This window comes from Lotus japonicus, chromosome 1 (assembly GCF_012489685.1).
Source record: "Lotus japonicus ecotype B-129 chromosome 1, LjGifu_v1.2".
In the NCBI taxonomy this organism is placed as follows: Eukaryota; Viridiplantae; Streptophyta; class Magnoliopsida; order Fabales; family Fabaceae; genus Lotus; species Lotus japonicus.
The window spans coordinates 47,396,759-47,468,164 of NC_080041.1; the positions used below are offsets into that span (position 1 = coordinate 47,396,759).

The 71,406-nt window shown below is 38.3% G+C and overlaps 5 protein-coding genes, 2 long non-coding RNA genes and 1 pseudogene across 15 annotated transcripts; 4 read left to right on the forward strand and 4 right to left on the reverse strand.

Annotated features, from left to right (window-relative positions):
• The first annotated feature begins 29,914 nt into the window (after positions 1-29,914).
• LOC130737058 (uncharacterized) lies at positions 29,915-30,544 on the forward strand. Its single transcript, XM_057588829.1, has one exon. The coding sequence runs from the start codon at positions 29,915-29,917 to the stop codon at positions 30,542-30,544; it is 630 nt and encodes a 209-aa protein (XP_057444812.1).
• Positions 30,545-30,853: 309 nt separating this feature from the next.
• LOC130737253 (uncharacterized) lies at positions 30,854-31,962 on the reverse strand. Its single transcript, XM_057589031.1, has 2 exons — positions 31,674-31,962; positions 30,854-31,449 (listed from the first exon to the last, which is right to left on the reverse strand). The coding sequence occupies exons 1-2, from the start codon at positions 31,818-31,820 to the stop codon at positions 31,006-31,008; spliced, it is 591 nt and encodes a 196-aa protein (XP_057445014.1). The 5' UTR covers positions 31,821-31,962; the 3' UTR covers positions 30,854-31,005.
• Positions 31,963-32,990: 1,028 nt separating this feature from the next.
• Positions 32,991-37,138, forward strand: LOC130737324 (uncharacterized). Of its 5 annotated transcripts, none has more exons than XR_009018695.1 (6): positions 32,991-33,268; positions 33,399-33,579; positions 34,751-34,870; positions 34,979-35,115; positions 35,202-35,388; positions 35,786-37,138. It is a non-coding gene; the product is annotated as an uncharacterized LOC130737324 (long non-coding RNA). The 5 variants fall into 5 exon arrangements; XR_009018674.1 differs by having other exon boundaries at positions 32,992-33,268; positions 35,745-37,138; XR_009018657.1 differs by having other exon boundaries at positions 32,996-33,268; positions 35,202-37,138.
• Positions 37,139-41,606: 4,468 nt separating this feature from the next.
• LOC130737063 (uncharacterized) lies at positions 41,607-42,335 on the reverse strand. The gene has a single exon (XM_057588835.1). It carries the CDS (start codon positions 42,333-42,335, stop codon positions 41,607-41,609), a length of 729 nt encoding a protein of 242 aa, XP_057444818.1.
• Positions 42,336-44,425: 2,090 nt separating this feature from the next.
• LOC130737465 (uncharacterized) lies at positions 44,426-48,402 on the reverse strand. 3 transcript variants are annotated; one of them, XR_009018780.1, is made up of 3 exons: positions 48,190-48,402; positions 47,552-47,773; positions 44,426-45,628 (listed from the first exon to the last, which is right to left on the reverse strand). It is a non-coding gene; the product is annotated as an uncharacterized LOC130737465 (long non-coding RNA). The 3 variants fall into 3 exon arrangements; XR_009018758.1 differs by having other exon boundaries at positions 48,211-48,400; XR_009018772.1 differs by lacking the exon at positions 48,190-48,402 and adding an exon at positions 47,898-48,165.
• A 6,753-nt stretch (positions 48,403-55,155) lies between these two features.
• LOC130737641 (hypersensitive-induced response protein 1) lies at positions 55,156-57,691 on the forward strand. 3 transcript variants are annotated; one of them, XM_057589547.1, is made up of 6 exons: positions 55,156-55,185; positions 55,640-55,855; positions 56,226-56,346; positions 56,422-56,513; positions 56,599-56,695; positions 57,122-57,691. In XM_057589547.1, the coding sequence occupies exons 2-6, from the start codon at positions 55,667-55,669 to the stop codon at positions 57,475-57,477; spliced, it is 855 nt and encodes a 284-aa protein (XP_057445530.1). In that variant the 5' UTR covers positions 55,156-55,185; positions 55,640-55,666; the 3' UTR covers positions 57,478-57,691. The 3 variants fall into 3 exon arrangements, with proteins under 3 accessions (XP_057445530.1, XP_057445593.1, XP_057445468.1); XM_057589610.1 differs by lacking the exon at positions 55,156-55,185 and adding an exon at positions 55,186-55,295; XM_057589485.1 differs by lacking the exon at positions 55,156-55,185 and adding an exon at positions 55,311-55,467.
• A 2,322-nt stretch (positions 57,692-60,013) lies between these two features.
• Positions 60,014-61,192, reverse strand: LOC130737816 (protein PXR1). Its single transcript, XM_057589695.1, has 2 exons — positions 61,059-61,192; positions 60,014-60,563 (listed from the first exon to the last, which is right to left on the reverse strand). Exons 1-2 carry the CDS (start codon positions 61,102-61,104, stop codon positions 60,202-60,204), a joined length of 408 nt encoding a protein of 135 aa, XP_057445678.1. The 5' UTR covers positions 61,105-61,192; the 3' UTR covers positions 60,014-60,201.
• An 8,282-nt stretch (positions 61,193-69,474) lies between these two features.
• The window catches only part of LOC130737558 (probable pectate lyase P59), a 5,022-nt pseudogene continuing 3,090 nt past the window's right edge, over positions 69,475-71,406 (forward strand).

Consider the following 71,406-nt stretch of genomic DNA (forward strand, 5'->3'; position numbering starts at 1 on the left):
TTTACTAGTGTTCTTGCTGTAACACCCCGATTTCTGGGTGTCACTTTAGTAACCAAAAATAAACTTTACGCGGAAAACAGGTAATTTTTTTTCGATTGATTCCTTTTAAATAAAGCAATAGAAAATAAAGACAGAACCCAACCACTAAACTAACCAATGTACAACAAATATAAACATGTACATCCTCAGCTGCACTCCCACGTCACGTGCACTCGCAGTGACTCCAAAGTGGTGTGCCCGTAGGCAAATACATACAGATCCCGAAGTGTGAGTGAGAAAATTATAATTACAATCCACTAGTAGAAAGTCGGCCTCAAAATGGCCTAAGCAAAACCCCTACAGTCCGACTAACTCACTGTGATCCCTCAATAAGAGAACCACACGAAAAGCCATGCGTCGGAAACCTACCCTGTCCCAAAAGCAAAACGAATCAGAGCTCTACCCAAAACATGACGCCTGCCTAAACCTACCCTCCCAGTACCAAGTCCACAGCGAACTTGGCAAGTTGAAGCTCAGCTCCATGCGTCGTAGAACTCCTTTCGTCAGATGTCCACGCTCGTCAGTCCGGTCCTCCATGACCCTTCCCCGGTACGTCGCTCGATGACCCACAACATCGATCACCCAAGCGGTGGGGGCATGTCGATCCACCAACTCAAACCTGATCCCCCCCGAGGGAGAGACCATCGAATCCCAATCCACCGTCGATATCTGGCAGCAGGCCGACCGCCCAAACACAAACATGAAACCAAAGCCAAGGCGCTAGGGTCAACTCACGAAATAAAGTAAATATACACTCAACATGTGATATGGGGTATAGATATATATATGTTGTTATATAAACATATAGATAATCCTAGCATGTTATGGCTCTAACAATGCTTCAATAAATCAAACAGCACACAATCCCAGTCAGAATGAATGTATGCGTGAAATGCAATCAATATGATCCGGATTGTGACGCGTTCCCGTTCGCCACAAGTGAAGCATTCCCGTTCTTCACTATGGATGAACCATTCCCGTTATTCATCCTTGGTGAACCATTCCCGTTATTCACCGTATGATGAACCATTCCCGTTATTCATCATTAATGCATTGGTGAACCATTCCCGTTATTCACCATGAGATGCACAGGTGAACCATTCCCGTTATTCACCCGATTGATGCAATATGGTTAGCCAAACATCGAATCGCCCTCACAACACAAGTGTTTAGCTCAAACCCAATATCAAAACAAACCCAAGAGTTAGTGTCGGTCAATACAACACAACTCGGAGTTAGTGTCGGTCAATACAACACAACTCCAATAACAAAACCCAAAATCAAAGTCAGAGTCAGTGTCGGTCAATACAACACGACTCGGAGTTAGTGTCGGTCAATACAACACAACTCGAACAACAAAATCCAAGAGTTAGTGTCGGTCAATACAAAACAACTTGAATAACAAGAGTACTAGAGTACTCGGTGACTTTCAATCATCACCGTAGCTCACCTCAGTGGCTTTCCCCAATTCCAAAACCCACAACAAAAGTCGACTGTTCCCCGTCTTTCGCAATTATTTTCCCCCTTTCGTTCTCCTATGCTTATTCGTTAATAAAAGTGTTTCGATTCGAATTAGTCAAATTATGAGTTTATTTCTCAAAGTCTAAGTTTCCCAAGTCGTTAGTTTTCAAAACTCTATTCATTCTAAATTCTTCCAAAACCCACCAAAAGCAAATCCCGGGGAAAGTCTAAGGATACGAACAAATGGCTAAGTCTCAAACCCCACATTTGGACCTGCCTAGGGTTGTTCATCCAACCCGAAATATCACAAATCACCAGATCAATGAATCCCCACTCCGAAGTCGCGTCAGAACGCACAATTCAATAACATCACAATATCACAAGTTATGGAAAACATCATAACATCAACTCATCATCATAATCAACATCAAAGTAAAGCATAAGTCGAATTCATCGACGCCTATCATGCAGTCATAACTAATAGTAAGTTGCCCTAACCTCGAGCTGTTCCAGCCTCGCAATCAAAGGTTCCTTCACTCAAATGCTCTGAAGATCCCAAAGTTCCTTGAACTGAACCTCGGAGAAAAACAAAGCAGAATCCAAACAAAATCGATTAGTTCGATCACAAAACAACCCATAAACGATAGACAAAGCATTAAAGCTTCAGAATACAACAATCGGATACGAAAAGACAAGTTTTCGAAAACGAAAAACTCCCCCCCATTGATATAGCTCTCGACCATAAGGGAAAAAGGGCTCCGGCTCTTTTTCTTCGATCAAATCTGTTTACAAGGTAGTTTTAGGGTAAAACTAAGGCAAAGAAACTGTCGGAACAATTTTCGGACAATCGGATCGAAATACGGCTATTCAGGGGCGTTTTGGTCCAAAATAAAAGCTCAAAACCTCAAAGTTATCAGTTCGGAAAACAAATTTGACAGTAATGATCCTAAAGACATCCGTGACAACAAATCCTAAAGGCACGAAGTCAGATTACGACTTTTCGACAATAAAGTTTCGAAATGTGCGACAAAAAGGGTTTTGAAACAGTTTTTCAGATCCTTGACAACTCGCTCACAATCGGCGAATACTGACGGAGGTTTTAGGCTCTTGGGCACGTAGGGAAGATAACCCAACAGAGAAATCAGGAAAAACGGACAGTTTTACAAAAAGCTCAAAACTGTGAGCACAGAAACGACTACAGAAACGCAGTAGAAACAGTAATCAGAGGTAAGAATCAAGCTAGTTACCTCGATACCTTGAAGTAGGAACGAACTGCGCGAAGATCGGTCGAGTTTCAGCGAAAATCTCCTCTCCCTCTCCTCTCCCTAACTCGCGGCCTCTTTGGAGCAAATGTGGAGATATTTTGCTTTTTCGACTATTTATAAGCAGGTGAAATCGCGGGAAAATGAAAATTTCGCGATTCCGATTTTTGCAGCACGTTCACCGATGAATTCTAAGAGAGATTCTGGCGATAGAATTCCATAACTCAAAACAAATCTCTAACATTTGGGAAAAACGATATCTAAAATCCCAAAAGCGTGTAAGTTAATCTGTCCCGAAAAACTACTTTTTGCTGTGATGTTCAGACGACAAAACTTCCTTCTGAAGAAAGATTGGAAATGTCGAAAAAAATCTGGCAACGCGGACGGAAACTTCGTTAGAAGTCCCGAATAGAAAAAGTCTTCATCCATCGCTCGAATCTAGGGTTTCGAAGCAAAGAAATTAGCGTTGTCGGACTTCCGAAAAGTGAATACTATCGTACGTACAGTCCAGGGTTCCGAAATGAAACGCTGGTCGAAGGAAAAATAAAGAGAACCTTTAAATTTTCCAAGGATTTGAAATCTCACTTAAAACGTTGCTTTAAAAGCGAAATTAGCCTATTCTGGACACGCTCGCCATAAGGCAGGTGTGCAGACGACTCGCACTAATTCCTACAGCGACTACGCAACATTCCTCAAGCAATTCCTGAACTTTCTTCTTCATTAACCTTCCTCGAACAGCAAACTCCTGTCACGCTTACACTGATTCTACGCGTGAGTCGGAAATTAACTTGCTCTTTAAATCCAGGACTTACACTTGCCCTAGGTTTAAGCGTATATTAGTCGTGCTATAACTTTTATCGACTTTTGATACAATCCTTAGACCTTTGCTGAACTTTCTCCTTCATAAATTTATTCCATTCAATAAACTCTTGTTCAGGTTTCCCTTCACGATACATCAAACCTAATCGTGAATAAGAATTTTATTCACTTATCCTAAACTTAAAAACTTGGGTCTTACACTAGGTTTGACTTTAGAGCCTTAAGAACAAAGAGAAAGAGAATTAATAATGTTGTGACTCGCTTGCAAGTGAAATTAATTAGCGGACATAGGTCAGGTAGACTATGGTCCATGAGAATGATGGGCTTGCACGCGAGGGTGTTTTTGTGGACGAGCCGGTTAGGTCTCCACGTGATAACCATGATTTAGTCATGGGATAGGGATTGACTGTGTGGGTCTCCCTGAGTGATTTGTGGTTGAGCCGGTTAGGTCTCCACGTGATTGAGGGTTGTACTGCGGTCCCCTCCGAGAACTGTTCATCTGCGGATGATCGAAATTGGCCAAGGAGTTTTGGTGGGTTGTGCGATGTGAGGATTCGTTAGTACTGACTAAATGACTGTATATCCATAAACGACATATAACGTTTATTTTGTGATACTGTTGCACTTGTGATTGTTATTTTTCTGTTGGACCTGACCCTGTTTTGTGTTTACTTGTTTATTTGGGGGGGGTAGATGCCGCTCTCGATGGATATGGAGGATATCACGAGGGTGGAGATTGTTCTGGATAGTCCAAATGAAGACCGACTCTGGGAGGCCGACAATTCCGGAGTGCGGAGGATTTATGTCGGCGGTGCAGTATTCTTGGCAAGGAACAGGTTTGGGTCGCTCATTGCAAGTCAGGTTCTCAGGGACGGATCAGTCATGTTTCCGCATCCTTCAGCTAGGTTTCAGGAGGCCGTGAAAGAAGATACTTCGGAGGATACAGAAGAAGACCCTTTAGAGGACGCGACAGTAGAGTCACGCTTACGAGAGGAGGAGGCAGTGGAGTCTCTGCCACCTGAAGTCAAGCCGGAAGTCCGGGCGCAGCGCGTTCCTGGTCGTCCCAAGTGCTTCAGGGTGGGACCTCGGAAAAGTGTGATCATGCTGGAACGGGCCAAGAAGAGGGCGCGTGAAGCAGAAGCTGATACTCCGAAGCAGGATCAGGACTAGGAGTTTCTTCGCAGTGGGACTGAGAGTTTTGCACCGGACTATTATTTATTTAGTTTACTGTCGAGATTTTTGATGTAGGGCTTTAGCCCAAGGATTTATTATTGCACTCCTGGAATTATGGTTTTACTTTCATTAAGAAGTTATTTCTATACCGAATTATATGTTTTTAATTATTCCGCATTAAATTTTTCGTAAGGGTTAAGTTTCGCGATAATTGATTCTTTTATCATTAATTAAAGATTAATTAATTAATCGGCGAAAATTCTTTGTGAAAATACACGTGATTAGTTACTGTGTGACACTCGAGAAATCGGGACGTTACAATAATTGTCAATGGAGGCAGTAGAGTGGTGTACAAGAAAACAATAGGACTCACACAAACACAACCCTAAAACACAATAACTATTCGCACAAAACACACACTAAGCAGCTAGGGCCGATTCTCCATAAGTTGTCGGTCTTCAGCAGGCCTTGATCTTCAATGGGCTTGACCGACATAGAGTCCTTAAAACAAATGTGGAACAAATATTTTTGACAAAGATTTGATCACATACATATTTTCTCCACAAACTAAAACTAGAAACAAATATCTCTTCACATATTTGTTCACATAATAATAACAATCACCACTGACACGCTGAAGCTACAAATAACAAAACTTGAGGCACACACCAAGAAAACATAACCTTTTGGAAACACGCGAAGAAAGTCACAACACTTCGATACATAACATGCTAGAGCTCATGTTTTAGCTAAATGCAGCCAATCAACCATCAAAATAACAACTCTAATAAATAAAAATTAATTTAGTTTTAGTTAATTTTAAAAGATAGGCTCATTTATAAAAATGAAAAATAATTAAATTTCATAGAATAATCACTTTTTAAAAATAATTAATTTCTATATCAATATTTAAAAAACAATGTGTATTTTTTTTATTCAAAGAAAATTTGTTACATTTTTCCTTGTTTATATCATATCCTATCATTATTTTATCCACCTTAAACACATGATATGATAAGAGTCTATATATTCTATTCTTATGATATTATGTTTTTATCCAACTTTCAATCATATATTACTCTTATCCTATTCTGACCACCAAACGGACCCTAAAAGATCATGCATTAGTAAATTATCATGTGTGCACATATCATTCCTAATGTTGTTATCTGATCTCCTTAGCACTTGATTACCCACTCTAACTCACACATTACTATAAATTTTTCATCACAACCATATGGGGCAAACTTCATGATTTTATGACATGACACTATTCTATCACTATTCAAATATTGCTCACCACTATTTGGCATAATTAATTGTGATTGTGATTCAAATGAATACACACACATGCACTCTTCTACAAATATTCAACCTCACTATCACAAGTACATATACACACTCAGTATCATTTTTTTTCAATAGAAAAAAGTTATATTAAATTGAGATCTTGAAAGCAGACGCATCAAGAAAAGCGGTTACAAGCAAGAAAGGCATATGACAAGCTGAAAATGAGTACTACTTAATCTTGAAAAACCCCTCAAGACAAAAAGAATCATCACAAAGAAAACTCCACCACACAAGAAAGACTACACCAAATATCCTAAATAGAAAACATGCACCTTTAAGTTAACAAAAAACAAAAGTAAAGTCAAAGGTCTATTAAAGCCTGGTGATAGACAATTCGCAAGCGTATGAATTTCCCGAAGTAATATAAAGATCTCAAACCACAGAGATAGTTGTTTAACAAATTGCTCAAGGAATTTAGTGTTCAAAATTGTAGAAGGAAAAAACAATATAAGTTTGAAGTTTTGTTGTGTGTAAAAACACGTATAATCAAAAGCTAGCATTGTAATTCATAGAAAGAAGTACCCTGGGCAAAGTTCCACTTAGTCGAATTATGTTTCTCGCAACCAAGTCCTTATATGAATTAATTCCCATGATGTTATAGCCTCTACCTTTACTTGTTAATACCTTAATCAAATAAATCATTCAATATCATTTGCCAAACCTAATGCCTTAGTGCTTAGTTAATAAAATTGAAGAATGAAGTTTATATGTTCAGGCCAACACAATAAGTTCATACCCTTATACCTAAGTGATAGCAAACAAAAAAATCTGATCTCAAGTTCCTTAATCCTTACAAACTACCGTTGTACAAGAATAAAGCAAAACACTTGTATGCGCACTCAAGAGAATATTGAATCAGGGAAAAGATACATTGAAAGGAAATTCATATAAGTTCAAAACATAATCAAAGCTAAGGTTCACTTCACCCAAAGTACAAAGATAAACTAGCCAAGCATGGCTAGGGAATTCATAATGCAAGATTAAAAGAACAAAACCTGAAACAAGAGTGCTAAGAAGCCTTACACAAGCTCCGAGAACCTAAACTTCTAAGTATTGTTCATAAAAGTACAAGATATCTAAAAGAAATAACAAAATCCCTATTTATACAGTTTTCAGCGACCATCCACGCATGTGCGTGCCTCCTCCACGCACATGCGTAGGCAAAACTTAAATTTTCAACCATCAGGTTAGTGCTGCCACGCATGTGCGTGGCCTTTAGACTTTTTCTTTGCTTCTTACAGTGTTGTCATGCATATGTGTGGCATCCATGGCGCACATGCGTGACTCATCTGATTCTCCTTCAATTTTGTAACTCTCTTCATTCTAAATTCTTCCAAAACCCACCAAAAGCAAATCCCGGGGAAAGTCTAAGGATACGAACAAATGGCTAAGTCTCAAACCCCACATTTGGACCTGCCTAGGGTTGTTCATCCAACCCGAAATATCACAGATCACCAGATCAATGAATCCCCACTCCGAAGTCGCGTCAGAACGCACAATTCAACAACATCACAATATCACAAGTTATGGAAAACATCATAACATCAACTCATCATCATAATCAACATCAAAGTAAAGCATAAGTCGAATTCATCGACGCCTATCATGCAGTCATAACTAATAGTAAGTTGCCCTAACCTCGAGCTGTTCCAGCCTCGCAATCAAAGGTTCCTTCACTCAAATGCTCTGAAGATCCCAAAGTTCCTTCAACTGAACCTCGGAGAAAAACAAAGCAGAATCCAAACAAAATCGATTAGTTCGATCACAAAACAACCCATAAACGATAGACAAAGCATTAAAGCTTTAGAATACAACAATCGGATACGAAAAGACAAGTTTTCGAAAACGAAAAACTCCCCCCCCATTGATATAGCTCTCGACCATAAGGGAAAAAGGGCTCCGGCTCTTTTTCTTCGATCAAATCTGTTTACAAGGTAGTTTTAGGGTAAAACTAAGGCAAAGAAACTGTCGGAACAATTTTCGGACAATCGGATCGAAATACGGCTATTCAGGGGCGTTTTGGTCCAAAATAAAAGCTCAAAACCTCAAAGTTATCAGTTCGGAAAACAAATTTGACAGTAATGATCCTAAAGACATCCGTGACAACAAATCCTAAAGGCACGAAGTCAGATTACGACTTTTCGACAATAAAGTTTCGAAATGTGCGACAAAAAGAGTTTTGAAACAGTTTTTCAGATCCTTGACAACTCGCTCACAATCGGCGAATACTGACGGAGGTTTTAGGCTCTTGGGCACGTAGGGAAGATAACCCAACAGAGAAATCAGGAAAAACGGACAGTTTTACAAAAAGCTCAAAACTGTGAGCACAGAAACGACTACAGAAACGCAGTAGAAACAGTAATCAGAGGTAAGAATCAAGCTAGTTACCTCGATACCTTGAAGTAGGAACGAACTGCGCGAAGATCGGTCGAGTTTCAGCGAAAATCTCCTCTCCCTCTCCTCTCCCTAACTCGCGGCCTCTTTGGAGCAAATGAGGAGATATTTTGCTTTTTCGACTATTTATAAGTAGGTGAAATCGCGGGAAAATGAAAATTTCGCGATTTCGATTTTTGCAGCACGTTCACCGATGAATTCTAAGAGAGATTCTGACGACAGAATTCCAGAACTCAAAACAAATCTCTAACATTTGGGAAAAACGATATCTAAAATCCCAAAAGCGGTGTAAGTTAATCTGTCCCGAAAAACTACTTTTTGCTGTGATGTTCAGACGACAAAACTTCCTTCTGAAGAAAGATTGGAAATGTCGAAACAAATTTGGCAACGCGGACGGAAACTTCGTTAGAAGTCCCGAATAGAAAAATTCTTCATCCATCGCTCGAATCTAGGGTTTCGAAGCAAAGAAATTAGCGTTGTCGGACTTCCGAAAAGTGAATACTATCGTACGTACAGTCCAGGGTTCCGAAATGAAACGTTGGTCGAAGGAAAAATAAAGAGAACCTTTAAATTTTCCAAGGATTTGAAATCTCACTTAAAACGTTGCTTTAAAAGCGAAATTAGTCTATTCTGGACACGCTCGCCATAAGGCAGGTGTGCAGACGACTCGCACTAATTCCTACAGCGACTACGCAACATTCCTCAAGCAATTCCTGAACTTTCTTCTTCATTAACCTTCCTCGAACAGCAAACTCCTGTCACACTTACACTGATTCTGCGCGTGAGTCGGAAATTAACTTGCTCTGTAAATCCAGGTCTTACACTTGCCCTAGGTTTAAGCGTATATTAGTCGTGCTATAACTTTTATCGATTTTTGATACAATCCTTAGACCTTTGCTGAACTTTCTCCTTCATAAATTTATTCCATTCAATAAACTCTTGTTCAGGTTTCCCTTCACGATACATCAAACCTAATCGTGAATAAGAATTTTATTCACTTATCCTAAACTTAAAAACTTGGGTCTTACACTAGGTTTGACTTTAGAGCCTTAAGAGCAAAGAGAAAGAGAATTAATAATGTTGTGACTCGCTTGCAAGTGAAATTAATTAGCGGACATAGGTCAGGTAGACTATGGTCCATGAGAATGATGGGCTTGCACGCGAGGGTGTTTTTGTGGACGAGCCGGTTAGGTCTCCACGTGATAACCATGATTTAGTCATGGGATAGGGATAGGGATAGGGCTTGCACATGCGTAGGCAAAACTTAAATTTTCAACCATCAGGTTAGTGCTGCCACGCATGTGCGTGGCCTTTAGACTTTTTCTTTGCTTCTTACAGTGTTGTCATGCATATGTGTGGCATCCATGTCGCACATACGTGACTCATCTGATTCTCCTTCAATTTTGTAACTCTCTCTCTTCTCCTATATCATCATGGCTCTTTACTTGGCCTTCAACTATCAGCATTAGCCATCAAGATCATATTCAACCTGTAAAAATCTCAAGAATCCATCAAAACAACAATGTAACTCATGGGAACATCCATTCAATCACAATCGTTCAGCTTTCTTACAATCAATTCATCAAATGAAACTCCCAACATGCAATCAACATTCATGAATTCTTTAGATTTCAACCCAAAACTGATCAAAGGAATTAACTCTAACTAAAGATAATAAAAAATAATAAAAAGATCAAATAAATAAACTAAGAACTCCTAAACTAATGCAGATGCAAAGATGCACTAAAAGGGACTCAATCTTGATTTAAAACTCAATAAAGGACTCAAAAATAAAAAGGAAAAGATAAGAAGACTTGAAAAACATAGAATAAACCCCAGGTTATCACTTGGTACAGTGAAGACGTGGTACGTTAAATGTCTAGTACACTGAAAACATAGTTCATTGAAGACATAGTCTACTGAAAGCTGGTACGAAGGAAAAGTACGCAGATTACTCTCTACTACAAATATATTTCATTCAGGTTGACACACTCTACAATGCTCAAGTACAAAGCTAGCAAAAAGGAAAGTAATCCATCCCATCATAAATCTCATCAACGTAGTCTTTTTCACCAAAGATGAAGCATAAACCACAACACCAATTAAGCTACTATTGATATCACTTTATTAGAAATTGTAACATCCTAATTTTCAAGGACTTACCATAAATATAGAAATAAACATGCTAAAACACTTTAATCTTTCGTAAAAATACATGTATTGTTTTTGAAAACATGAGGATGCATAAATAAGTACGATTGCAATTAGTTACATATATTAAAGGATCACAATGTTAAAAGACAAATCTCCCACAAGCTTAAATAAAAAGTATGGATATCAACTCCACACAAAGAGAAGGGCACACCACACATGAAAAGACTTCATACAGGGCACACTTCTACTCATCCCATGCAAGAGATTCTTAGTGAAGCATAATACCAAACTTTACCCCAAGTAGGCCAGCATATATAAAAGAAGTGGGAAGACTCTGCAATCCTACATTACCCTCAAATTGGATGATGAACACTTTATACGTGAGAGGACCCCAAACCAATGTCTTAAGGTTTTGGGTGAAAGATGAGGTGTCCAATCCACTTATGGTTTGCTCTTGTTAGTCCAATGTAGATATTCCCCGAAGTTTTGTGCCTCTTACGGCCCAATAGTGGTATCAGAGCCGATGGTTAGTGTAACAGATCCTTGCGTCGAAAGTCTTTCAGTCAATAGTGAGTAGGCGGTGTGTCCCGTTGTGGAGATCCAACATTGGTGCAAGCATTTGGAGGCTTCTGCTTGAGATGGGCTCACACTTGAGGGGAGATTGTTGGGAATTCAAGTGCGAGTAAGAAGTCCCACATTGGATGATTAGGGAAATGTTGAGCACTTTTTAAGTGAGAGAACCCATAAACCCAATGCCTTAAGATTTTTGGTGAAAGATGTAGTGTTCAATCCACTAATGGTTTGTTGTTGTTAGCCCAATGTGGAGATGCCTCAAAGTTTTATGTCTCTTACGACCCGAATATATATATTGGGAAATATCCATTGTATTACTAGTTATCAAATATGTTGAAATTGGTCTAGTTGATAGGTAACTCACTACCAACTGTCAGGATTCGAACTCGCAATCTCCTGTACATTGCCGCAAAGACACGTCTCCCAAATGAGCCAATGCAATGGTTGTGTCTATTGGTGAATATTAATAGTGAATAATTGTTATTAAGAGATGTTTCTCTTCACCAAGAGATGTTTCACTTGTTTCACTTCACCATGTGATTTTAATATCTCTATAAATAGAGAAACTTGGGAAGTAAAAAGCAGATACGAAATTGGACATAATCCAACAAATTTCTCTCATTTACTTTATTCTAAATCCTTATTCACTTCATTAAGGCATTAGTGAATTGTGGGAATCATCTTGCTGTAAAATATTATCAAAGATATGCTTGTTGTGTTAGTGCAAATCACATCAAGGTATTCAAAGTATTCTTAAGGAAATTCGTTGTTCATCTCAATTGCATGTGATATTCATTAATTGGTGGGGGCGAATTGAACTTAAAGGTTATTGTGTATACATGCTTTGAATCTTCAAGTGCTTTCGCTATCAACATCGTTGCAACATCTCCCCAACAAATTCATCCAACATAATACTTACTAAAGTTACAAATATGTAACACCCCGATTTCCAGGTGTCACCTTAGTAACCAAAAATAAACTTTACGCGGAAAACAGGTAATTTTTTTTTCGTTGGATTCCTTTTAATAAAAGCAATAGGAAATAAAGACACAACCCAACAACTAAGCTAACCGATATACAATATATACACATGTACAGCCTCAGCTGCACTCCCATGTCACGCGCACTCGCAGTGACTCCAATGTAGTGTGCCCGTAGGCAAATATATACAGACCCAGCAGTTTGAGTGAGAAGGTTATAAGTACAATCCACTCAGAGAATGTCGGCCTCAAAATGGCCTAAGCAAAGACCTCTATGGTCCGACTGACTCACTGCGATCCCTCAGTAAGAGAACCACACAAAAGCCATGCGTCGGGAACCTACCCTGTCCCAAAAGTAAGACGAATCAGAGCTCTACACAAAATATGACGCCTGCCTAAACCTACCCTTCCAGTACCGAGTCCACAGCGAACTGAAGTTGGCAAGTTGAAGCTCAGCTCCATGCGTCGTAGAACTCTCTCCGTCAGGCGTCCATGCTCGTCAGTACGGTCCTCCAACTCAAACCTGATCCCCCCCGAGGGAGAGACCATCGAAACCCAATCCACCGTCGACGTCTGGCAGCAGGCCGACTGCCCAAACACAAACATGAAACCAAAGCCAAGGCGCTAGGGTCAACTCACGGAATAAAGTAGATATACACTCAACATGTGATATGGGGTATAGATATATATGTTGATATATATATAAACAATCCTAGCATGTTATTGGCTCTAACAATGCTTCAATAAATCAAACAGCACACGATTCCAGTCAGAATGAATGTATGCGTGAAATGCAATTATGATCCGGATTGTGACGCGTTCCCGTTCGCCACAAGTGAAGCATTCCCGTTCTTCACTATGGATGAACCATTCCCGTTATTCATCCTGGATGAACCATTCCCGTTATTCATCCTTGGTGAACCATTCCCGTTATTCACCATATGATGAACCATTCCCGTTATTCATCATTAATGTCGTGGTGAACCATTCCCGTTATTCACCATGAGATGCACAGGTGAACCATTCCCGTTATTCACCCGATTGATGCAATATGGTTAGCCAAACATCGAATCGCCCTCACAACACAAGTGTTTAGCCCAAACCCAATCTCAAAACAAACCCAAGAGTTAGTGTCGGTCAATACAACATAACTCGGAGTTAGTGTCGGTCAATACAACACAACTCCAATAACAAAACCCAAAATCAAAGCCAGAGTCAGTGTCGGTCAATACAACACGACTCGGAGTTGTAAGATCAAGGTTTGATCAGTGGTTGCATCTCTATGTTTTGATGATTACAATTAAGGTTTGTGATGATGAACAATTGTGGTACCCTAACGTTTGTCTTTTTAAGTTGTGACAAACAGGTTCTGAATCTGACCCAAGCCTATTCGTTCAGAAGAAGAAGAACCAAGGGTTACTAAAAAGAGAGCTCTTTAACCTACCATGTTCGTTCTGAACAGTGGCAAATACCTCAGAAGGTCTGAAGATGGAAGCTCTCAAGAAGTTCTGAAGAACTCAAGTCAGAAGTTCAGAAGACCAGATGTTCCAGTGGAACGGTCCAGAAGCAGAAGACTCAAGTTCTGAAGACTCGCAAGAAGTTGGTTCTGAAGACCCAAGCTATTCTAGCTCTGACGATTAGAAGTTCTGAGGAACTTGTTCAGAAGCAGAAGTTGCAAGGTCAGAAGAATCCAAGCTTCAATCTGACGATGATCAGAAGCTTCACCAACGTTCATCTGAAGCTGTTTGATCACAAGTCAACTGGTGAAAGGACAGGTCGCTATCACAGTACAACGTCGTACAAGTCTCAGTCTGTCCGCCACCTACCTTGTACAGCCTAGCAGTCTGATATTACAGAATTGCCACTCCAACGGATAAAACCCTAGCAACGACTACATCACAAGTCTTGGAGTATATAAAGGCTGAAGAAAGAAGAAAGAAGTTAAGAAACTTTGCTGAAATCATTCAACACTTACAAACCAATCTCTTAGCAATATTTCTTCACTGTTCTTAAACATCTGAGTTTACCATTCGCTTTTCAGAAGCATTCATTGTAAACCCGAAACCTTTTACATCTTATTGTAAAGTTCCTTAAGAGACCAAGGTTGGTCGGATCTTAAGTGGACTGAATCAAGGCTGATTCAGTTTTTAGCTAGTCTTAAGAGGATCGGTAGATCAGCTTCTTAAGAGGATACTAGTGTGAAAATCAGTGTATTGTTAGTCACTTAGCAGGTTGCAAAGTGCAGTTGTAACATTCATTGATTTTAGTGGATTGCCTTCATCAGAAGAAGGAAGAAATCACCTTCACAGGTGGACTGGATTAGCTTGAGCTTTTATCTCAAGTGAACCAGGATAAAATACTTGCGTGCTTTACTTCCCATCATTCAGCACTTAGTTTTTATCTTTGAGTTTTTGAAAAAGCTGAAAAGTATACCCGTGACTCAAAAACTCTGTTCAAACCCCCCCTTTCTAGTGTTTTTCGCACCTTCAATTGGCATCAGAGCTCCGGTTCTGATTTTAACACCTAACAGTGTTCAGTGATCCAGAACCTTGTGTGAAAAACAAACAATGGCCCAAGCCAATACTTCCGCTGACAACAACAACAACAACAATCAACTCAGAGCCCCAATCTTTGATGGTGAAAAGTTTGAGTACTGGAAAGATAGAATAGAATGTTATTTCCTTGGCACTGACCCAGATCTCTGGGATATGGTCATTGAAGGCTATACTGATCCAGTAGATGATTCAGGAGTGAAGATCCCTCGTTCTGAAATGACTGACGCTCAGAAGAAGCGTTTCAAGGATCATCACAAGGCGAAGTCTATGCTATTCAGCTCAATATCATATATTGAGTATGAGAAGATCTCTGACAAAGAAACTGCTAAATCCATCTTTGACTCCTTGGTCATGACGCATGAAGGAAATGAAGAGGTCAAGGAAACCAAGGCTCTTGCTCTCATACAACAATATGAGCAGTTTAAGATGGAATCTGGTGAAACTATTGAGGAGATGTACTCAAGGTTTCAAACTCTGATTGCTGGAATCAGAGTGCTAAACAAGGGCTACTCTACTGGTGATCATGTCAAGAAAATTATCAATAGTTTGCCTAAGGAGTGGAGAGCTTTTGTCACTGCCCTGAAACTCTCCAGGAATTTGATCTCGTTGAAGTTAGAAGAGCTCATGAGTCATATCAGAAGCCATGAGATTGAACTCAAAGGAGACAAGCATCAAAAGAAAGACAAGTCTATTGCTCTTAAGTCAAAGTCTGACAAAGCAAAAGCCTATCAGGCAGAAGAGGAAAATTCATCTGAAGAGCTATCAGATGCGTCTGATGATGAAGAGCTGTCTCTTTTCACAAAGAGGTTAAGCAAACTCTGGAAGAACAGACATAGCAAGGGCAAAGGACCAAAGAAAAGTTCAGGAAGATATGAATCTTCATCTGGTCAGAAGAAATCATCTGGAAAGGAAGTCACTTGCTTCTAGTGCAAGGAATCTGGGCACTACAAGAGTGACTGTCCCAAGCTTAAGAAGGACAAGAGACCAAGAAAAGTCTTCAAGAAGAAAGCCCTCATAACCTTTGATGCAACTGATTCTGATGAAGCTGAGTCAGAAGAAGATGAAGCTGTGGAGGCTCTAATGGCTACCACTAGCAGAGGTGCTGAAGCTTCAGAAGATGATTCAGACTCTGAGAATGATGATGAGGTATTCTCTGATTTTTCTCTATCTGAGCTAAGAACTGCTTTATCTGAAATAATGAAGAAACATGATATTCTGCTAAATAAGCATAAAGAGCTTAAAAAGAAATATGCTGTTAAAACCAGTTCTTCAGAAGTTCATGAGAAGTCAGTCTCTGAACTCATGGATGAAAACTATATTCTTGTTAATGACAATGCTGTTCTTCGTGCTAAAAATGATGTGCTAGAAGACCAACTTGCATCATCTGATGTTAAGTATGAGACAAAATATGAGAAAGCGTTTCAAAAGTTCCTTGCAAAGGGCATAGACAGAAGTCTTATGGCTTCAATGATCTATGGCATGAGCAGAAATGGGAACAGTGGCCTTGGCTACTTTCAATCCATGAAAGATGAGTCATCTGAGCCCAAACGCGAACCTTTGCATAAGCATTTCGTTCCCGCTGGCACTGTCAATCCAGAAAAGGTTACACCAAAGGTGGTGAAACCAAAGGGAAAGTTTAAACTTGATATGTCTAGATATTATACTCAAGTTCCTCTGCATTATCCTCCTGTTGCACCCAAAGTTCCAAGAACTTCTGGGAAAACTAACAAGAAAGGACCCAAGATGTGGGTACCTAAAGCAAAAATTATTCCTGTTGCAGACATCTTATGCAGCTCAGTTAAGACACCTGTCATGGTACCTGGACAGTGGATGCTCGCGACACATGACGGGCACAAGGTCTATATTCCAAGAACTGACACCGCTTAAGTCAGGAGGAGATGTTGGCTTTGGAGGAAACCATAAGGGAAAAATTGTTGGAAAAGGTTCCATAGGAGATGGAAAAATTCCAGTCATCAATGATGTACTTCTGGTAGAAGGATTATTTCACAACTTGCTCTCCATAAGCCAAATTGCTGACAAAGGTTACGATGTGATCTTCAATCAAACCGGATGCAAAGCTGTTAGTCAAACAGATGGACCTGTTTTGTTTTCTGGGAAGAGGAAAAACGATATTTACAAAATCAGATCTTCTGAACTGCTATCTCAGAAGGTCAAGTGTCTCATGTCAGTTAATGATGAGCAATGGATCTGGCACAGACGTCTAGGACATGCTAGTCTCAGAAAAATCTCTCAACTTAGCAAGCTAAATCTCGTCAGAGGATTGCCTCGTCTGAAGTACTCATTAGAGGCTCTATGTGAAGCTTGTCAGAAGGGAAAATTCACCAAGAAGCCATTTAAAGCAAAGAATGTGGTATCTACAATAAGACCCCTTGAGCTACTTCACATTGATCTTTTTGGACCAGTGAAGACTGAATCCATTGGAGGAAAGAAGTATGGGTTAGTCATTGTAGATGACTACAGCAGGTGGACATGGGTAAAGTTCCTAAGGCACAAAGATGAAACACACACTGTGTTTACCAACTTCATTATCCTAGTTCAGAAGGAGTTTCAATCTTCTGTGATTACTGTCAGAAGTGACCATGGTGGAGAATTTGAGAACAAAGCTTTTGAAGAATTATTCAAATCCCAAGGAATCTCTCATAACTTCTCCTGTCCTCGTACTCCTCAACAAAATGGAGTTGTTGAAAAAAAGAACAGAACTCTTCAGGAGATGGCTCGCACCATGATGCAAGAATCAAGTATGGCCAAGCACTTCTGGGCAGAAGCAATCAACACTGCATGCTACATCCAGAACAGAATCTCCATTAGACCAATTCTGGAGAAGACTCCTTATGAGCTATGCAAAGGAAGACAACCTGACATCTCTTACTTCCATTCTTTTGGAAGCTGTTGCTACATGCTCAACACCAAGGAGCAATTGGGTAAATTCGATTCTAAAGCTTTAAAATGTTATTTTCTTGGTTATTCTGAAAGATCTAAAGGTTTTAGAATTTATAATATTATTCATCAAACTGTTAAGGAATCTATCCAGATTAGATTTGCTGATAAGCTTGGCTCAGAAAAGTCAAAGCTGTTTGAAAGATTTGCAGATTTAAGCATTGATTGTTCAGAAGCAAATCAACCAACGAAAAGCCAAGAGGATGTTGCTCCAGAGGCAGAAGCATCTGAAGATGTTCCAACAACTTCTGATCAACTTCAGAAGAAGAAAAGAATAGTTGCTTCTCATCCAGAAGAACTGGTCATTGGCAACAAAGATGCTCCAGTCAGAACCAGGTCAATGCTCAAACCTTCAGAAGAGACTCTTCTGAGTCTGAAGGGACTTGTTTCTCTCATTGAGCCCAAATCAGTTGATGAAGCTTTTGAAGACAAAGGCTGGATTCTGGCAATGCAAGAAGAGCTAGATCAGTTCACCAAGAATGATGTATGGACCTTAATGCCTAAACCCAAAGGTTTCCATGTCATAGAAACCAAGTGGGTATTCAGAAACAAGCTGAATGAAAAAGGAGAAGTAACAAGAAACAAGGCAAGACTGGTGGCTCAAGGCTACAGTCAACAAGAGGGAATTGATTACACTGAGACCTTTGCTCCTGTAGCAAGGCTTGAAGCTATAAGGCTACTGATTTCCTTCTCAGTAAATCACAACATCATTCTCCATCAGATGGACGTCAAGAGTGTCTTCCTCAATGGCTACATTTCAGAAGAAGTGTATGTCAAGCAGCCTCCTGGCTTTGAGGATGACAAATTTCCAGATCATGTCTACAAGCTCAAGAAGTCACTCTATGGATTGAAACAAGCTCCCAGAGCGTGGTACGAAAGGCTCAGCTCCTTTCTTCTTCAGAATGAGTTTGTAAGGGGTAAAGGTGATAATACCCTTTTCTGCATAACCTATAAGAATGACATTCTTATAGTTCAGATTTATGTTGATGATATCATTTTTGGTTCTGCTAATCCCTCCTTGTGCAAGGAATTCTCTAAGTTAATGCAGGCTGAATTTGAAATGAGCATGATGGGAGAACTTAAATATTTCCTGGGAATTCAAATAGATCAACGACCAGGAGTCACCTATATCCATCAGAAGAAGTACACCCTGGAACTTCTGAAGAAGTTCAACATGAGTGACTGCAACATCTCAAAGACTCCAATGCATCCAACATGCATTCTTGAGAAAGAGGAAGTTTCCTCTAAGGTTTGTCAGAAGCTCTATCGTGGAATGATAGGCTCTCTTCTCTACTTAACTGCCTCTAGACCTGATATATTGTTTAGTGTGCATCTCTGTGCTAGATTCCAATCAGATCCTAGAGAGACTCACTTAACTGCTGTTAAGAGAATCCTCAAATATCTGAAAGGAACCACTAACCTTGGCTTGATGTATAGAAAAACATCAGAGTATACACTTTCAGGTTTTTATGATGCTGACTTTGCTGGAGATAGAGTGGAAAGGAAAAGCACTTCTGGAAGCTGCCATTTCCTTGGATCTAATCTTGTCACATGGTCAAGTAAAAGACAGAACACAATTGCTCTATCAACTGCTGAAGCAGAATATGTCTCAGCTGCCACATGCTGTACACAAACCATATGGATGAAGAATCATCTGGAAGATTATGGTTTGTCTCTGAAGAAGGTTCTTATTTATTGTGACAACACAGCTGCTATCTCACTCAGCAAGAACCCTATTCTACACTCAAGAGCAAAGCATATAGAGGTAAAGTATCATTATATTCGCGATCATGTTCAGAAGGGCACTCTATCATTAGAGTATGTTGATACTGACCATCAGTGGGCAGATATTTTCACTAAGCCCTTAGCAGAAGATAGGTTTTTATTTATTCTTGAAAACTTGAACATGGATTTTTGTCCAGAGTAAGGTTTTCTTCAGAACTTCTGACCATGGTACCTCTAAAGTCATCAGATGTCACCTCCTTCAGAAGTTACTCGATCAGAAGCACTTAACCCACCGGTTAAACTTCTGTGGCTAGCAACAATACACGTGTCACTTCATTTGTGACATAGTTCCTTGAGTCGCGTGGTATATCTGCTATAATGATGATGTCTACTCTCCTCTACTACGCTATTTTCAGACTATCTATTTTATAACCGTTGATCTTGCCTTTAATTTCTTAAAACTGTCAACGGTTACCATTAAACCCACTATATGCACTATCACACACGATCTCCCACTCACTTACACTTACGGTTTTAAAACTATTCGTGTGCATTGCATTCATTCATACTCCTCCCTCCAACATTTCCCCTTTCTCTCTGAACCCTAAACCTCATTCTCTGAAAATCATGGGCAAATCGAGGAAACCCAAGGTAAATGTTTCTGCTTCTTCCAAACAAACCGCTGAAGATCAAGAGAATCAAAGATTTGAAGAAGCACAGAAGATTCTGAATGCACCAAATGTAGTCACTTGTGCCAAGAAAGTGGAAGAACTGAATGTGTGCTGTGAAGCAAGAGTTGATTTTGACAATCTGGCTCAACATGGGTTTGACATTAGAGACCAAGTCAACTTGCAAGGTTGGTCTGGCTACTTCAACAGGCTCTGTGGTCCGATCTATCACAAGTTGGTTGTCGAGTTCTGGAAGAATGCAGTCTGCAACAACTACTACGTCGTCTCTCATGTGCTGGACAAGAAAATTGTGATCTCTGAAGAATCTATTGCAAAGCTGCTGGGTATGGAGTTCCAGCAAGGAAAAAGGATTAAAAATGTTGATGCAAATGTTACTGGGATGAGGACCGTGGTCAACAAGGCGCTTTATGATAACTGGTCTTACGAGAAAACCAAGTATAACATTAAAGACTTGAAGTCTCAGATGAAGATTTGGCAGAAGATCTTCATTCACTGCATTCACCCCAGAACTGGAGGAACTGATTACCTGAATGCAACTCAGAAGGTAATCATGTACTACATCTCTATAGGTGAACCTATCAGTCTGCCATTCCTGCTCTTCAATTATCTGAAGGAATGTGTTGAGAAATCAAGGACCACAACTGGTTCTGAGAACAAGAGGTTCATTTCTTACATTCCGTATGGAAGGCTGCTGTCAGATATCTTCGTCCAGAATAAGCTTGTCAAGACCCTATCAGACATTGGACTTCATGACGATCTGGCCATGACTATCGGCGATGCTCTCAATGGTACAAAGTTGAAGAAAATGCAGATCATTGAGAAAGTCCAAGTTGCTCCCAGAGAAGACACTTCTGATGAAGTTCGTCAGAGGAACTATCCTATTGATGATTTTCCTCTTTGGTCCAAGAAGGACAATCCAGCTTGCATTCTTGAATATGTAAGGATGCTCAGAAGACAAGGAGATCCTATCACTCTTGCAGAATTCGTCAATACACTTCCTTAAAGTCCTCCTAAGTTGGCAACAAGGAAATCAAGGAGGGCAACAAGCAGCAAGCCTTCAGATCCTAAGGGCAAAGGGATTCTGACAGAGGAACCTACAAAGAAGAAAGCTGCATCCAAGACTGTGGTCATCAGGGAATCCTCTCCTGAGAGACCTTCTAAGAGAACCTCAGTTCAATCACGTCAAGTATCTGAATCTGAAAGTTCTGAGGACTCATGGGAAGACTCCTCAAGTGAGGAAACTGAAGATGATGATGTTCCTCTAGCCAAGAGGAGAAAAGTTATTCTTGAGGAAGAAGATGAGCAGGATGACCATGAGATCATCCAGAATATGCTTCAGGGTATAAGGGAATCCTCAGAAGCTGAAGAATCCACAGACTCTGACGAAGTACACTTGGTCAGGAGAAGGAAACTGCCTCTGAAAGGTCCACTTCAGTAGAAAGAGGCAGAATCACAGCAGGCATCTGACCCTGCTTCAGAAGCACAAAGGGAAAGAAGATCAAAACGCACTTCTGATCCTGCCAGGGCTGCACAACTCACCAGAACCACATCCATCAGAAGTCCAAGTAAGGTAATTACTGAAAGCATTAACTCTGATTCTGCTTTAGTAGTAATACCTGAACAACCCCTGCCTATATCTACCTTCATGCCTACCTCAACCCAAACAGCACCCACTCAACCTGAAACACAAGCTGAACCTCAAGCTCCTACATCAACCATCCAAGTAGCTACCACAGCCATCCCTTCCATTCCAATTTACACCTCCTCCACATCCATCCCAACTGAACCTGTACCTCATTTCAATTCCTTCATTCAAGGTATTGTTCAAAGTGAGGCTACCCTGAGAACCTTGGTTCAACAATTCACTCCCAAGCCTGCATCCACTTCACACACCTTCCTCATAACCCAAACTGGTGAGATTCCTGCTGAGACAGAAAAAGAGGATGATGATGTTCAGATCCTTGTACCGCCTTTCAATGTGAAGCCCCTTCAACAAATAGCTTCCAATTTTGAAGATCAGCTTCCAGATGCTGCTGAGACCTCCTATGTGTCTTTATCCAACTACTCAGCAGTCAACTCACAGGATCTGAGTTTCACCTCACCTGAGAAGACTGTTACCTCAAGGCAAAGGTCAGATACAATCTCTGAAGCTGAGCACATGGATGAATCAGATCACTCAGGCACAGAGAAGGACCATGAGATTGATTCCACACCTTCAGAACAACTCAGACCTGATAGCTCCAATGCTTCGAGCTCCAATGCTGCCAGAATTCCTCAGCCTATTCTGACTCTGGCCACCTCCTTCCATCCTCAGAGTCTTACTCAACTCATTCAGGAGTTTTCTGAAGAGGCCACCAGAAGACTGAACTGGCTGTATCAGGTAACTGATATTCAGTTTGACGCCTCTCTGGTTGATGGTCTATGGTCTGCCTTTGAAAGATGGTCAGAAGGCAAAGTTCATGCTCTTCAGAAGCAACTAAGCAGGGAGAAAAGACTAAGAGTTCATGATGCATCTGAGAGGGCCTATGAGCAAAGGCAGAGAGTGCTGCACGGGGTTTGTGAACCCTTGAGAAGAGCTATGGCTGAAAGACCATGTGTTCTCTCTGAATGTACCTCAGAGGATGCTGAGATGCCTTCAGCAGAGGTTGCAGAAGAAAGCTCTGACGGCATAGTCATTCTGGAAGATGCAGATGCTGATGAAGTTCAGAAGCAAGGGCCAACTAAAGTTGATATTGCAATGTCATCAGATGCTGAAGTTGCTCCTCATGCTCAAGCTCCAGAAGTTCCTAGCTCTGCTCCAGCTCCAGAAGTTGAAATTCTTGCTGCCCGGATTGACAGAATTCAGAATGATCAGCAAAGGTTATTTCAGATGGTTGAGGAACAAGGACGTGTTCAGAATGAGCAAAGCAAGCAAATTCAAGAGTCCTCAGGCAAAATGGAAGCAATCATGAAGTACCTAATGGACAACCTTCCCTCCACTTCCAAGCCTTGAATCCCTCACTTCTATCATGCATGCATTTATGTGTTATGACTAAATTTAATTCATGTTGTCTGTGTTAATTTCTTATTTTCTGATTTAATGCACCGCCCATTTAGTAACTCACATGCTTTTATGATTGATAAGTTTTATGCATGCTTTTCTGTTACTTTTCTTATTTATATTCACTGCGTTCATCTTCTCCCTCACAATTCAATCCCATTCTCCTCCATTCATATCTATTCTCCTCTCTTCCAAATCAAAATGACTACTGTCACCTTGATATCTGAACTCAAGACTCTGGTATTCGACCAAGTCTTTCCATGGAGTGTCAATCTATCTTCTTCTCAGATCTCTCACGCTCTTGAGAAGATTGCGACCCTTCTGAAATGCTGGCTCACTTCTCATCAGACTCACTGTCTTCAGAACCTTCAAGCAGTTCTGAATGACCTCCTCCGTCTGACCACTCGCCGGAAGGACGTTGAAGATCAGCTCCAGGGCATTTGCATGCTTCTGGAATATGAAGAAGATCACGATGAAGCGGATCAAGAGGCCGTCCAGGAGAACGTTGCCTTGAAGGAAGAACTGGCTACTCAGTTAGCCACAATTGATCAGGACATTCGTCCCCTCCACCTTCAACTTCTCTCCATGAAGAATTCTCGAGCCTTCCTATTTATCTAGGATTAGTCTTTTTCTTTCCTTTCGATCCTTTGTACTTCTTCTCCATTCAGTAATAATAACGTGTCTTATTTGCATCACCTCTTTGTTATTGTTCTTGTTATTGTTGGTGTTGTTTTTCACTCTTTTTGATTATGACAAAAAGGGGGAGTACATAAAATTGGTTTTGATAAACTTTTATACTATATAAAACCAAAGAGGAGAACAAGTATCAAATACTTGTAGCACATAGATATTGTCAAGCGTCTCAGATAAGGAATACATTTTGGTCATATTCTGAACTAATCTTGCTTCTGACGCCTTATTCCAATTATATCTAGACAAGACTCTATGTTACTATGTGATATACGCTAAGTTCTGAACCATCACTTCTGATGAGTATACATCTCTTCAAGCATAAATTCTAATCACATAACCAGACTCCGAATCTAGATTCTTCACAAATTCATCGTCATAGATTCAGGGGGAGTCAGGGGGAGACCCTAGCTCAGAATCAGGTGTTAACTCAGATTCAGAAAGAGCATTGCAAACCGTTACACAAGGATAAGTTTAATCTCTGATCTTTTCTCTCTTGTGTATTCAGTTTATTGTGTAAAAATTGTTCATCAAAATACTTGTTTTGTCATCATCAAAAAGGGGGAGATTGTAAGATCAAGGTTTGATCAGTGGTTGAATCTCTATGTTTTGATGATTACAATTAAGGTTTGTGATGATGAACAATTGTGGTACCCTAACGTTTGTCTTTTTAAGTTGTGACAAACGAATCTGACCCAAGCCTATTCGTTCAGAAGAAGAAGAACCAAGGGTTACTAAAAAGAGAGCTCTTTAACCTACCATGTTCGTTCTGAACAGTGGCAAATACCTCAGAAGCTCTGAAGATGGAAGCTCTCAAGAAGTTCTGAAGAACTCAAGTCAGAAGTTCTGAAGACCAGATGTTCCAGTGGAACGGTCCATAAGCAGAAGACTCAAGTTCTGAAGACTCGCAAGAAGTTGGTTCTGAAGACCCAAGCTATTCCAGCTCTGACGATCAGAAGTTCTGAGGAACTTGTTCAGAAGCAGAAGTTGCAAGGTCAGAAGAATCCAAGCTTCAATCTGACGATGATCAGAAGCTTCACCAACGTTCATCTGAAGCTGTTTGATCACAAGTCAACTGGTGAAAGGACAGGTCGCTATCACAGTACAACGTCGTACAAGTCTCAGTCTGTCCGCCACCTACCTTGTACATCCTAGCAGTCTGATATTACAGAATTGCCACTCCAACGGATAAAACCCTAGCAACGGCTACATCACAAGTCTTGGAGTATATAAAGGCTGAAGAAAGAAGAAAGAAGTTAAGAAACTTTGCTGAAATCATTCAACACTTACAAACCAATCTCTTAGCAATATTTCTTCACTGTTCTTAAACATCTGAGTTTACCATTCGCTTTTCAGAAGCATTCATTGTAAACCCGAAACCTTTTACATCTTATTGTAAAGTTCCTTAAGAGACCAAGGTTGGTCGGATCTTAAGTGGACTGAATCAAGGCTGATTCAGTTTTTAGCTAGTCTTAAGAGGATCGGTAGATCAGCTTCTTAAGAGGATACTAGTGTGAAAATCAGTGTATTGTTAGTCACTTAGCAGGTTGCAAAGTGCAGTTGTAACATTCATTGATTTTAGTGGATTGCCTTCATCAGAAGAAGGAAGAAATCACCTTCACAGGTGGACTGGATTAGCTTGAGCTTTTATCTCAAGTGAACCAGGATAAAATACTTGCGTGCTTTACTTCCCATCATTCAGCACTTAGTTTTTATCTTTGAGTTTTTGAAAAAGCTGAAAAGTATACCCGTGACTCAAAAACTCTATTCAAACCCCCCCTTTCTAGTGTTTTTCGCACCTTCAGGAGTTAGTGTCGGTCAATACAACACAACTCCAACACCCAAAACCCAGAGTTAGTGTCGGTCAATACAGCACAACTCGAACAACCAAACCCGAGAGTTAGTGTCGGTCAATACAACACAACTCGAATAACAAGAGTACTAGAGTACTCGGTGACTTTCAATCGTCACCGTAGCTCACCTCAGTGGCTTTCCCCAATTCCAAAACCCACAACAAAAGTCGACTTTTCCCCGTTCTTCGCAATTATTTTCCCCCTTTCGTTCCCCTATGCTTATTCGTTAATAAAAATGTTTCGAATTGAATTAATCAGGTTATGAGTTTATTTCTCAAAGTCTAGGTCTCCCAAAGTCTCTAGTTTTCAAAATTCTATTCATACTAGGTTTTCCAAAAACAAACCACCCACAAGAAATTTCCGGGGAAAGTCTAAGTATACGAACAAATGGCTAAGTCTCAAAACTCAAGTTTGAACTTGCCTAGGGTTGTTTATCCAACCCGAAATATCAAAGATCACCAGATCAATGAATCCCCACTCCGAAGTCGCGTCAAAACGCACAATTCAACAATATCACAATATCACAAGTTATGGAAAGCATCATAACATCAACTCATCATCATAATCAACATCAGATAAAGCATAAGTCGAATTTATCGACGCCTATCATGCAATCATAGCTAATATGTAAGTTGCCCTAACCTCGAGCTGCTCCAGCCTCGTAATCAAAATCTCCTTCACACAAATGCTCTGAAACTCCCAAAGTTCCTTCAACTGAACCTCGGAGAAAACAAAGCAGAATCCAAACAAAATCGATCAGTTCGATCGCCATACAACTCATAAACGATAGACAAAGCATTAAAGCTTCAGAATATAACAATCGAGTACGAAAGGACAAGTTTTCGAAAACGAAAACTCCCTCCCCCATCACTACAAGCTCTCGGCCAAAAAGGAAAAAGGGCTCCGGCTCTTTTTCTTCGATCAAATCTGTTTACAAGGTAGTTTTAGGGTAAAACTAAGGCAAATAAACTGTCGGAACAATTTTCGGACGATCGGATCAAAATACGGCTGTTCAGGGGCATTTTGGTCCAAAATAAAAGCTCAAAACCTCAAAGTTATCAATTCGGAAAACAAATTTGATAGCAATGATCCTAACGACATCCGTGACAACAAATCCTAAAGGCACGAAGTCAGATTACGACTTTTCGACAATAAAGTTTCGAAATGTGCGACAAAAAGGGTTTTGAATCAGTTTTTCAGATCCTGGACAGCTCGATCACAATCGGCGATTACTGACAAAGGTTTTAGACTCTTGGGCACGTAGGGAACAAACCCCAACCAAGAAATCAGAGAAAACGGACAGTTTTACAAAAAGCTCAAAACTGTGAGCACATAAACGACTTCAGAAACGCAGTAGAAACAGTAATCAGAGGTAAGAATCATGCTAGTTACCTCAGTACCTCGAAGTAGGGACGAACTGCACGAAGATCGGTCGAGTTTTGGCGAAAAATTCTTCTCCTCCCCTCCCCTTGAAGCTCGCGGCCTTGAAGAAAGAAAATGGCAAGATATTTTGATTTTCGAGCTATTTATAGGCGGGTGAAATCGCTGGAAAATGAAAATTTTGTGATTCCGATTTTTGCAGCACGTTCACCGAAGAATTCTAAGAGAGATTCTGGCGTCAGAATTCCAGAACTCAAAACAAATCTCAGACATTTGGGAAAAACGATATCTAAAATCCCAAAAGCGGTGTAAGTTAATCTGTCCCGAAAAACTACTTTTTGCTGTGATGGTCAGACGACAAAACTTCCTTCTGAAGAAAGATTGGAAATGTCGAAACAAATCTGGCTACGCGGACGGAATCTTCGTTAGAAGTCCCGAATAGAAAAAGTCTTCATCCAGCGCTTGAATCTAGGGTTTCGAAGCAAAGAAATTAGCGTCGTCGGACTTCCGAAAAGTGAATACTATCGTGCGTACAGTCCAGAGTTCCGAAATGAAACGCTGGTCGAAGGAAAAATAAAGAGAACCTTTAAATTTTCCAAGGATTCGAAATCTCACTTAATACGTTGCTCTAAAAGGGAAATAGCCTATTCTGGACACGCTCGCCATAAGGCAGGTGTGCAGACGACTCGCACTGATTCCTACAGCGACTACGCAACATTCCTCAAGCAATTCCTGAACTTTCTTCTTCATTAATCTTTCTCAAACATCAAACTCCTGTCACGCTTACACTGATTCTACGCGTGAGTCGGAAATTAACTTGTTCTGCAAATCCAGGTCTTACAAAATACAAATATTATTTCGTTTAATACAAATTAAGTACTTAATTAAGGTCAAATAAATTGATGTTAAATCTTATTAACGTTGTCTTGTCAATGTGATGTTGCTCATCTTCTACAAAATTATTACAATTGTGGAGATTCTTCTATTGATGATAACTTAGTTTATGCTAGTGGCACATATGCAAAACCTAATTTGATTTCAACGCAACAATTACCATCGTATCACGAAGAAATAGATGTTTCTAGGGAAATCACACTACAAGTTTTAATACAATTGGGTGAACTTGAGAATGGGTGTCCATTGTCTGACAAAGAAAGACCTTGCCAAAGGAACCAGGATCCAAATTCCACCTCTATGACCCACCGCCTCTGAGGCATAGTAAAGTTCATAGCCCACACCATGCTAGAAAGCTGCAACTATCAAACTGGAAATAAGTCTCTATAACTGCAACAATAGAAGTTTGATATGTCCGGATAAGGTCCCTCACCCTTCTATGACCACGAGCTCATGCTACTCCTCGTATCTTACATGCGATAATTCGTCAGTCTTTATTTCCCAGATTGACACACCCTAATTGCAACCAAAACTAAAAAATATGCGAGAAAAAAATTTTGGAAACCTTTTTTTCAATTGTCAACCATTAAGGTTTACCCAAGCACAATTCAACAACCCATTCTTATGTCTCTATGATATTCCTAATTAACCCCCACTACCAATCCCTCCCACAACCTCCATCACCACCCTTCTTCCTGTTATTCCTTTCCTTCATTGTGGCATCAACGCGAACCTGCTCGAAACCCATTGATTATATGAATTGAACCGCCATGTAAACCGCCTTATTCATCACTCGAAATTGTTCCCAATTTCCCTGCTTCAAAGACTTAAAACAGATTTCTCCTCCTCTCCTCCCTTCACCTATTCTCTTTCTCATCGAGTCTTTTGCGAATATTAATGATTGTCGTTGTAGCGCACCGAAACGTGACAGGGGTTGCAATTAGGGTGTGTCAATCTGGGAAATCCAATCCAAATGGAGCATCTAAGGGTTCAAGCAGAGCTCACTTTAATGGGGCCCATGTTGTAGTGGTCGGTTGCATGATCTAGACCTTTGATGTAATTGTGGTTAGTGAGCTAGAGGGTGGCCATGGATTTGTAGGTGTACTGCTCCTTGGTGACCTGTAGATTACAGATCGAACATCCTCTATGAGGCAGTCAAGGACGAGATCGAGGGAGGAGAAACATGGATCCAGGTGTTAGGCGGGGGTTGAGGGTCGGGAGTTGTCAGGGAGGATATTGAGCGCATAGAGGTGGGGTCGTTGAAGTACATGTTGTCATCGTCGACGTCGTTGTCGCGAATATCACCCTAAATCCTTGAATGCTGAGAGACAGTGAGACATAATGGTTGAGGGTAAGGAGGAGTTTACTTCTTTTTTGTCAAAAGTGAGTCCGCAAATAAATAAATAATTGAAACAAGTGCAAGTAAACAATCATAACCGCCAAATAAAAAACAAATAAATCAAACGGTTAGAAAAGAAAGATCTTGCGCCAATGTAAATTCCTAACTAGTAGCAATAATGTTACTTTCACACCTCATAGTGAGGTGGAATGAGGAGAGAGACTTCTTGACTGAACCAAATAGCCTGTGCTGTCGGGTTATTCGAGCAAATTATGGGAATAGAGGTCAAGCTTCTAAATCATCTTGGTGGAGGGATATCAAGGCGGCTTGCCTTGATCACAATCACGACGATTGGTTTGAATTTGGTCTCCAAAAAGAAGTTCGGAATGGGGATGCTACACGGTTTTGGACTGAGAATTGGACGGGGGAGGGATTGTTGGATGTGTGTTTCCATAGACTCTATAATCTGTCTCGACAAAAATATGCTACAATAGCAGAGATAGGAGGCTGGTCAAATGGGGAATGAAGGTGGAACTTTAAATGGCGGAGGGTGTTGAGTGAGAAGGAGATGGGGTGGGTCCATAAAATGAGAGAGGAAGTAAGTGTGTTCAACTTCAGGAAATACCAGTCTGATAAGTGGCGGTGGTCGCTGAACCATGAGGGGATTTATACAGTTAATAGTACTTACTCTTTTTTGCAAGTTTGTGATGAAGGTGAAGCTGATCGGGCTCTTAAACTCATTTGGGCAGCTCTAGTACCGTCCAATGTAAAGGTGTTTGCTTGGCGGCTGATGTTGGACCGTTTGCAGAGTAGACAACAACTATTGAGAAGAGGGGTGTTACATGCTCACGATGATGTGTCTTGCGATTTCTGTCATGTGGAGGTCGAAACTACTGCTCATCTAATGTCCTCCTGTCCGCTGTTGCGTGGTTTCTGGGATGTATGTAGTGCTTGGCTCGTGATTCCGAATGTCTCGCTTGTCTCTCCTTGTGATCATTTGCTGAATTTCCCTTGTCATGGTCGGACTCAGTCTCAAAAGATGGGTGAGATTGTTGTTTGGCTTGCTGTTGTTTGGTCTATTTTGCCACATCGAAATGAAATTATATTTGGATCTGTTGAGTTTGACAAGGAGGCTTTGGTGGATGTTATCCAATTTCGTTCGTGGCATTGGATCCGTCATAAGATGAAGGGTGTTGGCTTCTCATTCTTTGAATGAAAAAATTATCCAAATGCTTGCATACACTCTCTAGTGCTTGGGTTATTTCTTTTGAAGGTTCTGTGTCTAGTAGCCATTATTTATCATTTTCATGTTTTCTCATTGCTGATGGGTGGATGGGGGGCTACAACCGTTTCTGATTTATAATTCACTGTGTCCTTTGATATTAAAGTGGGGGATAATATCTTTTATTTTATGTAATTTGCTTTTCTTTTCCCCTCTTTGTATATGGGTTATCAATATATCTTCTTTGCTTATCAAAAAGAAAAAAAAAAACTAATAGTGCACCTTAGAGGCTAGAGCCCTCCATAAAGAAACCTTGTATGTTCCCACTTTCAGTTTCAGTAATTTATTTTTTTTACACTATAAAGTTAAAGCGATGGCCTCAATTCAAAAACTAAAAGAGGAAAAAAAACAAAAAACAAAAATTAATCCACCTAATGTTCTTCAATTCAATTCAACTAATCAGCCTCTTGCAATCCGCCTAGAACAACAGACCCAACTAACAACCCGACAGCCCCGACGCCGAACACGGCAGCGACGACGTCCTGGACGACCACGAGCCCAGCTGAGTCATCTGGAATGAGGACGACCGCCGCAAGGGCAGCCACAAGCGCCGGGATCGACGCCGACGCCAACACTGAGGGGGAAAAGCCAGCGGCACTCTCCAACAAACTCAGCAACCCGAGCTCCTCCGCCTTGGAAAACAAACCGAGCTTCTCGATCGAAGAAAGCGTGACCCCCAACTCCTCCGCTTTGGACAGCAGCCCTGCTCTCTCGACGGTGCTCAGCACCTTACTCTTCTCCAGCTTCTTGAACACGTCGACGTCCACCTGCTCGCTTCCCTCGTAGAAGATCCCGGCGCCGAACCACTCCTTCTTCCAGTTACCGTCGTACTTGTTCACCTTGCACAAGGAAATCAGCTCAATCAATTGCTAATTTTTGCGTCAGTAGAAAAGAAATTAAATGAAAATAATCAATAAATATAACGTGAGCTCCTTAAGAATTTAGTATAACGGGGACGATGCGTAGAAGCATTTGTCGAGACTCACTTAACGTAGTCTCCGAGTTTCGAGGGATTAGTCTTAAAGGAAAAATTAAGTCAGATTGGGCTGTTTTTGTGATGTACCTTCTTTTTGGGAGCCATTGCGATGACGGTTAGAGATTTGTTGGAGGAGGGAGTGGGGAATGAGCGGTGAGGACGGAGTGAGGGAGAGAAGGTGTTGATGCATCGGAGTCGGAGACCGGTAGCTGACGGTGGTGCTGAGACCGCCATGGATGGGGTGGTGTAGGAACCGCAGACTTATCAGTGGTATCGCAACTGCCACGTGAGACGACGAGGGAAGAGAGACTCAAAGGGACACTTTTTTGGGTGAAATTATAATATTAGTAATATTCGTCTGGTTTAGAGTGAGGCTATACCAACCAAAAAAATGAAAAGAGTGAGGCTAGGCTATCTTTCGTTGCTTGATTTCCACCAATCATATTGGCCCTAGCTTTATCTTCTAATAGAAATTCTCGTATTCTTTCTTTCCAGCTTAATAATTGCTTTTAGATTAAAAAAACTTAGTTGCTTTTAAATTCATCAAGAAAAAAATTCCTAAAAAACTAATTTAATGGCTCTTATATACATATAATAATCATAGTAAAAAACTTAATGGTTTTTGGTTTGTTTGGTAGTCAAGAATTTAGGGTTGTCCATAATGAACCGAGGCCGAACTTTATCTAATAAAACCAAGTTGATTTTTGTGAATTCAGTCCGGTTGGGCTGATTGGCGACACAGGGTGTAATAAATTGGTTTTTATGGTTTAATTTTGTCGGTTTCGGTTTGGGCTTGAACCCAATCATAAGCCATCTTCAATTTTCTTCATTTTTTTTTGAATGTTAAACTCGCCCCAACCCACTTGCTAAAGCCGTGAACTGTTAAAATTGAACCCGAACAACCCATGGCAACTAGATGGCCGATGAAGAACCTGGTGGTTAGGAGAATTTCACCCGATATAACTGATATTTTTTGCCTGAATTCGCCCAAACTCGTCCGGTCCACATGCCTAGTAAAGATAAGATAAAACAGTTGGATTATGATATGATAGCATAAGAGACTCTTATCTTATGTGGACTCGATAATAGTATCTATCTATCTATAATCTATAATTTATCTATCTATAATCTATCTATCTATCTATCTATCTATTTATAATCTATAATCTATAATCTATCTATCTATAATCTATAATATAATATATATAAAAGCAGAGTTTCTGCAGCAAATAGGGTAAAACGGTCATTCAATTTGAGATTGCACATGATTGAATTTTTTATGAATGGTTATTTCAGTAATTGTGTTATTGATTGAATAGAAAATTAATTAAGGTCGTCCCTTAGTTTGATCCTGGCCGTTGACATCCTGACTTTTACTCTTCCATTATTACATTCAAAACATCTCTTTTCCATTTAAAAAAAATCTCTTTTCACCTTCTCCCTTTTCTGCAGTTACGCTTTCTGAAACGTTTCAATTGCTTTCGACTCCCCTTCTGAAACATAACTATCTCTTTAATTTTTCACAAAAACTTCTGGATAAATTGCTTTCTATTGTCGCTTATCTCCTCTGCAACTCTTGCGACGCAGCTTTCTTTTCCACTAGGGTTTGGCCGCACAAAATCGTCAACTCTGCAACTCTTTGATTGTTCTTCTGAGATTATCTTCTTCCTCCTGATCCCAAGGTTCGTTTGCTTTCCCCTCTTTTTTTCGTCTTTCATTCGTTCATCTCAATCGACCTTACTATGTGATTAAGGTTCGATTACCGTCTTCAATCTGTAATAGTGAAAATATTGTGGTTTTGGTCTTTATCAGCGGCATGGATAAGATTTTGAAACCGGGGAAGGTTCGATCAGTATCGTAATTTCACTTCTTCTTCTTCAACTTCGCGATGATGCTTCAGTTACCGAGGGCTTAATTACCATCTTTCACTTCATCCTTGCCGTCTTCGCTTCACCATCACCACTTCAAAGACGAAGCTTCCAGAACCCACCCCGTGAGTTCCCAAGCCCTAATTTTCGCGCAAAATTTCATCTTTTCATTCTGGGTGCTTGAGTTTTTCTGTATTCTCCCTCACATCCCCAATGTGAATTGTGTTTACTTCCTAGGGTTTCTCTCTCTTTTTTTGGATCGATTTTGTTTTGATGAACTTCACTGTGTTGCTTGAAGTTCGCTGCTTGAATTTTCCCATACTGTGTGATTTAATTTTTACTTTAATATTTTTTGTGTTCCTTTTTGTGTATGAAAGTTGGGGATGTTTGGTTTGTGAAAATTTTATCTGTATTCATTTCCTATTCTCATTTTTAATTACAAAATGTCATTTTGATTTTCCTACTGTTTCGTATTTTCAAAGACTTGCGTAGGAATCAGTGGAAACAAGTTTTTATCTTTGTAAGTAAAAGTGAAAACAGTAAGTGGAAGGGTGTTCGCGGATTGGATTGGATCGGTTTTGAGGAGAAAAATCATCCGATCCGATCTCATCGGTTTTATGATTTTGTCATCCAATGGATTTTTTACTAAATTCAAATCCGAACCAATCCAATCCAATCTATAGCGGTTTGGATTGGATTGGATTGTTGGGTTTTTGTTTCACTTTTTTATACTTTCAAATTGTGTTGTATGAATTTTAAAAATATATAATATATGATAAATACAATGATACATAATTTATAACATTAATATAACATTCATAAATTATAACATAGTCAACCTATTTTAAAATTATGATTATAATTGTTTACTTTGATGCATGTATATAGTAAACTTTGATGCATGTGTGATATAATCAATATATATACAATAAATATGTACTATGTAAGTGTAAATGGAATGATATATGTATAACTAAAAGTATACATATTTGTGAATGTTCGGTTTGGATTGGATTGGTTCGGTTTTGGAAATCAAATCCGAAATCCGATCCGATCCAATAAATAATTTCGGTTTTTTCAATTTTCAGTCCGTTCGGTTTTCGGTTTGATTGGATTTCGGTTTTTTTGGATCGGTTTGTCGGTTTTGTTTGGATTGGTTCGGTTATGAACACCCCTAAGTGGATATAGGATTTTTTTAATATTTTATTTTTGAAAATAAATCAGGCTTGGCATTGTATTATGATCAAAGTGAATGATTATCATGTCTGTTATATGCTTTTATTGGTTTATGGTTAGGAAAAGTGTGTTCCAGAGGCATGGATGGAAGATAGTGATGGGAATGGGAAAGAGAAGGAGTTAGCGGAAGAAAATGGTTTCCTGAAAGTGTCAGAGGCTTCTATCAGTTCTACTAAATCAGTATTACAGCTAGAATAATCTGTTCTCTTTTTTCCTAATTTGTTCTCTTTTTTCCTGAACTGTTTGTTCTCATGAACCTGTTTCTTTCTGATATCTATTTTACGGTAGGGCTATGGAAAATCCTGATAGAATTTCTCAAGGGCTGAGGCTGCTAATAGATCCAGTAAGAATAACACTTGAAGAGGATTTTCAGAACATAAAGCCTCAGGAACTCAATTGATTTGCTTAAGTCTGCAAATCGGCAGGTTTAACTACCTTTCTTCATTTTTTTTTCTTTTATTTATTTCTTTATTATGCTAGAAACAAATTTCATTTTGTTCATGTTTTTCAGTGATGTTCCTTCATTATGCTGGAAACAATCAATCACAATATTACACTGATGACTGTGCTACAAAATGTTATACTTATTACAATGCATCATTCATATTGCTTTCATTTTTTAAGACATGTCTCCTTGGTGTAAGAGCTGTGTGAATACAACATGTGTTTCTTTTGCCCTGTTTCATTGATTTTCCTTGGTGAGTTTGAATCTCCAACTTTTGCTGTTATTATTTAGTCGGTGTACGCTGCTTTTTAATATTACCTTCATTTTTAAGAGTTTGGTCTCTCTAATTCTATTTCTCCTCATGTGCTTCTTTTTCTTGAACCGACTATAGTGCTTATTTTTTTCTGCACTTGGAGCTGATTCTCTCAACATAGAAAGAAAATGACAATTTTGAAAAAACAACATGCAAAAGGTTACACTAAATTAAATTTTACTATAAAGTAAATGGAAGCATACAGTATAAAGTTCATGAGCATACACTATAAAAAGTACATGATAGTAGCTTCTAGGTTTTAATTGAATATGTTTTGTTTATTTTTATTTTCGCAGTTCCAGGGATCAAGTCTCAAATATAAATTCTAACTTGACAGTTGCAAGGTTTTGGATTCTCTGCTTCTGCATGGTTGGTAGAATTAGTAGGAAATTAAGGTGGTGAATCTTATATTGGAGTCTTAAATTGATATCACAGCCAGCCATATATTTCAACAGTGTGATTCAAGTGTATCATCTTATCCAAACTAAAGACAGATGTTCTCAGGAAGGAAAAAAGTAGGAGTAACGAAGAAGATAAATGAGAGTGGATATGAGAATTCTGACTGAACGTTCAAGTTGCAGCATTGTTGTCTCGCGCCAAGGTATGAATCATCCTTCTTTTTACTTTTTTCACCTTGGCTATTTATTTCCTCTTTCACTCCCATTCCATGTTATGGCTTTTTTTTCCTTCTTTGAAGTTTTGTTTTTCAGCCTATGCATTCCCAAGACTATTCACAAGTACAATGATTATAAGGATGTTGGTTTTTCTATTTACTGATTATATGAATAAGAATTATGCAAGAAGAGAGAGAAGACTGGGACAGAAAATGCTAAAATGAGTGATTTTAGACTGCAAGAACTTCAATCTTCCCAGAACAAGAAAGTAAAGTGCTCAACCAGCAGAGGCAGCAACAAAGTGAAGGACAAGGAAGGTAGTGGACAGAAAGATTCATATGCTAATCAACCTCTGATCATTTGTATCAAGTGATACGATGCATTTAGAAACTGTACAGGTTATTGTTGTTGATTCTCAAGAGGATGATAGTTCAGATAAGGGTATCAGTATCTCAGCTCTGCTAATAAATACTATTGGCTTATTTGAGGTCAACACTTTTGGTTAAAAAATGATGGCTAGAATGGTATATGTGGAGGTAGAAGGATTTTGGAAAAATTGTCAAGGCATGGCACTGCCCATTGAGGTTATTCAAAGGCCAAGTCACTTGATTTAGGAATGCAATTCTTTAGCAGCCCTGATGAGCTAGCCTTTGAGTGAGCTAGGATCAAGTTTTCAAGAATTGGTGCTTTTGAGAAGCATACTAAAACTGAGCTAGCCAAGAGGAAGTCTTCAAAAATTGGTGCTTTGGAAGACATACCAAAGATTTGGGATCAAAGGTGATGGTTAAGACGGTAGGTAGAGAATCATAATGTAATTACACCATTGAGTGTTGTTAGGCTACCAAAGTTATGAGGACTCCAAAAGTTAATTTAGATTTCATTTGTTTTTGTGCTCCTATTGTATATGCTAAAATGTTGTATTTTCTCTATAACATTTCTTTAAAGAAGAGAATGTTATTTGAGAAGTATCTTTCTAGGGATTTTACTTAAATATGTTGTTTAAATTGGCATTGAAGATGTTTCTTTGCTAATGAAAGTAGCTTTTAGGCCCTCTTAAATGTTACTGTAATTGTGAATTTTGTATGGTTGGTTATACCTTCTTTAGATTTTTTTTGAACTACCTTTAGATTATTGAAACTTTGTGAACTTGAGTAAGCTTTCTTATCTTTTTTTCGACTATTTCGGTAACATTGAAGATGAAAAAGTTATAGTGAATGGTAAGAGAACAACAATGGAACGATACTTGGGGAGCGGATGATAATTTGGCAAGTTGCTGTATTTGGGAGAGGGAGATAGCATTGTCTTTCGGTCTAGGGTGATACATTGAACTTTATGTGATAGTGACTAGGTCTCCTCCGGTTAATGTTAGAAACATTCATTTAGTGCCTTTTATCCTCAATGTTAATTTTCTTCTCAATTTAATTAATTAATAATACGAAGGCTTACTCAATGTCTTTTTTTCTCCATCGAAAAACTATACTCAATGTCTTTTATTAGCTCATATATGTTAATGTCATATTAAATAAAAAATCAAATTGTAATATTTATACAAAAACACAAATAAATATAATTATGTTTCTACAAAACAAAATTAGACACATTCATCACAATAAAAAAATATAAATTTATGTTTTTTTATATTTAAAGTTATTTTTATCATTTTAAGACATTAAATTTATTTTAATAATTGTAACAAAAATTACACATTTTAAAAAAAAAAGTTCAAACAAAATTAATATCTCCGTGCAATGTACCGGTCACAACCACTTTTGAATCTATAGGTCAAAAGTTCAATTTCTAATTGGCGCACTTTTTGGGAGACCTTTAGCCTTCACCGTATCCGGTCGGAATTAGAGGATAATTAAAAATATTACTCAGGGGATATATCGACTTGCATTTTATTATGGTATTTAAGAAAATTTAGTGAATTAACATCAATTATATTATAGAAATTGATAGGAATTTAGTACATAGAGCAAATATATTACTATATGTTTTCTCTCGATTCTTCCATGATCTTTTCCCCTTCCTTCCAATAATTAGCACATTTATGGTACAAACTATATCACGTGCATTTTCATCCTCACAATGTCAATAAATAAAACCTCTCTGTAAGACTGTAACCACCTCGATTGAAGTGGGGACATAATTAAGAATTACTTTGTATTTTGAAATTTAAGTTAATAAAGTCTAACTTATGTTTGTAGTACCTCAATTTCTTTTTTAAACACTGCAATTTATTTTTCATTGTAAAAGATTATTTGGAAACTACCTCAATTGAAGTGTACACATAATTGTTTTTTAAGTGAGTATATAATTGACATTTATTTTACTGTTTTTCAAATTTAAGTTGATAGAGTCCAATTTATGATTATAATTATAACCATCTCAAAATATTTTGTAATGTGTTTGTTAAAAAATTATTCGTTACATAATAGTATTTAATTTATTATCAGTTTGAGAATTTAATAAGGCATAATTTATTAATTAGGATCATGGAATATATTAGTATTAATCCTTTTTTTTGAAATTATATTAGTATTAATCCTTAAAAATTAAGGTTATGGGTTTTACCATTAAATTTTATATCAATGCTAAAAACAACTTTCCACTAACCCTTCCTCTACAACTATTTGTCTTACATGTGGTATGTATATAAACTAGTAATAGTGCTTTTGAAACTTTTGCACTTCGCATAAAATCAAATTTTCAATTATAATTGAATTATTCAGTGCATTTTATAATTCTATAAAAATAAAGCCCATCATGATAATGAGTATCTTATTCTATTTATTTTTCTTTTATTTCATGAAAGTCATAAATACAATTATAATTTCCATTTTTATTTTCAATATAATTATTCCACTTGAAAAAAAAAAGTGATTTACTCTATCATACAATTACATGGTACTTCATATAGCTAAAATTTGTATTATTTTCATGGTACTACATTTTCTTTGAAAGAAAAAAAAACATAATTCAAATAAGTACAAATTAATTGAAAAATTATAAATATAATAAACAATGATACAAATTGATTAAAATTTAAGTTAAAAATTACTTCAAAAACTATTAAATTTTTCTTTAGGAAAAATTAAATAATGTAGCATTTTGTAAAATAGGGGTAAAAAGCACATAAATAAGATGATCACGTATCTACAAAATATAAACAAACACATTTATCAAGAAAAATAAAATTTTATTTTCTTATATATAGAATTAATTTTTTAATCCTTAAATTATCTTTTAACAAACATAATAAAAACAATACATATTTTTTTAAAAACGCAATAAACTAAAAAGAAGATCTCCGTGCATCGCACGGGTAAAAGTACTAGTGATAATATAAACAATGAGAAATAAATAAAATTTTCGTTCAAATAATTAGAAAGTACATAATATTTTTTAAATTAATTAACTAATATGTTAAAATATTTATATTTTATAATTGAGTGTATGTTTTAATTAAAAGTAGCAAAAAAAAATATTTTTGACAACAAAAGGTTACTTTATTAATGCAAAAAAGAAATGTACTGGGAACAGACTCTCCCAGTTGAGTCACATGATGAAATTACAAAAGAAGAAGAAGAAAATCTACAGCTAGCACTACAGCAAACTGAAGAAAAAAAACGCTAAGTGCTCGGACCATTGCCAAAGAAGAACAACAGCAAAAGTGAGGGCAGTACTGAAAAATCAATTTGCAGTACCACGTAGCTCATTAGAATCCCGTGACAAAAGCTAAGCAACAAAACAATACACCTTAGAATACCACATGAAGAGCCTTCAATATCAATTAGAGCCAATAAGACAAAAAAAAATGTCTAAAACGAGGCCTCAAAAATCTGCAGCAAGAAATAGAATGATAAGCTTCTCAGGCACTCTAAAATTCCAGCACACCTCTACATAAAACTTATCAGATCAGGCCTAATTTAACCAGCAAAATCAATATGTCCGAGCAGTATATCAGACATTGAAAACAGCTTTGTGCCACAGTTTTAGCAAGAAGGACCATAAGTTTGACTCCATATGGCAACCAGACTTTGCCAAAAAATCAGCGATGGAATTCGATTCACGGTATATGTGCTTAATGCCTATGCAATCAACCTCCACACTCAAAGCATCTATGAGATTCAAGTCATGAATCAGTCTTCAAGGCTCCTTAGCTTGGTTTGATGACCAACCCACAGCTAGTGTTGAATCACTTTCAATCAGAATGTGTTTTAGTTGATGTTGTTGCATTCGAATCACTTTAAATTATTTCTTACTAATTATTATATTTTAATTAAATTATAGAAGTAATAAAAATTTCATATATTATTTAAAAAATTATCTTTTTAAAATTAGGCTATATTACATTATAGGAAAAAGTATAAGCGAGAAATAGTTTTAAGTAAGTATAATATCAAGTGAGAAGAGAAAATTAGTATATGTTTACAATTAATAAATAAATATTTATAAGTGAATATTTTATAGTGAGGCAATCAGAGAAAATTTTTGAACGGGGTCAAGGCTGGCGGCGTCCTAATCATCCACGGGGAACCAAACGTGATCAATGGCAGAAAATTCAAACAGATAATGGAGGGATTCGAGCAAGACAGTGGCAACATGAAGGTGGCAGACCAGGGAGGTATCATTTGAATTGGAAGCAGACATCGTATGATAACAGGGGAGATTCAAGGTTCTCACATCCAGGGCTCAATTCTGAGCAAAAAAACAGCCAACCAGGAAACATTGAATCACAAAGATTTAAGCAACAACACAGATCCTTTTCAGTTTTTGTGGATGGTCTGGGAGACAGGATGACGTATCAGAAATTGCGGGCAACTTTTGAGAAGGCAGGGAAGCTTCAATCTGTATTCATTCAACAGAAAAAGAAATATCACCGACGCTTTCGCTTTGGTTTTTTGCGATTCAACAGCGATGATGAGGCATGGAAGGCGATTCGTATGTTCCATGGCCAGCGTTTAGATGGAAATTACCTTGTGATCCAGAAAGCAAATATACAGCGTCCGTCACGATCATCTGGGGTGGCTTCATCAGGAAAACTTAAGGTTGGAACCAAAAGGAAAATATGGAGACCGAAAGCAAAGAAACAGGAGATAGTTCAAGAGCCTTCACAAATAAATACGGATGATTTTGGGCAGACGAATGGTGTTGTTAAGCAATCTAATGAATGTCAGCTGCGTCTTGTTGGTGCTGATATAGACAAAGAATGGGTCCAGAGATGTGCAAAGGCACGCACTTTGTTGTCTATGCCTGTGGAAATTTTACAGGAGCAATTCAGTCCAATTGAGTTGTTTAATTTTCGATTAATTCCATTGGGTGCAGATGCAGTTATTTTGGAATTTGAAACTAAGGAAGAAATGGAGGTGACGATTGCAGAGTGCAGTTTCTTCTTAGAGCAGAAGTTATACGATGTAAAGCCTTGTACTTTGCTTTCATTTGGCGTGGCTCAACTTGTCTGAATTTGTTTGTGGTAGGTTCCATCATTGCATTGATTGGCACCATTCCTAGGGTTTCTGCGTCCCCTACCCCTGCACCCTCCTACGTCGGCGCAGCCGCAACACTGCGATTCGTGTTGCTTTCCACTGGAATCGTGCCCTGAACTGAGTTATTGCTTCGTTCCGAGCTCTCTGCACTAGTTACCACCACGCAATTGCGAGCAAGATGGCCATAAGACCCGCACTTCCGGCACAGAAGATGCAGAACCTCATACTCAATGTTGTACCATGTCCCTTCCAACCCAATCACTCCCTGAACAGGCTTGGTCAGATCAATCTCCACGCAGATGTGTGCGTACCTCCCGCGTTGCATATCATTCGTGTTCATGTGAATTTTGATCGGCGTACCAACTGCTGACGCCAACGTGAGAAGGATGTTCTTATCATAAAACTGGAAACATATATATGGTATCCGTATCCAGACCATAGTTGTGCTAATCTTTGAATTAGCTTCCACAAAATCCAGCGTCCATGGCTTCACCGCCAAGTAGTGGTCGTATATTAGCCACAGAGCTCTTAATATAGCCCTCGCTTTGTCCTCCGGCTGATCAAACTTAACAAGAAAATAGCCATGATGCACATCCCGTATCTCATAGCCTCCCGTCAGCTTCCACATTACTCTCAGCTTTTCACAGAGAGCATTATACCCAATATTCTTCCCTAGAAGCTTCACCACCAAGCAATCCTCCCATGGTTTGCAAATCTTGTACTTGTTAGGCTCCAGGGAGAACATGGGAAAGGTTTTATTCTCATCCACATACTCCATCTTCATGGTTCCATTGTCCACTAGGTTCACAAAGTCATCTGATTATGTTGCTTTTTGCGTTCCCAGCACTTTTTCTTTGAACGTGGGCCTCCTCCCAACACTTTCCGGTGGCTTTCCCGTCGACGGAGTCCCAGGTGGACGTGTGCCAGGACCTTCGCTATCGACCTCCATTTTCCTCCCTCTTTCCCTCCACGATTATACTTTTGTTAAAGTTTCATTTGTTTAAAGCCTTGTTTTGTTCTAAGAAATAACTTAGAATTAACCAAAAACTTGTGTCGTGTAAAAAATTTCTACTAGAATTTAATATTTTTTAAATTATTATTCAATGAACAAATATCTCCTGTGTTCTATAAAAAAATCTCATGTGTACCTAAATTATAGATATAAATATATCTTTAGCTCCAAAAGTAGATTATCTATGCTTTTGATTCCTTATTTTAATATGTGTAATTTATTTATTTTTATTTGAAAATAGCACGTACTACAAAAAATATGTTTCCGATGAGTGCTATTTATACACTCTTTAAAACATTTTGTTCATCGTGCATGTATATATATTATAGGAAAGAACAACTTCCATCAAGCTGATTTAGTTATGTGGCAGCACCGGATTCAATTTGCTCCCAGGTTAATTCTCATAAAAAAAAATTCACGTGTCATTCCATAAGATAGTTTTCTTCTATTGTGGGTCTTTTATTTTATTTTTAGAGTATTAGTTAATTTTTATAATATTTTTATTGAATTTTTATTTAATTCATGATTTTATGAGTTTTCATTGTAATTTTCTAGATTTTGGTAGTTTTTATCTATATTTAATTAGTACATTTTTAAATTTTAGATTTGATTATGATTTAGGTTGTTTATTTCTTGATTTTATCTTAATTTATCTCAAATTTTGTATTTTTTTGGTACATCGGAAATATAAATTGCACCCACCAGGAATAGATCCCTAGACCTCCCCCTACCCAACTCATATGTAGGAATGACACGTGGAGTATTTATTTAATGTTAACTAGTGTTTTTACCCGTGCGTTGCACGGAGAATTTGTCTATTATATTTTATACATCAATCAATACTTTAGTTATTAAAAAATAATAAAATAGAAGAGTTGAAAATGATGAGCAAAGTGGATAAAAAAAAATTAAATTAACACATTTATTGCATAGATTTAAATTCTCACGATTGAATAACTAATAAAAAGATTATTTAATGAGTACCAATGAACAACCCGAAATATTCAATTCTTAAATTATGCAAAACATAAGATTTGTCAATGTCATATTGTAAAAGCATAAGAGTTTGCTCTTATTCTTTAGGTGTGTATTAATACAATGACTCAGAACAAAGTTGATATACTAAAACTAATATTTTTACTTTTTCCTGCTATTTTTTCTATTAGATATAATGTGAAAGTATTTTCTTCTTACAATGTTTCTTTCCGCGGGATATTTTTACCCAATAATTCGTAAAAAAATAAAAGTGGAATATATTGTTATGTAGTGCAAATTTAACATGAAACTCTATATAATGTAAATATCAGCCAAGCTTTGATTGAGATTTACTAATCTAGAATTTTTATCCGTGCGTTACACGGCGGAATTTATTACTGTGTTGATTATATCGGTCAAATCATTGTTTAGAAACAAAACAAAAAATAGAAATAAAAATCTCAATCATAATTAGGATGAAGACTTTAAAAAATCTTACATTTACACCATTGAAGCAAAAATTCCTGAGATTAACCGTAATAACACAATCTTAAAGAGGGAAGTATGATATATATGAATATTTATTTATTATGTTTAAAAAATAATACCTCAATAAACTAAAGACAATTGTGAAAGAAATTTGATTGAAATAGATGAAATGTTTTGATGAACATCTAAGTATGGAGAAGACATTATCTCGTAAAAAATTAAAAGTTCATGAGAAAGGACAATTCCTTACATTAAAACATGGGAATCCTCTTTAAAATTCATCATCTGTAAACATAGTATAAAATCTGACACTCGGATCATCCAAAGATCTTGAAAATCAACACTGAGTAATGCTAGTGCTTTCTTGGACATGGACAATTCCTTGCTCGGGTAAGTAATAAACCACACATAAATGAATGAGATATAAGGGAATAATATAACAAACTTTGCAGGGTCAAACTCATTCAAACAGATCCAAGACTGGAACAAAGTCGTTACATTGATCGATCAAGAAGGAATAATAATAGAGCATCCTAATAGGTCTCACTACCTTTTTTTCTCAAAAAGATCCTTTATCTAACTCGGAAGGCATACAATGATAATAATCCTGGTTTAGATAGAGATTGACAATTCGTGGAGTCACTACGAAATGGTGCGCGAGGACAATATCCACTGATACAACATTTGGTGGAGTGACTTCCTCCAATGTCATCAGACATTATCTTAGAGGGAGTCACTCAAGTATCTTCAGCAACAGGCACAACAAAACTCGTATCTTCACCAAGAAGATCACTCTATATAGGCAAGCAAGCAAAAGTATTTTGACTATACCCATCGTGAGAAAGATTATGGCAAGCATCATGTCCGGATGAAGCAGTTCCATCATTATCAGCACCAGCACCAGAAAATTGGCTCAACACATCATAAAAAAAAAAAGCAAGGAACAATTAATAACAACATGGTGGATATTTACATACTAAAACCTGAGGTCCTGAAACATTGTAGCACGGATTGAAAATTGAGCATGGTTCGAAACAAATTGAGCTGGTAAAAACAGATCTGCAACATGATCATCCACATTAGAATCATTGAATAAAACTATCCTTGTGAAGCAATTTTATTTTACTGCAAAGCCCTGCTCAAAATAGAGTAACTGGATCAGATCTTGATAAAAACAAAAACAACAATAGTGTGAAGAGTGTCTTTGTGATTTTCCTTTCCATGTACTGTAATGCATCATTAATTTCAAGTCAAAACATACAATCTGAGCCACAATTTGATCTATGAAAAAACAACTGAAGAACCTAAAAAACAGTCTCAATTTCTCAATCTGATAGTGTCTCCTAAGGGCACATGGCAAAACTTTCCCAAGATTAGTCTATAAAAATAGTTGCCATAGAACCAAAACCATTGAATAAAATATGAAACAGACACAGAATTGACTGTCATGATATTTTTATACCACAATCACAAAAACTCTTGATCTCTGGGTTAACACTTTGAGTGGCCAAATTCCTTCTTTCCTAAGTCATCTGAGAAGCCTCCAGCATCTGTAAAAATCTATGACTAAGATCAGTCATGCTTTACTTCTGATCTACTGCCTGGGAACAACCAACGAAATTAAAAAAATTGTACGTGAGAAAAAGCAAAGTAAATGCAATAAGAGACATTACAAAACAAAAGAAAAAATCAGCAAAATTTTATCCAATAATCTTTCATAGTTGTTAACAGTAACAATACTGGTTTCAGCTCACACCTAGGAAAGTGTGAAAATCAAGCATGATATGAATGCATTCATGTTAAAAAATTTATCCAGTATTCAGTCCAAGTTGGTCCGCAAAACTCATTCATGTGAAGGATGCAAAAATTATAGCAAGGCACATAATGGAAAAAGACTAATAGAAATTGAAGTAATTTAAAAATAGAAATTTACAGAATTAGGAAAAGCAAGGGAATGGAAGATTGATTTAGCAGAGGTGTATAAAACAGATAAGGTTGCAATATTTAAAGTAAGGAACATCAGGTTATTCATGTTGGTGGATTTAGCTCTCCTACAAAGTGAGGAACATAAGGTTGGCTTTGATCAATGTTATCCCAAAACTGTTTGATCCTGGCAATTACCTGAAAATATAACATTCTAAGACAACTGAAAACATGATACCTTAATTTTCAAGAGTTAATGCTTTCATTTCTCCTCAAATTAATGGTTCAAAATCTGCTTACAGTCTCCCTTCTTATGTGTCATTTCCTACATACAAAATCTTTGAACCTATCTACAACAAATCAAAGACAGTTGCCATACATCAAGAAATCTTTGACACACTATCAATTCTAAGACTTAAAGACTGTGTTGCACGGGTACGGGTACGGTACCCGGTACGGGTACGGTATTGGGTACGCAGTACGCGATTTTTGAAAAAACAGGGGTACGGGTACGTTAGATATATGTATGCACATGAAAAACTTTTTTTGCATTAAAGTTTCATTCAAGACAGGCCAAGCCCGGAACAAAACAAAGGGACCCAGATAGCCAAGGAAAAAAACATGTAATCACGTGGCTAGCTTAGCAATTTCAATTCTTCTGACACAAACACCCACTAAAGTAAAAAACTACCCACTTTCAATAAAGGCAAGTAGCTTTTGAGCAGAACACACAAAGTTTTGATGCAACCAAGAAAGGTAGAGAGAAAGAACCATTATTCATAACTACCAGAGCTAGGGAGGGTGCGATGGAGGAAGGTGGGTAGCAAAATGAGCCTGGGAGGAAAAAGGATACGGAAGCAAACTCCAGTAATCAGGATGAAGAAAGCATGGCTCGAAGCTCTCACTCACTTGTCTCTGTTCAAAAAATTTGCCCTTTCTCTCTTCTTTTTTTTTTGGAAAGGGTACGCACCGGGTACGTACCGTACGCGTACCCGCAGCGTATGCGTACCGGGTACGTACCCGGTACGGGTACGCGGCCAAAACCGCCGTACCCATGCATCAGAGCTTAAAGATGAGGAAATTTTCTTATATCCCTCAAAAAATCCAGAAATATCAATAACAGGCAACTCAAGTGATTAAGAGAAATAGCTTGGAGAAAGTATAGTTGAATGTATTATTGTTCGTTAATAAAATTGTTAAATTCAGCCCAGTATGAGAAACATAAAATACATAAATCAAATAAACTGTCACTTTTCTTCTAATCATCTTATACATTTTTTGGTTTCCTCTGCTTTGACATGTCACAAATTGAAGAGAACCATTTAGCTCCATTTCTTTTTCTTCAGAAGCTTCAGAAAGCTTTGAAATTTTTGTTCGTATGGAACAATTATGATGTGAATTCAATTTTTTTAATTATAATAACATTGAAGAGAAAAAAAAAACATAAATTTACCACTTTGAGTACCTGCTTCCTCTTGGAAGGAATAAGACTAACCGAGAAAGATTAGATCCGTAAAATAGCCAATAAGATTGGTGAGGAAGAATACAAAGAAGATAAAGCAGGAATGATTAAGACAAACCAAATGGAATAAAAACGTTACCTTTGGGGCTGTGAGCCAGTATGCAGAGTGCCCTATCTCAATTGGGAAATCTATGCTTCATCTCCTCTCCGGTGTTGGTACCTGCGAGTGAATCAAGGAGAGAGTAAGGCAGCCTCAACTCAGTGCATCTGAAAGACCTGCTCCTCTCCTCGACGACGCAATCATAAACTGTAGTGAAGACCAAGCCATCTGGTCTCACTCTCGCAGTAGTCACAATAGTACCTGCACAATTCAGCCCCCTCTATAAATATGTAGTGGGCAAAAGCTTAACCATGTTGAATTCTTCCATTTTAAAGATAAATCACTACATGAGAATTAAATCACAAATGCATGCTTTATTACTAACATTCCCCAGAGTGCTCAATGGGAAAAGCTTAACCATGTAAAGGAACAATATTGATGATACAAAACAACCATACAATATTGAAACCCATTCAGTCTTTGTGTATAGGAAAAAACCATTTAGGAGATAGGAGAAGATTTAACAACTTAAATTTCGAATTGAATGTAATTCTCAAGAATGAAGACCTTGCTTCATTTTAGAACATTAATAAGTAGGATAATTTGCAGAAAATCAACCATAAAAATTATCCGACAAAGGGGTTTATGTGACCTTTTGTCACTCATAGTGGTTTTACCTACTCAACTATCAACATTACCATAAAATAAAGAATCCATGGATCAATTAGTGGTAAAGATACCACAATTCAGCAAAAGATGAACCTAAAGCTGGAAATCAGCAAATGAATTTTATCAAGAGATCAAGATTAAACTCCCAGTTCAAAAAGGCATATCAGTTTTAAATGGTGGCAGTGAGCATGCTCACATATCATTATCAGCGTGATGGGTTAGGTTTTCTAGATACCCAAAGAAACAGAAATACTATTGATGGATTTATATAAAAATTCCACGTGTCATTCCATTAGATAACTTCTCTTATGTTGTGGTCCTTTTATTTTATTTTATATTTATTTTTAGAGTATTAATTAATTTTTATGGTATTTTTATTAATTTTCGAATTTTTATTTAATTCAGGATTTTATGAGTTCAATTATGATTTGCTAGATTTTGGTGGTTTTTATCTATATTTAATTAGTACCTTTTTATATTTTAGATTTAATCAGGATTTAAGTTGTTTATTTTTTAATTTTATCTTAATTTATCTTATTATATATTTAACATTAATTCCAGGAAAATTGAGCTGATCTGGTGCTGAGGGTCCACAGAGCTACTATGGACACGCAACACTTCACTTCACCGATTGCTTTCCCTGCCAATCTTTGTTAAATATCTTTACTTTTAAATCTCTCATTTAGTATGTCCTTTATCCCAACCAGCATGTTAAGGTTCCCATTTGTATTTGTACTTATTCCAAGAATAAATTATAGCATTTTGTCGGATTTTTATAAAACAATTTTTTGGTGAATTGTCTTTTGGATTGATTTTTTTTATTGGATAAAAGTACTTAACATTTTGTCGGATTTGTATAAAATAATTGTTTGGTGAATTGTCTTTGGATTGATTTTTTTTATGGGATAAAAATACTTAACAGAGAATCTTTAACATTTCTATTTAAAAAATTTATTTTCTTTTGTTTCTATTTGCTTTCTTCCAACGAAAATCTATAACAAGCAAAAGATGATAAAAATTCATCAGATCTGATTATGTTTGCTTTTTCCAAGGAAAATAGCTTTTCTATAGAAGGTCCGGAATGCTCTAAATTGAACAAAAAATATGTGAGGGGATCATAGGAAAGTTAAAAATGATGTGATGCTCTAAATTTATAGCCTAATATGCTGATTTCTTTTGTTTGTTGGCCTAAACTATTTATATTTAAAAAAAACAAAAAAGCTCGAATGTAGGATTAAGTGGTCAATTGCTGATTAAATTTTACCGTTACTGTACTCCTCATGAACTATTTAAAAATAATTATTTCTTGCTTCTGAAAATGTGAATCATACCAAACATGGTTCCTGAATGAGTTTTCCAAACATATCCTAACTCTAATTGAGCTAGATAGTCAGTTGACTAGAGATCTGATGAGATTGTGGTTATCTTGGTAGATTCAGAATCTTAACGGCCTGCAACCCCTCAACTTTTTTTTTTTGATTTGTTTAACCGAATAATCTCCAATTCAACACAGCTTTCTTTTTTGTCAATGCCACAAAGCCTTATTGTTGCACGGAAGATGGTTGACTTGGGCTTTCATATTTCCCTTGACTATACAACATTCCTGCCAACAGCATTATAAAATTTTCTCTTTGAATCATTCATCGCCTAATTAAGTATTTCTAGTTTGTATCACTCACTAATCACGTATATCTTTGCATTTTACAATGACAACATTGTACGATTTTCTAGTTTGAATCTTTCATTACTTAATTAAGTATATTTAGGTTCTATCACACATTAATCTTGTACATTTGCATTTGACAACGAAAATACTATACAATTTTCTAGTTTGAATCATTCATCGCCTAACTATTTCTAGTTTGTATCAGCACGTCAATTGTGTTAGCTGGATCCAACTTGCCCTCAAAATTTTCACATAAACACAACCTACACTTATTTTAGTATTTTTTTTAACATTGTTAAAATCCATACGTCCAAAGGTTATTTTAGCTTAAAGATAATCTTTCATATGAAAAAAGTTAAAAGATAATTTTGGGTTCAAGTCATGAATATATTTATAAGCGTTTGGCCCGACTTAATTTAAGCTTAAAAGCTACTTTAAAGTTAAAGATGAAAATAAGAGCTTTAAAAATAAGGCTTAAGTTGTTTGGTAGTTTTCATAATTTTACAACTTAAAAGTTACTTTTAAATTAAAAGTTGTTTGATGTAATTTGTTCCCCTTCACATATACTTATCTAAACATTTTATCAAATAGTTGGCTTGCAAAATTTATGGACACGAAGCGTGAACCAAATCTTGACAACTGTTTCAATATTATGGAGATCAAAATACAAGAGCTTGAAAAATATTATCTACCGGGTCAATCAACTGAACTTTTTGTAAAAAAAAATATATATCCATGAATCACCAAAACAGAAGAAACCCATTCGTGGTGAGAAGCATCAGCGAGGAGGTAGGTGTAAGTGGAGGATTCCTTCTCGAAAAGCTGGCGGAACAAGAGCTTGGGGGAAGAGGAAGTGGAGTAAGAAGCCATTCGTGGTGTGAGCCTGGTGGGTTTGGTGGTGGAAATGGAAAAGAGAGGAAAAGGTGAAGCGAAGAGAGAAGAAGAGAATCGCAGCATTTTGGTTGTGAGAATGGAGATTGGAGATGAATTTTGATTGAGAATTGAGGACGATGCCCTCATTGAGAAAAATAAGCTCCTTAAAATTTTAGAACTTTTTTAAAATTGTGGTTGGCCTTATTTTGACTTAAAAGTAACTTAAAAGTAAAAAATAAGCCGGGCCAAACACTACCAAATATTTTTTATAAGCACATGTATTCTTTATTAATTTAATTTTGTTCAATCGGATGCGATAAAGACCAAAGACCTCTTAAAAAGTGCAATTCCTAATTAGGGTTGAAAACTCAACTTAGGGATTCAAACAACAATTTTTTTTTGTCACTAAATGGTTATGTTTTGACAAAGTCACAAAATGGTAAAACAGAGAGAAAATACCTCCATGCACTCTTTATTAATTTGATTTTGTTCAATCAGATGCGATACAGTGCCCACTAGGGTGGGTAAGTTTCAAACTGATCCACCGGTGGACCAGGGGTTATTTTAGACTTTTCCCTTTCCTGTTCTTCTCTCCCACTTTCTCCTCCCTCTTTGCATCCAGACCATTTTCCACTCCTCCTCCCGACTCTCCATCCAGAAGCAGCTTTTCAGCTTTTTATCTCTCTTCTCACCATAAGCTTCATGAAAACAGAGATCCATTAGCAGTGATTTTTCACATGGTGCGCTGAGTTTGAGTTTGCGGTGGACAATTTATTGCAGTGATTATGTTGAGAAAGAAGACCACCATGGTAGCGCCACCGGAGGAACGGCAGAGGAACGGTGGGCGGTGGCGCTCAACAATCCCTCTGAACCCACTGGATCGAAGCGCCACCGGAGGCCCATGTCCGATTCGGCGATCAAACTCAGCGTGAATGCCCTGAAGCAAACCTGAAGCCCCATTGCAATCCCAAACTGCCCTAAAGCAAACCTGAACTTCGTTCCGCCTCTACAGCAGCCACCGTGGCTCCTCCTACGCCACCACGAAGCTTCTTGACGCCACAAACCCAAATCGAACCAAAACACCACTCCATTGAGAAACCCAGCCAAAAGTGCTGCTATCTACTGAAGCGCCATCACAGATCCGCCGTCGGACCACCACACTATCGCCTCACATCTGCGAACGCCGCCCGGTTTCTGGTTCAGATCAAGAATTTTCAGGTTCAGATCGAAGATCGAAGGGTTCACAGCTCTGATCGAATGGTTTCTCGCTCAGATCAAAGGGTTTTTGGCCCAAATCGAAGGCTTCTGGGTCAGATCGAAGCCTCTCACAGGATCCCCATCCCTTCCTTTGTCTCCTTTCTATCTTCTTCATGTCTTCTTCCATGGAGCCTCTCAAGTTTCAACCCAGACTTCTCAACTCGCATGCACTACTGACACACTCAGAGGGTAAGAATGAGAAAGTGGGGAAGAAGATGCAAAGCACCGCAAAGCTTCACCCAAAGATTAAATTTTGAGCTTTGAATATGGAGGATGGGCGAGGAAACAGAGAAGTGCAGAGCTTCACCTCTCTGGATATTTGTTGCATCTCCGTTCTGGGTTTTGATGAGGTGGGGGAGAGGTTCTGAACCTGGAAATCGCCGGAGCTGTGAGGTCAAGGGGTGGCGGCGGTACGTGGCAGCAGCTGGTCAGGTGGACAAAAAACACAGGATGGGAGAAGATGAAGAGGATAATTTACATTTTTACCCTTTTTATCATCACTTAATCTTAACCATCCAATAAAAGAATATTCCAATATTCTTAGATCCAACGACATATGATAATGGTCCACCGGTGGACCAGTTTGAAACTTGCCCACCCTAGTGGGCACCTAAAAGTAACTTAAAAGTAAAAAATAAGCCGGGCCAAACACTACCTAAATATTTTTTATAAGCACATGTATTCTTTATTAATTTGATTTTGTTCAATCGGATGCGATAAAGACCAAAGACCTCTTAAAAAGTGCAATTCCTAATTTCTGTTATGCCAAAGTCACAAAATGGTAAAACAGAGAGAAAATACCTCTATCCACTCTTTATTAATTTGATTTTGTTCAATCAGATGCGATAAAGACCAAAGACCTCTTAAAAAGTGCACTTTCAAATTAGGGTTGAAAACTGAACTTAGGGATTCAAACAACAAATTTTTTTTTTGTCAAAGTCACAAAATGGTAAAATAGAGAGAAAACACCTCTAGACTACCGGACAGGGCGCTAGTGACATGATGAGAAAGTGAGCAGAGACCCACTCATAGGTAGGAGCATCGGGGGATTTCCCCGATGAGAGTTGCCCACCAACTGAGATTTTACTGACCATAAGGGATTCGAACCGTTAAACCTGAAAGTCGAAACCAGTCGTGTCAACCCATGTTAGCTGAAACAACAATTTTAATCACTGCAACTAGCACCAATTCCGATTGAGTATCTACATTCAATACTTTATCTCAATGTAGGATAAGTATGTATTTAAAAATACAGGAGGAAAATACAAACCATCTTTTCTTGTTATGTCAATTTTCTTGGCGTGTTTGGACACTCATCTTTCGATGGTTGGGTTGGTTTTTTGTTTCACCTGGGACTGCTATGGATCATTTTCGACAATTTACTGGCTTAGGCTCAGGTTCAGTGAGGAAGGGTCTTGCAGTAGTTTGGGTGGCAGTTATATGGCAGATATGGATCGCTAGAAATGGGGTGGTGTTCCGTCAAGAAGACCCGGATCCAGAGTGGGTTTTTGAACAAGCCAGTGTTGGGTCCAGGTGGGCCAGCATCCTGCCTGCAGGTAGCATTCGAAACGGGGCGCTGTCTGCTACGCTATAAGAAATAACGTTGCGCCCTCACTAACACCAATTGGTTTTGGCGTAGTGGTAAGCGCGTGATCCTACAAGTGGTATCAGAGCCAGGTCCCGTGTTCGAATCCCACGGAAGGCATGCTGTGCAGCTAGTTTGGCTGGCAGGTGCTGGGGGGGATTGTTGGGTCCAGGTGGGCCAGCATCCTGCCTGCAGGTAGCATTCGAAACGGGGCGCTGTCTGCTACGCTATAAGAAATAACGTTGCGCCCTCACTAACACCAATTGGTTTTGGCGTAGTGGTAAGCGCGTGATCCTACAGCCAGGAATAAAGCTTGGCTGTGGTTAAAAGCTAAAAACAGAAATTTCCTTCATACAATATCTGATTGGTTGGGCGAACCAATTTCTTGTTTCGCAGTCCTATAAACTCATGATTTTTTCCTGGTTTTAGATTGCTCCAATTATATTATTTCCATGGGTGAAGTCTGCAGCTGGTTTGCGTGAGAAAGTAGGCTCCATTTTAATTCACAGCATTTGGAGTGGCTTGTGGGGAATATTTGTGATGAAGGTTTGGTTTTGGTTCATGGGACTACTGTTTTCTTGCTGATATTGTTCGTTACCATGGGATAAATGTGATGTCTGAAACAAGTTCTGTTGCTATTGTGGTTGGTGAATCACACTTGGATTTTATGACAAAAATGGTTGCGTGCTCATGTGTATTGTGAAGGGATTTGAAGGCACCTTTTTCTCTATTTGCTACATTGGCTTGAAGATGTTTTGATTTGCAGGACCTATTTGCATGTTGGAACATTTTCTTGGAAGCTTGCTGCTGGTTTTTTCGTTGGGAGGCTTACTGCAGGTTGGTGGAATTTGTTGGATTCTTTACCATGGATTAATTGGATACCATGTTGCTCGTGGGTCCTGCAAGGCTTCATTGAGTTGACATGTTCAAAGTTTCAAAGTAGTATGTCATGCTTGTTGTACAGTGTTCATTTCATGATGGTGGGTCTCTTTGGGTATGAGTCATGCTTGGAGGTTGGATATTGGAATGTTACATGATATTGCTTGGAAGGATTCTGACGTCTTACTGATAGCACTGTTTGCTGCTGGATTTTTTTTTGGCTACTACACTGTCTTGATGTTCTGTATTGAACAGTTGAACTTAGTCACCTTAATAGTTGTGATATTTTATATAGTCCTTCTTAGAGTTTTTCTATTGATTATAAGATTTGTGTACTCTTTTTCCTTCACTAGGTTTTCCCAAGGGGTTTTTCCTGGTAAGGTTTTAACGAAGCACTTTTCCTATAATCTTTCTCTAAGGAGGTGGTGGGTGGTGGGTCTATCAGTTTAGTTGGTGGTTCTTGATCTAGCTACTGTAAAGTTGATACATTTATTTATTTATTTTTGTTTCTATCTCTTGTTCCTACTTGTATTGGGTTGAAGTACCCCTTGTACTTCATTCAATATATTTTATCCAGCTTATAAAAAAAAATCTATAAGTATTATATATGTTTATAGGTTTATTTAGAACTTTTTTTGGTCAACGTGTTTTATATACGACTTGGAATTAGGAATTAGGATATTATGTTAAAAACTTAAAACAATGAGCATAATTGACGGCGACGTATATCGTGCATCTAGCTAGGTAATCTGTCTACTCTCAGCTGTTGGTTAGTTCATTAAACTGCAAAGAAGCATCCAAAGTCACCTTTTTCAGGGTCCCACAATCAAATTGGATTGTCAGCGTTCTTATCTGTATATTGCTCCCTCCCTTCCCCATTTCTTCTTATCCTTTCTTTCTCGCTCGGTAAAGATTGAGCAATTCTTGTTCAATTTCTAGTGTTGTCATCCCTTGTTCATTCTTCCTCATTATTTAATATCGAATGCTCTTGAATTCTAGATTGTTCATTCACTAGGGTTTTATGGGGTGAGTTTCTTTGCTTGGGAATGACTTTATAAGCAGTGGATTTTGATTTGCCAATTTTATATATACAGCTTGCATATATTAGTAAACTTCTATGCTTTTCATGTTCATCATACCTGCGTCTTATATCTTGTTAAGTTGTTTGATGGCTTAATTGTTGGTGGCATGTTGCTAGGTTTTGAAGAATTGCAGTTAGAAGCAAATGGGGAATCTTTTCTGCTGTGTGCAAGTGGACCAATCCACAGTGGCTATCAAAGAAAGATTTGGACGATTTGAAGAAGTTCTTCAGCCAGGGTGCCACTGCTTGCCATGGATCCTTGGAAGTCAACTTGCCGGTCATCTCTCTATTCGTGTGCAGCAACTAGATGTTAAATGCGAGACCAAGACAAAGGTAATCTGCAATTTCATTCAGGGTTTTAAATTGCTGTTGCGTGTTTGTCGCTGAATTGCGAATAAATACGGGTTGATGCGGCTACAATTGTGGTTGCGATGCTGTTTAATGCCATGTGTTTGTATGTAATGTGTTTTTCCCAAGTAGTTAGCCTTACAAGCATGGTTTTAAACTATCAGGATTTTGGAAGTCTCCGCCCGCTACCACAATTGTGGCTGCGTCCGTGTTAGTCCTTAATTTTCTGCAATATCTAGGATTGCGACATGACAAAGCAACTGCAGCTGTTACACCAATTTAAAAACTTTCTTAGGTATTACATTTTTCCATTGAATCACAGCTGATTATAGTTTTGATGTTTATTTTGTTTCAGGATAATGTCTTTGTCAATGTTGTTGCTTCAGTGCAATATCGTGCCCTGTCTGAGAAGGCCAGTGATGCTTTCTACAAACTTAGCAATACAAAGACCCAAATCCAAGCCTATGTTTTTGATGGTATATACCAGAACACTGCTTAATTAAAAATTTAAATTCTCAGTTAAGGTAAACTGTTGTTCTAATGGCATGCAGTAATTAGAGCAAGTGTTCCAAAACTCCTCTTGGATGATGCTTTTGAACAGAAAAATGATATCGCCAAAGCTGTGGAAGAGGAGCTTGAGAAGGTTCATTTTATGATATTAATATATAAAAATGCGAACCGTACTGGATTAACTTTAATTTGAGCCTGATGCTTAAAAGTCTTAACAGGCCATGTCAGCTTATGGATATGAAATTGTTCAAACACTGATTGTTGATATTGAGCCAGATGAGAACGTGAAGCGGGCTATGAATGAAATCAATGCTGGTAAGTTAAATGAGTACAACTTTAAGCATTCTAGTATAATCAGTGTTGAGGGTGTGCATGGAGCTTGTTTAGGATTTTTTTATACGCTAAGTTGATGTTTGGTTAAACTGATAAAAATAGTTCATGACTTATTTACGAGCTCTTGTGAGCTTATTTTGACAATCTTCAACTTCTGAATAAGCGTTTGTATATGAATGATAACTGAGTAGTGTTGTCATATGCTCTTAATTAAGTTGTTTAACTAAACACACCATATGCTCTATGGAGTAGTAACTTCTTGTTGATTCAACTGACCTCAATTTCGGCTTATTTCTGTGTTTTTATTGTTATTTTTTCTTCATGAAAAGTTGTCGTAACTAGGTGCAAGAAATCTCCAATGCTCACGGATTTCATTATTGTATTCTCATGTTTTCTTTCTGTGATCAGCTGCAAGATTGAGGCTGGCAGCTACTGATAAGGCAGAGGCAGAGAAGATCTTGCAAATCAAGCGAGCTGAGGGTGAGGCTGAGTCTAAGTACCTCCATGGTGTCGGTATTGCTCGCCAGCGTCAAGCAATTGTGGATGGTTTGAGAGACAGCGTGCTCGGATTCTCCGGTAATGTACCAGGGACGACTGCAAAAGATGTCTTGGACATGGTCCTTGTCACTCAGTATTTCGACACTATGAAAGAAATTGGTGCTACCTCCAAGTCTTCTGCTGTTTTCATTCCCCATGGACCCGGTGCTGTTCGTGATGTAGCAAGCCAAATTCGTGATGGACTTCTTCAGGCTTCTCATCACTAGTTTCTACTCCACCAAGCTCTTGTGTCAGGTTTGTCTGTGGACATACATGATAATGCTCTATGTATGTGTGTGGTTGTCTTTCTTTGAAGTATGTTCAGTGGTTTTGTTATATTTGATAATCAGACTGTCATGTAAATATTATCCTACAGGGAACCTATTGTGAATGATAAGTTTTCAACTATCTATATATATATATACTGGATTTTTAAGTGTATGTTTGAATTCTATTGAAATTCCTTTGCCAAAATAATAAATCACTCATTCAAATACATAAAAAGTGAAAGCAAAGATTGTATTCCATTTGGATGTAAGTATCTAATTAATTTTGCAAACATGATGATGGTAGAAGTTGCGCTTGCCAGCAGAAATTTATTGTTTTTATCAAGTATTTGATAGTACTACTGCATTTTGTTAAATTAATGAATGTGCTATTTCACCATGGAAGTTTAGCTTGCGACACCTTCTCCGGATGGAGAAGTTGGGACGGCTTGAAAGCTTTGCATTTAAATGATCATTGATTACAACGTAAGCAAGGACTAGCTTCCCCATTTCTGAATTATTGACTTTCTCCAAAAACCACATAAATCAAGGAAGTATTGCTGTTTAGAAGTCCTACACTGACTAGAGATATGGTCAAATAAGTTCATATACAGGGTAGAGAAATGCTCACCCTTTAGATAGCTTATGGGCAGAGTAAGACCTCCCAAATTCAAATATGTTCAGTCCTGCAAACTTCACGCTTCAGATGTCAAGCCCTGGGCGTGAGCGGGTGTGTCGAGAAGTCTCACATTGACCAAAGATTTTGATAGAACTCAGAAAAACCAACCAATGATAGAAACCAACCAAATCTGATATTATTAAATGGTAAAACCCTAATTCCCAAATAGGAATTGGGGGAGAGATACAAGGAAAGGGATCCCAAACACCCTGCCAAGAACCAGAGAGACCCAACGCTCTCTAAACCCTAATTCCAAAGTGAAAACAAAGATACCCAATAGTCTCTCTAACTCACTTATTTATACTCACTCTCTAATTATGCTAAACCTAATAAAATATAATAATAAAATATAAAACCTAATGCTGACTGGATAAAAGATACTAATAACAAAATCTAATACTAACTAGCTAACCCCGTGTACCTATCAATACTTCCCCCTGAAAATTTACCTTGTTCTCAAGGTGAAGGACTTGGATCCAATTGCAGAAAATTCACAACTATTCCACCTGGATCCCATTGTTGAAACTGCAAATAGTACACCAGGCATGAAGTGTTGGACTTGGGCCAGTGTTCCAAATAACTGAGAAAAAATATGTTGGGGTCCTTTATCCATTGGAATAGCGAGAAAGAAAAAACCTCATTTTTAGGTGGTTTTGCTGGAGAACGGTTTTCCATCTCCGGCCTGCAAAAAGATGCGTGTGGCGGCTTCCATGGTTGCCACTTGGGGGTTTCTGTCGATGTGGCTTTCGCAGCTGCTCGAAACACCGTGCCCATCACCTCACCAATTTGGACATGCATGATCTTGCCACTCTTCACCCCCAATTGCACCATTCTTACCTCTGCTGCAAAATTGAAAGGTTCTGTTTGGTTAGCAATCACTGCAACCTCCAATTTTCCCTGAGTCACCTCCACTGTCGCTTGTTTTTTCTCCGACATGGCCACGGATTCTTCCTGCGACGTCTCTGCTTCTCTCCTTTCTTGTTCCCTCTGTTTTCTCCTCTCTTCAAGTTCTCTCAACCGATTTTCTAACCTTGAGATTTCTTTCTCAAGTTCAGGGTTTGCAACAAATTGCACCCCCAATTTCTTCGCAACTGCTGCAAGAAATAACTCGTTCTTCACTGTCATGGCTTCAAGCGACTCCATTCTCGCCATGCTCCTTGTCTCTTCCATAACGCAGCAAGGAATTTGTGGTTCAGGCACCAGATCGGTGCTCTGATACCAATGATAGAACTCAGAAAATTAGCAGTAGTTTATTGATAGAACCCTAGTTCCCAATTGGGGATTAGGGGAAAGATACATGAGAGAGATGCCCAACACCCTCTCTAACCCTAGAAAGAGAACCACTTCTCTCTCTAAACCCAATTCCTTACTGAATACAAAGATAACCTAATGCTCTCTAATCATGCTTATTTATAGAAAACATGCCTCTTACGGTCTTACCCTATAACTAACTAACAAACTACTGACCCCACTTAACTACTAACAAGCTAACCCCGGTTACCTATCAGATTTGGTCAAATAAGTCTATATATAGAGAGAGTAGAGCAATCATAATACCTAAGCTAGCTTTTGAGGTAGAATTAGGCTGCCAAACTCTAATAATTATGGCTGCTGCCACTTACTCCATCTAGTTTTGACTTGAAAGACAAATGAATGCTGCCATAATCAATTTGTTTTTCGTATATTCACCAAGTAAGGTTATCGTAAAACTTTTGCCATCCATGATTTTTGAGTTGAGACAACATACAAGTATCAGTGTAATTTTAGTCACCAACTTGTATTCACTCTGCTGTCTGTTTTCCAAAAAAACTTGGTACGGATTATAAAGTTCAAATCAATAATAAAGAGTCTCTAGTAGTTAATATATTATACATCTCATTTTACTATGAGTCAATATACAGCCAACAATCTAAAGCTGGCAAAATTAAATACCCACTCTCCAAATTACAGTGTAAATACATATGGAGGAGTGATACAAATGATACAAATGATATAAAATAAAATAGTTAACCTGTGACGAGGCCAACTGCGGGCTCATTACTTTCACTTGGCTTGGTTTCAACTTCTTGAAGCAGCTTCAATATCTCCTCTCTCTTAGCCGTAAGTGCCTGCATCTTGGAGTCTAGTTTTCCAAGCTTTGCCCTCAGTTTAACAGGATCTTTGTTATCTTCAGGGTTCTTCTCCTTCTCTTTCCCATCCTTATCTTTCTTCTTCTTCTTCTCCTTAGATTTTTCTTCATCTTTTCCTTCTGTGTCCTTGGATTTCTCCTTCTTTTTCTTCTCCTCAACTTCATCCTCATGTTTATCTCTTTCTTCAGTTCCTCCCATCCTTAAGCCGAGAATAGTAGTAGAATTTGATTTTGCTTCCTCTGAAATCAAATCAAAATAATTGCTAAAATAGTTAGAAACTGTCTGAACTATTGAAAGTAATTTTTCTTGATCCTTTATATCTCCTTACTATAAAATACCTATTTATATGTTTGGTCCATTGAAATCTCATACTTAATTTCACAAAAGCATATGAGACTAGCTCATTTAGATAGAATATGAGCCAACAAAATACTACTACAAAAAGTAAACTTAAATGTCTTGTTTTTTTTTTGGTCAAAAACTTAAATGTCTTGGAATATGTTATTTTTTTATTTTCTATTTGCTTATCAGAAAAAAAATGTTATTTTTCTATTTTCATACTTTCTATCGGGTATTGAAACGAGTTCGTAAATGTAGAAGCCCTGTGACAGATTTTATTATAAAAAACCACAAAATCTAGAACAAGGAGACATATCACTAAACCAAAGAGGACTTTCATAAACGTTGAACAAAAAGCATAAACAATGGAGAAAGCAAAGGGAAGAACATATCACCTGGGGGCTGGATTTTCAAATCCCTCGGGACAAAGATTTTCAACATTAAAATTGCTTAAGCATGTTGCAGAGCAACCTCAATTTGTATGGAATTGAAAGAGCTGAACAGCCAAATCTCCTTCACTAATTATCAGGGTAGCAGCATTTTAAGCGCAAAACACTGAAACCCACACATTTGAAATTCCATGGTTTTAAATTTTACTGTTATCCTCACTTTCCGCTCATTGTCAAAGGCCCTTATTTGTTTACTATATTTAACATTGCTAATTGGATTGATAATAATGTACTGGGAAATGCCAGTGTTCTCATCTCTAAAAGTATAGGGTGTTCATCAGCTAAGAACGAACGACTTGCTGAACCCGATAATTCAAATCAAACCAATGTAATTGGTTCAAATTTATTTGGTTAATTGATTTATTGTGTTAAAAAACTTTTTTTTTTTGGTCAATTTGTGTTAAAAAACTCGAACAAAAACAATTGCAATTGATTCATGTTTATTATTTTCAACCCAAACTAAATCGACTACTTGATAAATTATTTTGGTATTTAATTTTGATATATTTTTAACTTTATTATGTTTTCAAAAAAAAAAACTTTATTATTTATTACACTCTTATTTTAAATTCTTAACTGTTTTTTCTCTTCGTTATTAATTTTCTTTGTAAGCCAAAATGAATTCGAATAAAAGCATGGGGTGCTTAAACCAAATACATAAAGAAGTTCTTGAAAGAAGCCAATTAGAGTGCCTAATAAGTAATAAATCTAGAGGGTCTGCATTACACAACATGAAGGACTTTGAGCATGCAGGGTTTGCATTACACAGCGTTAAGTTGGGAGTCCTAACTGATACATTGCATGAAGGACTTTGCACCACAAACTATCCCTTGATAGAGCTAGACTCTCAAGTAGAGTCACTAGACCTCCAATTACCAACGTATATGTGAGACGCCAAGCTGGCAATAGGAAGTGATGAGCTGTCACTGGTGTAAAGTGTTGAGCTGTCACTTGTGTAATAAGCAGATGAAGCAGCTAGGGGATGGGTTAGTATAAATAGAGAGACCCACTCTCTAGTTGGGTATCGGTTAGGAAATTGGGATTGGTAGTAACTGAATCATTGGGATTCAGTTAGGAATTGTTAGCGTTTCTGTTATGCAACTGTCGATTGTAACCGTTTCTTCTATACTGAATAAAATTCCAATTCAATCAGTCTTTTCAGATCCTCAAGGGTTATCACCTTCGAGACAACAAGATTCACTTGAAAGAGGGGGATGATATTCCCAATTTACGTCCATACAAATACCCTCATCAGAAAACAGAAATTGAACATTTGGTTTCGAAGATGTTAGAATCTGGGGTGATCCGGCATAACATTAGTCCCTACTCTAGCCCAATCATATTAGTCAAGAAGAAGGATGGTGGTTGGTGGTTTTATGTAGACTACCGCGCCTTAAACAAAATGACCATTCCCAACAAATTTCCATTTCCAAATATTGAAGAGTTGCTGGATGAGATAGCGGGGCAACTATCTTTACAAAATTGGATTTGAAAGCGGGTTACCATCAAATCCGCAGGAAGGAAGGGGACATTGAAAAAAATGCTTTTAGAACACACGAAGGGCTTAGGGCACTATGAGTTTGTGGGGATGCCTTTCAGTCTCACAAACGCACCTTCAACGTTTCAAGCACTCATGAATGAGGCTCTAAGACCTTTTCTCATAAAATTTGTATTAGTATTTTTTGATGATATTCTTGTTTACAGCAAGAGTATTCAGGCCACTTGTGACAAGTCTTGACTGTGTTGCACGACAATGCTTTGAAGGCAAATAAGAAAAAGTGCACATTTGCCCAATCCAGTTTGGAATACTTAGGTCATATTATTTCCGGTGAGAGTGTAGCTGCTGATACATCCAAGGTGGCAGCCATGTGTAATTGGCCCATTCCTAAGGACATAAAGGGATTGCGGGGTTTCTTGGGCCTTACCGGTTATTATCGGAGGTTTGTGCAAGGGTATGGCAAGATTGCCAAACCATTGGCTGATTTGCTTAAATGCTTTAAATGGACTGAAGAGGCTACTGTTGCTTTTGAAAAAATGAAATCTGCCATGACTTCTTTACCCTTATTGGCTGTGCCTGACTTTGACAAAGAATTTGTCATTGAGACTGATGCTTCCAACAAAGGAATATGTGCAGTTCTTATACAGCAAGGGCGTCCTTTGGCCTTTTGTAGTAAAGGTTTATCACTGCGGGCTCAACAGAAGTGAGTTGATGGCGTTGGTTCAGGCTGTGCAGCGGTGGAAGCATTACCTCATGGGCTGGCATTTTATCATTAAAACTAACTAGCAGAGCTTAAAGTTCTTAACTGATCAAAGGTTATTCAGCGAGGAGCAGTTTAAATGGGTTATCAAATTAATTGGGTTTGATTTTGAGATCCAATTTACACTGGGTAAAGACAATTCGGTGGCTATTTTGTCCCGTAAGGATATGTATCCTGCGTTATCCGTTTGCTCAATTGATGAGGCTGAGGACTGGTTGCACGAGGTGCAGCAAGACCCTAAATGGAATTCACTTGTTGAGGACTTGGTAATTAACCGCACAGCACATTCGGGTTACTCTTCAAGCTGGCTGGTTCTTGTTTCAGGGCAGATTAGTGCTACCTAAATCCTCTAACAGAATTCCATTGATTTTGGCAGAATGTCATGACACTCCTAGTGGAGGCCACTCGGGTTTCTACAAAACTTTTAAGCGAGTAGCCGGTTTCTTCTTCTGGGAAGGGATGAGAAGTGATATCAAGAGGTATGTAGAGGAGTGTGAGATCTGTCAGCGTTTTAAATATTCAATGTTGGCTCTGAGAGGTTTGCTGCAACCTGTGCCTATTTCCACTTAGGTCTGGAGTGATCTTTCAATGGACTTTGTGGGTGGCTTGCCCAGGACAAAGGGGAAAGACACCATTTTTGTCATTGTTAACAGATTGACTAAGTATGCACATTTTTGTGCCTTGGGACATCCTTTTACTGCACGAGAAGTGGCTGTTGTTTTCCTTCGAGAGGTTGTTCGCTTGCATGATTTCCCTTCTACCATTGTGTCCGATCAGGACCCCATATTTCTCAGCCAATTTTGGCAGTAGCTTTTTCGGTTAGCAGGGACAAAACTCAAACTCGCCACAACATATCACCCTCAAACCGATGGCCAAACGAAAGTGACCAATGGATGCTTGGAATCATATCTGTGTTGCTTCGTTGGCCCCAATCCAAAACATTGGGTAGATTGGCTCACTTGGGCTGAATTATGATTCAACACTACCGACAATGTCTCTTCGGGCAAGTCCCCCTTTAAGGCTTTGTATGGTAGAGAACCTCCTACACTAGTCAAGGGCTCTACTTTTACTTCTAAAGTTGAGGAAGTAAACCAACTATTGCAGAACAGAGATGTTGTCCTTGTTGAATTACGGCAGAATCTCTTGAAGGCTCATGATCGGATGCGAGCTCAAGCAAATAAGCATCGGAGGGAAGTAGAATTTCAAGTGGGAGATTGGGTTTATCGTAAGTTGCAGCCTTAAAAACTTAAGTCCCTTGCTCATAGACCATTTGCTAAGTTGGCTGCATGGTTTTATGGTCCCTATCAGGTGGTTAGTCGGGTGGGTGAGGTGGCTTATAAATTGGACTTCCCTCCTTATTCCAAAATCCCTCCGATCTTTCATGTTTCTCTGTTGAAGAAAACACTCAAACCTCATCAGCTGCCACAACGTTTACCCATGTTGAATGAAGAGCTGAAATTGGAGGTGTTCCCAAGTGACATTCTTCAAGGCGGGAGGATAAATGGGGCAATATAGAGGTTCTGGTGCACTGGGACACACTGCTTTCCTGCGACGACACTTGGGAGTTTGCTACTTAGATTATGTCCAGTTTCCCTCAGTTTCTCCTTGAGGACAAGGTGGCTCTCTCTTAGGGGGAAGTATTGATAGAGCTAGACTCTCATCTAGAGTCACTAGACCTCCAAATACCAACGCTTATGTGAGACGCCAAGCTGGCAATAGGAAGTGATGAGCTGTCACTAGTGTAAAGTGTTGAGCTGTCACTTGTGTAATAAGCTGATGAAGCAGCTAGGGGCTGGGTTAGTATAAATAGAGAAACCCACTCTATAGTTGGGTATTGGTTAGGAAATTGGGATTGGTAGTAACTGAGTCATTGGGATTCAGTTAGGAATTGTTAGCGTTTCTATTATGCAACTGTCGATTGTAACCGTTTCTTCTATACTGAATAAAATTCCAACTCAATCTTCTTTTAACTCTATCATCACTTTCATGAAGCAACCTCCACCTCCATTTCCCTAAGAGAGCCTTGTTGAACGACCCCACTCCTTGATCCGAAGCTTGGAGTTATGCTTCCGTTTAACTGATGCTATCTATTCCTCATCATTATTTTCTTCCCATAGAAACCTCATAATACCCCTACAAACCTTAACCACTCCACCAAGGACCTTATGGAAAAATAGAAAGAACAGAAGGATTGTTGATAACCCGCTACTAATTAAGCACAATAGAGTTTTCCTCTGCCAAGTTGAGAACTTATTTTGCATTTTATTAGTGACAGGTTTCCACATAGAAATTCTTTGAGGATTGCCTACAACATGTATGCCCAAGTATATATATATATATAAAGAGAATGACCATAACTTTACAATGTAGGATGGAGGCGAAACTGTGGATAATTCTATCAACCACATAGATTCCAACAATTCTTTTCTTGGAAAAATTGCCTTTGAGGCCGAACACAAGCTCAAAGCATTTTAGAAAGTACGATAATATTCCGCTCTATTGTATCTCCCATAAATATTGTATGATTGGAATTGAATGATAGACACCTCCACACCTTTGTCAATCCCACCCTAATGCTTGAGATTTTTCTTCATGGACACTGCCTGTTTGAGTAGTCCATTGAGGCCCTCCGCCACAGTAAGGAAGAGGACGGGAGCTAACGGATCCCCTTGACACAATCCTTTCTCCATCTTAAACTCTTCACGCGGACTGCCATTGACAAGGACTGGAATTTCGCTGATCCTCAACAACCCTTTATCCATTTAATCCATATGTCATTGAATTGCATAAGGTGAGAACAACGTAACGTATACAACAAGACGCTCCATGTGACAAAGTTGTAAGCTTTTTTCGTATTCAACTTTTAACACTATAGAGGACTCCTTTTTGCTTTTGGCTTCGTGCAAAGCCTCACCTTCTACTACCACCATACTGTCAAGAATGTTCCGGCCACTTAAAAAAGATGGTTGATTAGCGTCAATAATATTGGGCCTTACAAACTTTAGCCTTCGAGCCAAAATCATGGCCACTATTTTGTACATGCAGCCACAAGAGATATGGACCGAAAGTCATTGAGTTCTTAGGGAGACGCCACTTTCGATACTAACGCGATAAAGGATGCTTTACGAACCTTTGGCCATACCCCATGAGCATGGAATTCTTCAAGTACCTTAAGTATATGACTTGAAGAGTGGACCAGAATTTTTTAATAAATTAAAATTTATACCCATCCGACCCTAGACTCTTCACACTATCACACTCCCACATAGCTTCCTTGACTTGTCTAATTCAAAGCTAGCTATTAGCATCAGGTTCTCCCTTTCAGAAATCACTCTGAAGTATACTTAGTCAAGCTTTGGGGAAGTCCCAAACACCTTTAGTTTTTTTCTCAAAGAAAACCTTCACATCCTTATTCACCTCAACAAGTAGGGGCGTATCTACGGAAGGGCTGACAGGGACCACGACCCCCCAATTTTTTTGAAAATGTCATGGACTATAGGTATTTTTATGTAGATTTTTTGTGGTCCTAGACTCCGCCTCCCCCTGTCAACAAGCTCTTCCACCCACCACCTCTCCCCTACATGACCGCTCCTTCTGGAATTAATTAGAGAGTGCAAGAATTTAGTGTTTGAGACACAGTCACAAATCCTTTTAGCTTTTAACTTTTGGCATAATAGTGACTAATTCTTTCTTGATGTGGACCAAAATTCTTCCTTAAATTCACGTGCTTCGGATTTGGCCCCTCCTCTTCTATCTTCTTATCAATTTAATTGATGAGCTTTATCAACTCCTTTCATTTGTGATTCAGGTCACTGAACTCCTCTTTATTCCAACTCTTACGGTACCCTTTCAAGTCTTTTAGTTTTTCTTTTAGGACAAAGGCTCCTAAGCCTTGAAATTGTAATTCAGGCCAGCGACCTCTACAAATTTTTTGAACCGAGGGTCCAAGAACCAGCAATGCAACACACTGAATGGGTTTGGACTCCAATTCTTAGAGCTTTCTTTCAGGAGTTGAAAGCCAGTTTGAGATATCTCTCAAGAAGGTTGCTCGATGCATGCTTCCATCTAGAAACCGAAATCGAAGCTTGTTCCTTGCCATGGCTCACGATGGCAGAGAAAATTTGAGATCTGATACCATCGAGTTTATAAGTTAAAAAAAAACTCATGATTTAGATAACAAAAAATTGTTCCGTATTCAATTAGTGATGTGAAATGATACATAACTTCTATTTATAATCTAACAGTCTAGGTGATAACTATCGTAGACTTACATACAGAGTAACTTGCTCACGAATTAGTTACAGTAATTACTACTATCAAAGTGAGAGAATATTGTTGGAAAAAGAATGTTGCAAAGCATTTTTCACAAAACAATAAGATAGATATAAATAACATGTAAATGAATTTCATAACATAAAATTAGCTGAGTTACACATGCACTAAAATATCCGCTTGTAATAATAAATGAGTTGGTTTAGTGGAGCATGACTGTGTCATGTACTTAATAGGTCGTAGGTTTGAGCCTGCGCTAGTCCCCTTGACGTAAAGTAAAGGCTTAAATAAGTTTTTGGTCCCTAACCTTTACCAAATGCTTGGTTTTCGTCCCTCGCCGGAGCAAAGGTGGGTCTTAGTCCCTAACCTTTGCCAAAAGGTTTGGTTTTCATCCCTCCGGAGCTTTTGGTCAACGCCAGAGCTCCGGTGGCCCACGTGGTAATGCCACATCAATTAATGTGCCTAGCTGGTTTTTTTTTTTCATTTAAAAAAATAAAATTTTAATAAATCCTAAGTAACTAATTTTTTTTTTTAATTCATGATGTTCATCTTCCAATTCCAGAAAACCTAGTAATAATGAATGTTCATCTTCTTCATAGAAGATTCATCATCATCTTCATCATCTTTCTCACAAAACCCAGTAATCATCAACCCAACCCCACCCCCACCCCAAACTCATGAACCCCAACCCCCTCTCCCCCTTTGTTGTTATTCTCAATACAGGAAAAAAAAAGAAACAAAATAAAGATTTCCAGAATGCAAGAGAGCTAGAACCGCCAACCATCGTGAACCGCTGTGACCTCTGCCGCTCGCGGTCACCATCAACGGCCATCGACCTTCTAAATTAGCAACCACACATGCCAGAAACTCCAACCTCCTCTCTTTCTCTCAAAACATAACCTCGCAAACCTCCAGATCTCAACCCCGAAAAGTCAAACCATCAAAATCATCGCCGGTGGAAATCTGGATCTTTGCCGTTGGATTGGTTGGTCCAGCCCATTATGTGCATTGGCAGTACGTGTTAATTCCATAGCTTTTCACCTGGTGGATCACAATGTGCTGCGCAAAAGTTTGACCTGCTGCTGCTTGCTACACTCTTTTTGCCTTTTGATCTGTAGTATTATCACGTTCTTTTCTTTTATTCCCTTCTTTTCTCCCCTGTTTCGTGTTTCCCCTGTTCTCCTTGTAACCGTTTCCCTGCTTTTCTCTTATTCTTATCTTGTTACTAAATCTGTTCTTGTAATTATTTGGCACTCCTTGTGCTTCTTCTATTTATGTATAAATTGGCTTATCAAAAAAAAAGGTGGGGGTTGTTGGGTTTGCTGGATTATTTTAGGTTAATTGAGGTTTTTAATTAGTGAGTAAAGAGTTTTTAATTACTGAGTTAATTTTCTATTTTTTTAAAAAATAAATAAATAAATAACATGTGGCAATGCCACATGGGCCACCGGAGCTCCGGCGTTGACCAAAAGCTCCGGAGGGATGAAAGCCAAACATTTTGGCAAAGGTTAGGGACTAAAACCCACCTTTGCTCCGGCGAGGGATGAAAACCAAGTATTTAGTAAAGGTTAGGGACCAAAAACTTATTTAAGCCTAAAGTAAATGTAAGTCTTTTGTAAGTGCTTTGTGAGTCCGACAGTTTTTTTTATCTTGAACTGATGCATTATTCCCCTCACCCTTAATTTTAAAATTCAAAAGGTATCCAATTTTACAAAGAGATAAAGATGTACTAAATACAAACCGTTGAGGTGTAAGGCTCCCCGCTTTTCTCTTCCTACGCTTCATCTAGATTCATGGCTGCTGTATTAATCTTTTCCCTCATTCAAGGATTTGAACTTTAAATGTTGTGGACGAATTTTGTGAACCGAAATTACAAGCTAATCACCAAAAGTCACTAGCGAATATATAGCATAGAAACCGAAATTAACGCATATATCCACTTCTCTTGGCAATTGGTAGCTAGACACAAAGATCGATCTTCAAAGGGAACGTAACAACATCGATATGGAAGCTAACAAGTTTAGTTTGGTATTTTTATGTGTATTTTATCTTGCTATATTCCCTATCCTAAGGGCTAACATAGCTCATTTCGACGAAGTCTGGCAGCAGCGATCTCTGGAGGCCACGAAGGCCGCTCATGAGGCTTACAAACCAAACCCTGAAAAAGTTACTGCTGATTTCAATAAGCATGTCCGCAGGTAAGTCCTGAAGTTGTATGTCTCTCTTTTTTGTTGCGGAAATATATGTCTCTCTCATAATTAAGCTATGGTCATATTTTGTGTACCAATATGTTCATCCAATAAGTTTCTTCCCCATCGCTCTATGTATATGAGTTCAACAAAACTTGATTGTTTTACACCGCAAAATTTGTCAAGGTTCATATTGAATACATATATGGTCAATGAAAAACTTATAATGAGACGAAAATCTTGACCTCTCTATTAGATTTTTGGGTAGAGTTAGACCTACGTTTCTTTTCCACCCAGGTATATTCAATATTGATAGACCACCCGTCATGAGTCATTTGTTGAAATTTTTATACCGGCCCGGTAGATGACGAGGATATATAAGAAAATTTTGACAAAGTGCGTGTTCTCCACAATCCATCTTTCCCGTTCATTGACAAAGGCATAGATGATTAAGTAGTTATAATGGTAGCACAATCCTCACATCAAACCCACTAGACCAAAATGCGTGATTTAGGTGGTAGTTGTAGTTCCTAATAGCGACGAAACCACCGTGAAAAACCTTCCCATCAGTTATACAACCGCCATTGTTTCTTCCGTCGCGACTTCACCTAACGTCCGAAAGAGGGTGGCCGCTAACCACATTCAACTTCAAATTCCATAACTTAAATTGTTCACTTTCTGCAATTTAAGATAAATTTAAAATTAAATTAGCAAAAATCGGACTAAACACAAGCATAACGTATAGATTTTTATATCTGAAATCAAAGTGAAGAGATCGAAGAGGAAATCAAGAGGATATCTGATATTTGCAATCGAAGAAAACAATGATGAGGAAATGAAACTCGCCTTGAAGAGAGAGACGTTCAAAGTGAAGAGATCGAAGAGGAAATCAGATTCGAAATCGAGGAGAGGGAGAAGGACGATCACCAAAGAGAGAGATGAACTTGAGGTAAAACTGAAGCGCGATGGTGGTCGAGAACAATGGTTCCAAAGGGAGAGAATGAAGCGTGATGGTGGAAGAACTAGAGCAATGTTCCCCTGTTGGTGCCGAGGTTGAGTACGGGGAAATTTCGCGACGATACCAAAGGGAGAGGATAGGTGAGAGTGAGAATTGAATATGAAAATAGGTTTAGGTTTTTTTAAACTAAAAAAAAAAATTTGCTCGCGGTTGAAACCGATGTTAAAAAAAGTAACAGACTCCACTTGTAACCGCCTCTAAAAAACACTTAGCGGAGGTTAGTTGACAGTTACAAAACTAAATCACGAATATTGTAGTAGTGACAACTATTAGAATAGTAATCATAATCTAAATTCTAAAAGCCCTATATTCTTGTGTTCTGTGTGGAGGAAGGAGAGATTGTCACATGATGTAGGGGTGATATTTTAGGAAGAAGCTTGGCAGGGCCGGCTCAAGGGTAAAACCATCTAAATAAGGGCTTTAGGCCTCAATTTTTTTTTCTTCTTTTTACTAAGTAAAAAAGGGCCCCAATTTTTTTTTTTTACTAAGAAAAAAATGCCTCCAAAAATAAAGTTTACGTTAGCCTTCATTTAGGTAAGAAGGTCTCACTTTAAAGT

Excerpts from the sequence above, each read along its gene's own strand:
- LOC130737058 (XM_057588829.1), top strand. The coding sequence starts at position 29,915 with ATGAGAGAGGAAGTAAGTGTGTTCAACTTCAGGAAATACCAGTCTGAT.
- LOC130737253 (XM_057589031.1), bottom strand. The coding sequence starts at position 31,820 with ATGGCGGTCTCAGCACCACCGTCAGCTACCGGTCTCCGACTCCGATGC. Across the intron at positions 31,450-31,673 it reads CAATGGCTCCCAAAAAGAAG|GTGAACAAGTACGACGGTAA; the intron begins GTACATCACAAA and ends TCCTTGTGCAAG.
- LOC130737063 (XM_057588835.1), bottom strand. The coding sequence starts at position 42,335 with ATGAAGATGGAGTATGTGGATGAGAATAAAACCTTTCCCATGTTCTCC.
- LOC130737641 (XM_057589547.1), top strand. The coding sequence starts at position 55,667 with ATGGGGAATCTTTTCTGCTGTGTGCAAGTGGACCAATCCACAGTGGCT. Across the intron at positions 55,856-56,225 it reads AATGCGAGACCAAGACAAAG|GATAATGTCTTTGTCAATGT; the intron begins GTAATCTGCAAT and ends ATTTTGTTTCAG. Across the intron at positions 56,514-56,598 it reads TGGAAGAGGAGCTTGAGAAG|GCCATGTCAGCTTATGGATA; the intron begins GTTCATTTTATG and ends AAGTCTTAACAG.
- LOC130737816 (XM_057589695.1), bottom strand. The coding sequence starts at position 61,104 with ATGTTGAAAATCTTTGTCCCGAGGGATTTGAAAATCCAGCCCCCAG. Across the intron at positions 60,564-61,058 it reads TTTGAAAATCCAGCCCCCAG|AGGAAGCAAAATCAAATTCT; the intron begins GTGATATGTTCT and ends ATTTGATTTCAG.